Source organism: Nicotiana sylvestris, chromosome 11 (genome assembly GCF_000393655.2).
Source record: "Nicotiana sylvestris chromosome 11, ASM39365v2, whole genome shotgun sequence".
Lineage (NCBI taxonomy): Eukaryota > Viridiplantae > Streptophyta > Magnoliopsida > Solanales > Solanaceae > Nicotiana > Nicotiana sylvestris.
This window is the reverse complement of record NC_091067.1, coordinates 102,558,675-102,630,763: the sequence shown is the minus strand read 5'-3', so window position 1 is coordinate 102,630,763 and position 72,089 is coordinate 102,558,675. Positions and strand designations below refer to the sequence as shown.

Below are 72,089 nucleotides of genomic sequence, written 5' to 3'. Positions count from 1 at the left end.
TAATATTTAGCTTATCCATAAATGCACATTATTCTTTTAATATATATATATTGATTTGAACAATGAGTTTACTGATTGATGAAGAAAGTGCAATATCACCAAAGCAAATTTTCCTTTATTAATCATCATACAAGTTGATGCTTAATTCATATTTTCACTCTTTTGTATCACTACTAATATAATATAAATCTTAATTTCATATTTGCTATACTTAAATTTATTGAATTAACGTCTTAGAGCGCAAAGAGAAGTGAACATTGTTGATCAACTAACGTAGTTACGAAAGCTAAGTTTTGATCCAACAACTCGGTAATTATGATTATGGGTTCAGACCTAGATTTTTTAGTTTTATTTCTAGTAACAAACACTTTTTTATTTTTTCTGTTGTTTTTGTTGTGAAAATTTTCAGAAAACTCTTTTTTATTATTTAGAACAATTCGTCTCACTCATTGAGCCTCTCATTTGAATTGGAATATTAATGTATTGATTAGTTTTCTTAATTAATTAAACAATAAATTCAAATTTAACTTTCTTTCCATTTAGATTTAAAAGAATCTTATTTACTATCTTTCCATTTAGGTTTCTTATTTACACCATAGATTTCTTTATGTTATTCTGGAACGTCAAGCGAGATATCACATTATCTCCAATTCTTCTCTACTCTCTTAACTATATCTCTCAGTACTTAGAAACTATAGGCGGGAAGACATGCCGCTGACGATGCCGCTATCATTCCCGGTTATTGGATCCACGTGCTTATAGCCTCCTATAAGTATGGACTATTTACAACTTTCTGCATTTGAGTATCTCGTACATTGTTCACCTTTACCTACCTTACTTAAAATCTCGTATCATATCTTCTATCTTTTTCATAACATCCCTTCCACATATGTATGATTCACACCACAACTTGAAGTTCTATTATAATACTACAATCCGATGGGAGCTTCATACTGACTTCTTATTACTGGATTTATCGTAGAGCCGTTATAGACTATGGTTGTTGTACTATCTCTCTCGTACCTATGATTTTTAAGGAAAATCCTGCAATGTTCTCAATCACGATGTTTCTATTTTTCTGGGTCCAATAATCAGACTCCTGATTTACTTGGGTGATGTAACTCTTTAGCTTCCTCCTTCTTCTGATCGGCTTTTACATTGGCTTAAGCTATCTTCCGATCTGTGGTTCCTGGTATCAGTTATTACCTTAGCCTTTCATGGGCGTTATGGAATATCCATGATACAATCTTCTAACAATTCAATCCTTTGTCTATGCTCTGGGCTCAATTCTTTCTTTTAACTTATATCGGAGTCTTCTATGGCTGTATGATTGTCAACAAATATGCTGCCTGGATAATGCTCCAAAATCTTGAGTGTATCCATAACGTACTAACTCTGGATCATTGATCGAATAATTCTTTCGTTCCCTCTTAGCTTTCTTTCAACGTAAGCTATTACTTTTCCTGGTCTTTCTGCCCCTTGTTGCGTCCATACTTAGCTTATCTTAGTGCCCACACTTGCCAGAGTTTTCATACAACTCATATGATCTCGAATATTACTTTTAATTCTTACTTCTCGTTCATTAGCCACGGTAGGTGCCATTTTCCTTTGGAATGCTTACAATGTTGTTGCGAGATTGTTGTTACACGGCCATTTCCTCTTTAGGTCATTATGCTTAGGTTGAAGCCTTCTTTCTTATCTCCTCAGCTAGTCTTTCGTTATAGTACTTAGGGAGAACCCTTGACTCTTGTAAAGCTGTGAGCTTATTACGGGCCTTTTGATGCCCTTACTTGCCTATAATCATCCGTAGTTGCTTACTTCCATGCCCTTGTGCTTGTATGGTTGCTTCTGAACTGATATTTTGACTGCCTTCCCAGTGCCACTTTCTTTTATCCCCGTAACACTCATAGGGCACCTTTAACTACCCCGACTCTTGTTTGAATATATCTCAAGTATTATAATGATATTTTTCGAGGCTGAATTCTCTACGTTGGGTTCTACTATGTTTATCTTACACGATCTGATGACTCATCTCTAACCTTCTGTTTAGCCATAACTGGGACCTTCTTGACCAATTACTAACTAGTCGTTGGCCCATTCTCATATCAATATTCCTCGTAATCTTTCTTGGGTTATTTTCCTTTGTCTTAACTTACGTCTCGCATTGGTTCCTTATTTATTAATAATAGCTCGGGAAGGAACCTTTACTTCTTCTCCTTGACGTCGTGCTAGCACAATATTCTTGAATCGTAGCGTATCTTTAAGATTTGGATAAGTGCCATCTCATTCCTCTTTCATTTATCGCATTCTTCCTTTACCATTCCATAGCCACTAGAACCACTTAATTCTGACTTAATGTCACATCACTCCATATTCCCCCTTTTAGGGATGTACTAAGAGCTGAAGCCACGAGGATCTACCTATAAATGTTTTACATATTCATCTTTGGCGTCGTTTCTCAACATCAATGATCCTTACTCGCCTTGTGGAAACCCTTCTATATCAAGGATGACAAATTCCCTTACTCTCGAGGATGACACTTAATATAACTGGTACATATAATCTCTTAAGCTTAACTTTGCTAACATTGCTTGCTTTAGTGAAGCGTCTTCCTAAATTACCATTCTCTGAATTTCTCATAAATCTTCTTCTGTTGTCCATCATATTATTGTCGGAACGCGATCTGGAATTCTTATGATGCTGACTATTATCAAATCACTCAGTCCCTAATTTATATTTAGTTTATCTTGTTCACCAGTCCGTATTAATTTCTATTACTCTGGGGTATAACTTTTCCTCTTGGTAATCGCGCTAGAGTTGCAGGCTTATTTCTCGAAATGAGGATATGACTTTATGGCCTATATTCTTTTATTGTCTCAAGGTCTGTCATCTTTTGTCTTTTCCTTCACTTGATTGTAAACTATATAATACTATCATCACTATTTTTTGACCTACCGTTATCATCCGTGTATCACATCTTACTCATAATACTTCATTAACTCACTTCTTATCTCCCGCTAATTATCTATGTCTACTGCTTTACTCTGAAAACTCGAACAAAACATTCTTTGGCTTTTGGCTCCCCTTGATCCATCCCTTGGCTCTTTCAATTGCCTAACATTCTTTCTTTACTGGGGGCAGGACTAAGGTAATATTTATTCCTTCAAGGCTTCCAGTGCTCATATCTAGCTTTAATATTTTAGGGTGCACCATCTAGGTGTCTCACGAGGAGATCTACTAGCACACTTGCATTATCCTTCAGAAATGTCAACTAACACAAACAATACATTCCCCATTTCGGTTTACTCTAACCCCAGCGAGGTCCTAATGTTTCGTCCTTCTCTTAAATTACACCTGTTATCCCCGATAGGGCATAACTGAGATGGGTACGTCCAATTGTACATACCTTTATTACTGTTGAGGGTAACTCTTAATGCTTATATTTTTCTGCCAGAATTGTAATACCGATAATCTTCATTAACTGGGCGCCTCGTACCCTTATTTACCTTGCTTATTTTACTTCTTGAAAGCATTGTCTTTCACCGTAAAGGTGGATAAATATTCTTGCCTTAAGGTTCCTTATCAAGAGGCTTACACCTTTTAGTACACCCATGATTTGCTAAAGACCTCACATTTACTTAACGTAGGCATCATACAGATATCGAATTCCTCTAACTCAGCTCTTCCATAGCTATCTCTCTTTCCATCCTTCTTTTTGGATGTAGGTATCGTCTTATTACGAATAAAATAGAATTTTGGAATTTGAATTCCTATAAGTGAGCTCTACCACAAAATCTAGAGCAAGAAGCAAGAGTGACAGTCCTAAATGCCCTGTAGCCTCCTGCTTATAAGTGTGGTGCACAACACACCCATAAGCAAGACTCTACTAGACATGACTTGTAGACTCCCTAGGACATAACTGCTCTGATACCACTTTTGTCACGCCCCTAACCTGGGGGGCAAGACCGGCACCCCGTGCCTCACCTATCCTTGCGTACCAACTTGCAACTAATGGACTATGAACATATGATGTCATACTTTGTCCATGGGCCACATTGCCAGATAACTGCGAATACTGACTAAATGTCAATATAAAACCGGGCCAACAAGGCTGTCATAATTATTACAGCTGATAAACCAACCAAATATACATACATGGCCAGCAAGTCCAACATACCGCACTAACTAATAGGATATGTCTACAAGCCTCTACTAATGGATATACTGTGATCGAAATAGCTTCCCGACCTACTCATAACATATATACATATATACACAAGATGTACATAAGACTCTAGACCCGGCAACTCCGAAAAGCATGGAGCTTACTGATCAAGCTAAACTCGGGCAACACTTAATGATGAGGCCTACCCGTCTGTCCGTCTGAATCTGCACGCATAAAATGCAGCACCCCCAGAAAAGGGACGTCAGTATGAAATAATGTACTGCGTAAGGCAATATATTGAAAGTTGAAACTAAACTGATAATATAATAACTACAAGTAGCTGAAAGTCAAAAATAATCTGAAGATATGCTTACCTGCTGATACTGACACAACTCTCTCAATATAGAAAGTAAAATAACTGTCCAGTCCTGTAAGGCTCGGTATATACATACATACATACATATATATATATATATATATATATATATATATATATATATATATATATATATATATATATATATATATACTGATGCGGCGTATTAGGCTCGCTCATAGGTGCTCGCCATACTAGGCTCTGTATCTCGACTAACTGTACTCGCTCATAGGTTCTCGACCACAGTAGAATCGGTATATAACTTACCATTTGATCAGAGGTTGCCTAATAGGGGTCTGCCCATCGATTATAGCTCGATAGTAATGAAAATACTTTAATAATGTATATATAAACTCTCTGCTCTCTTGACTGGAAGAAGGAAATACTCAATTGAATATGAAGTCCCGATAAGGAGAATATTGTAACTAACAAAATGTGATGACCTTTGGGTCATCACTTGTTTTAAAGCGAAACTTCCGTGTTCTGAGGCCTTGAAAACCTTATTTAGAGTCACCTCGATTTGTGTGCGTAGTCCGGGTGCGTAGAAATCTTAAATATGAAATTTTGTGAAAAATGATAAATTTTGATTGTAAAATGAATAAATTTGACTTCGGTCAATATTTTGGGTAAACGGATCTGGATCCGTGATTTGACGATCTCAGAGGGTCCATAGGAAAATATGGGACTTGGGCGTATGCCCGGAATCGAATTCCGCGGTCCCGAGCTCGAGAAATAAATTTTTTTAAAAAGGAAATTGTTTTCTGAAATGTTTTAAGGAAATTTAAAAGTTTGATTAGAAAGAGATGGTATCGAGCCCATATTTTGGTTCCGGCGCCCGGTAGAGGTCTTATATATGGTTTAAGTCATTTCTGTAAAGTTTGGTTGAAAACGAGCGTCGTTTGACGTAATTCGGACCAAAATTGCTAAATTTGATACTTGATGAAGTTGAGAAAAAGTTCTTGATTTTGAGGTTGATTCATTATTATTAAGGTTATTTTGGCGATTTGATCGTACAGCTAAGTTCGTATAATGTTGTTGAATTAGTACATGTGTTTGGTTAGGAGCCCCGAGGGCTCGAGTGTGTTTCCAATGTGTTTCGGCAAGTTTTGAACTTAGGAAAAAGTTGCAGATTCGGAGAAGTTATAGGTCTCTGAAGTCAAGTCTCGCGGTCCGCGGTGGAAACTTCGCGGCCGCAGTGGGGACTCCGCGATCGCGGTGGGGTTTGTGCGGTCCGCGGTGAGCAAGGACAAGCCTCTGCGGCCACACTCGATTTTTTGCGGTCCGCGGAAGAGCTCCGCGGCCGCAGTCCGTTTTATGCGGTCCGCGGTGGAGCTCCGTGGCCGTAGTCCTTTTTATGCGGTCCGCGGAGAGGGTCTGAGAGGGGTATAAATAGACGGGATTTTTAGTTATTTTTCACTTTTCAAAACCCTAAAACATAACAGACAATTTTTCAAACAACATTTGTTCTCCAAATCAATTGTATGTCATTTTTAACTAGTTTTCTTCAATCATTAACATCTTTTAACAAGATTTCACCTTCAAACCAATTATTTTCATGGGGGAAATTGGGTGTTTTGAGTAGAACCTAGGTTTTCAAAAATTGAGGATTTGGACCTCGATTTGAGGTCCGATTTCAAAACAAATTACATATTTGAGCTCGTGGGGGAATGGGTAATCGGGTTTAGGTCCGAATTTTGGGAACCAAGCGGGCCTGGGGTTGATTTTTGAATTTTTGGGGAAATCTTTATAAACCTATTTTCATGCATTAGCATTGATTCATCTAGCATTTATTGACATCGTTAAGTAAATTGTGGCTAGATACAAGCGTGTTGGTGGTGGAAACAATAGGTAAAGCGGTAGTTGAGGCTTGAACTGTGTTCGTTGCATCGAGGTAAGTGTTTGGTCTAACCTTAGCTTGAGGGATTAGGAGTTATGTCCTGTTTGCTATTTCCTTCTTGTCGAGTACGACATATAGGCATGGTGACGAGTATCTATACGTTGGTATCAAGCATGACCGTGAGTCTTATATTGTGGTTTTTATGATTTAATTGTATTATCCATGCCTTGGTGAAGATTCCTAATTGTTGTATAAAGCTTGTGGAAAGAATTGTGACCTAGGAACATTGAGGAGCGTTGGCTCAAGTTGTATAATGATATTGTGGAAGTACAAGTGACAATTGAACTTTTTGAGCATTGGCTCGAGTTGTGAAACAATAAGTGACAATTGAACCTTTAGAGCATTGGCTCGAGTTGTGAAGTGAATTGTGAAGTAAAAATTGAGAAAAGAGAAGAGATCATTATGTTGTCACCCTTGCCGGGCTATTGTTGATTTAAGTGTTGTTCCTTTGCCGGGATTTAATTATTTAATTATTATTCCCTTGCCGAGATTTAATTGTTTAATTATTGTTCCCTTGCCAGGATTTAATTGTTTAATTGTTGTTCCCTTGCCGGGATTTAATTATTTAATTGTTGTTCCCTTGCCGGGATTTAATTGTTTAATTGTTGTTCCTTTGCCGGGATTAAATTGTTTAATTGTTGTTCCCTTGCCGAGATTTAATTGTTTAACTGTTGTTCCCTTGCCGTGATTTCTATTATTATTTTGTTTATTCCCTTGCACCTTTGTTTGTGATTGTTGTTTGGGTGAGGAAGGGTGTTAAAGCACGAAGGGTGATGCCGTTTCACATGACGTACCATTCCGTGCCGATTCTATTGATTACATGGTGAGGAAAGAGAGTAAAAGCACGAAGGGTAATGCCGTGCAGATTTTGATTATATGATTGTTTTGGTAAGGACGAGAGTAAAAGCACGAAGTGTGTTGCCGTGCACATTTTATTATGTAACTGCTTTGGTGAGGCTGAGAGTAAAAGCACGAAGGGTGATGCCGTGCAATTATTGATTTTTGTTTCCTTGTTGATATTCTAGTTATGTTATTTCTGTCCTTACTTGATGCCTTTATAATTGGAATTATTATCTACCCCACAGCATGTCCTCCCCCACATTGACTGGTTATTTTTCTGCATTTCTTTTCCGCTGTATATACATATGAGCTGCACAGGTTCATTTGGAGTCTGGTCCTAGCCTCGTCACTACTTCGCCGAGGTTAGGCTAGACACTTACCAACACATGAGGTCGATTGTGCTGATGCTACACTCTGCACTTTGTGCAGATTCAGGAGCAGCTTTCGGACATTAGTTGGAGGGCTTCCTTCAGTCCACTCGAAGACCCAAGGTAGACCTGCAGGCGTCCGCAGGACCTTGCATCTCCCTCTACCTCTATTTCCTGTTTCATTTCCTTTTATTCAGAAACATCGTATTGTATTTAATCAGACTTTGTATGTAGTAACTCTTAGATAGTCTGTGATACTGTGACACCAGGTTTTGGGTATTTGAGGTTTTGGAAAGTTGTAATAGACGTAGTCTTAAGTTATATAATTGTTGACTTCCGCTTTATTTCATAAAATTTTGCTTTTATTATATTGTCGCCTTGTGTTTGTTAAAAAGAAGCAATATGAAAGTGTAGTAAGCAGTTAAAGTTTGGCTTGCCTAGCTCCCATTAGTAGGCGCCATCACGACTCCCGGGGGCGGGAAATCCGGGTCATGACACAAAAATAGAAAAATATATGTAATTTGCGAGACTAGCAAAATATGCGTAAATTCAGGGATATGAATTTTTTTTATGCCTCTTTATCAAACTTGTGTAATGACGAGATCATGCAAAATAAAATAAGGGCTTAACCTTAACATACCTGCTCCTTTGAACTTGAACGAAATTGATGCTTGGACTCTATAAAATTGGAACGGAATTCTTTCTTCTTGTCTATATTTTGGGACGTTAGTCCCTTTTGTCCAAATCAAGAAAGCTAATCTACTGATCCTTCACGTTTTCTTGGAATGAATTGAACAAAATCTTAATCTTGCTACGGTTTATCTTTGTAATGGAATGAATTGGAATGGATTGGAAAGACTTGTATTTGTAATGGAATGAGTTGGAAAGACTTGTAATGGAATGAATTTGGAAAGACTTGGAACAAAATCACGTTTTTGTTGTTCCTACGTCTTTAAGTAGTAAGAATGTCATATTGTTTCTTGTTTGATCAAATGAAGCCCAACTTCCTAAATGCCTCACATGTAATTCATTCAAGACTATGAGTCATTTACCTTGAATATGGAGCTGCCACCTCATGTTATTTGATACTTATCTAATATATCCCCCATTAATTAGGTAATGTCCCGTTACCCTGTAATTAACTAATTACCCATAAAATTGAGAATTATTCCCACTTACTTGAAATATTACTCACTTTTAACATACCTAATACACCTTACTATTATGGTCATATAGTACCTTGTATGGTACTAGTCCATAAATACCGATTATTTTAGCTCGAGCCGTATTTTGTCCCAACATGACAAACTTGGACGAAAATTCGTTTTCTTTGACTTGCTCCCCCTTTCACCTTTACTAATCACTTGTGAAATAGTATAATCCTTATAATCTCTAAATAATCTTTTACTTGGACTGATGTTAATTACCTTATAACAAATTTAACATACAATCTTCAAGGTGCAACATCGTCGTAACTTAATACTGCAAAGCGTTACCTTACCGTAATGTAATACTACTGGGTGCAACACTGTCGTAACTTAATACTGCGTAGCGTAACATCTCCGCAATGTAATACTACAAGGCATAACATCATCATAATATATTGCTGCAGGACGTAATACCATCGTAATATATTACTGCAGAGGGTAACATCACCGTAATATATTACTGCAGAGCATAATATCGTCGTAATATAATACTGCGGGATGTAATATCGATATAATACTGTGGGGCGTAACACTAGAGCTCTGGTACCAACTTGTCACGGCCCAAATTTCCCACTGTCGGGACTGTGATGGTGCCTAACATTGTACTCGCTAGGCAAGCCAACATTACAAAATATTTCACCTTTTTCCTTTATCTTCTAACAATTAAAACTTAACAAAAGTAAATCAACATAAATAAATGCGGAAGAACATAGTTTTAAAGATTATCTTTATACTAATAATGAAAACCATAATAAATTCTACCCAGAACTGGTGTCACAGCTCGCGAACAATCTAGGAATACAACAAATAATGGTCTGAACAAATAATATACATCTGTCTCGATAGTAGATAACATAGAAATGAAATAGGGACGCCAGGGCCTGCAGACGCCTGCAGGACTACCTTGGGTCTCCGGTGGACAGAAGGCAGCAACCTCGAACTATGATCAGTAATGTCAAGTACCGGGATCTGCATAGAAAGTACAGAGTGCAGTATCAGTACAACCGACCCCATGTACTAGTAAGTGCCAAGCCTAACCTCGACAAAGTAGTGACGAGGATAGCACACGACAAACAACATAAACATGTGCAGTTAAACAATATACTAACAGAATAACAATAATAGAAGCTAAACAGAAATTAACGGGAATGAGCAACATGCTAAGGGGTACCAGAATAAGAGATCACAGTAGTAACGGAAATTAAACAATTAGTGCACTTGAACCGATAACAGTAAATAATCACAGCAAACAGAAAATGCACGACATCACCCTTCGTGCTTTTACTCTCAATCCTCACCATGCAATCAGTAATAGAAATGCAAATATGGACGGCATCACCCTTCGTGCTTTATCACTCTTCCCCACCATTTGAAAAATAGAAATGTGCACAGTATCACCCTTCGCGCTTTACCTATCTTCCTCACCATATGCATAGATATAAATGTAAATGTGCACGGCATCACCCTTCGTGCTTTATCACTCTTCCTCACCAAATCAATAATAGAAATGTGCATGGCATCACCCTTCGTGCTTTAACACTCTTCCTCACTATAACAACAACAACCCACAAGGGCATCACAATCAAACAACATTGTTTCATCATTTAATTTCACAATAGGAATCCTAAACTTGAGCCAATACTCAACTAATATCCAAACTAGGAACAACATAGTAAAACTTGTCAACATGAACGATAACTAGCTTAAGCAAGAAATATACGTACAAAGAAACACAACTATCACAAGAATATAACTCACTCGCATGCTATGACCCGACATTGATGTATAGATACTCGTCACCACACCTATACGTCGTACTAAACAAATAACAAGTAGCAAATAGAGCAAACAATACCTAATCCCTCAAGCTAAGGTTAGCCACAACACTTACCTCAATTCCACGGCCAAAATCAAGCCTCAATTACCGCTTTACCTCTCGATTCCACTTCCAATCCGCTTGTATCTAGTCATAATTAACTTAATAACATCAATAAATGCTAAAGAACTCAATTCCAATGCTTAATTTTAGGTTTTCCAACATTTTCCCCAAAAAGTCAAAACCCGACCCCGGGCCCGCTTGGTCAAAACATGAAGTTCGGACCAAAACCCGATTACCTATTCATCCCCGAGCCTGGATATATAATTGGTTTTGGAATCCGATCTCAATTTGAGGTCTAAATCCCCAAATTTCGAAATTCCTAAATTCTACCCAAAACACCTAATTCCCCCATGACAATCCCTAGATTTAGTGAAGAAATCTTGTAAAATGATGAAATAGATTGAAGGAAATGAGTTAGAAGTTGTTTACCTATGATTTGGGGGAAGAACTCTTCTTTAGAAAATCGCCTATAGGAGCTTAGAGTTTGAAAATTTGAGAAGTGAAGTGAAAATTCCGTCAAAACTTGTTCTTGTACAATTACAGGTATCGCATTTGTGATCACAGGTTCGCAATTGCGAACTCACAAATGCGACCAATTCTTCACAAATGTGAAGCTTGGCCTGACCTGCTGCCTTCGCAAATGCAAAATTGCGGCCACTGTTCATGTCGTATTTGCGGCGATGAACTTCGCAAATACAAAGGTACCCTGCCCAGCCCAATCATCACAATTTTGATGATTCTTCACAATTGCGGTGCTCGCATTTGCGAGCCTGACTTCCCAATTGCGAAGTCTGCAGATCTGTACCACCAACAAATTTCCTTAAGGCTCAAATCACTCCGTGGCCTATCCAAAACTCACACGAGCCCTCGGAGCTCCAAACCAAGCATGCACACAAGTCTAAAAACATCATACATACTTGCTCGTGAGATCAAATCGCCAAAATAACATCTTAATCAACGAATTTAACACCAAAACTCATGAAATTTTCAAGATAGTTCAAACTTCTTATTTTCTCAACCAAATGTCTGAATCACGTCAATTTACTTCTGTTTCTCACCAAATTTTACAGATAAGGTTTAAATATTATAATAGACCTGTACCAGGCTCCGGAACCAAAATACGGGCCTGATACCATAAAGTTTCAACACTATTCAATTTTCATAAACTATTATATTTTTAAGTTAACACGTTTCTTTAAAAATTCATTTCTCGGGCTAGGGACCTCGGAATTCGATTCTGGGCATACCCTCAGGTCCCATATTTTACTACGAACGCGGGTCCGGGTCTGTTTACCCAAAACATTGACGGAAGTCAACAAAAATCATCTTTGATGCCAAAATTCATTATTTCTTTAAATTTTTCACATAAGGGCTTTCCGGATATACGCCCCGACTGCGCATGCAAATCGAGGAGAATGAAAATGAGGTTTCTAAGGCCTCGGAATACAGATCCGACTTCTAAAACAAGAGATGACCTTTTGGGTCATCACAAAAAAAGACACATGGGTTGCCTCCCAAGAAGCGCCTGATTTAACGCCGCGGCACGATGTAGATTACCAATCACTTGAAATGAAGAATGCCACGATGTGGCCATCATCAACTTTTCCAAGATAGTGCTTCAACCAGTGCCCATGGACTCTAAACATTTCATCATTCTTATTTGTCAAATCCAATGCACCGAATGGTGTAACACCAACAACATCAAACAGGCCACTCCATTTTAACTCCAACTTTCCCGGAAACATCTGTAATCGAAAATTGAATAATAACACAAGATCACCTTCTTTAAACTCCTTATTCTGAATGTGCTTGTCATGGAGGTACTTCATCTTCTCCTTGTATAAGGATGAACTTGTATATGCATGTACCGAAATTCATCTAGCTCATTCAATTGTGTCACTCTTAAGTTGGCGGAAACATCCCATTCAAGGTTCAACTTCTTCAAAGACCACATGACCTTATGCTCAAGTTACACCGGAAGATGGTTTCCCGAACACCAAATGGTATGGAGGCATCCCAATCGGTGTTTTGTAAGCCGTCCTATAAGCTCAAAAAGTATCATCAAGTTTTCTTGACCAATCCGCCTGGTTGGAATTCATTGTCTTTGACAAAATACTCTTGATCTCCCTGTTTGAGACTTCCACTTGACCACTTGCTTGAGGATGATAAGGGGTCGAGACTTAGTGATTGACACCATACTTGGTGAGTAAGGTGTCAAAAGCTTATTGCAAAAATGCGAACCCCCATCACTTATGATAGCCCTTGGAGTACCAAATCTTGTAAAGATGTTTTTCTTCAAAAATGCCACCACACTTCTCGCTTCATTGTTGGGCAAAGAAACGGCCTTAACCCATTTAGACACATAATCAACCGCGACTAGAATGTAAGTGTTTCCGTAAGAGCTCACAAATGGACCCATGAAATCAATACCCCACACATCGAAAATGTAAATCTTCAAGATGATGGTGAGGGGCATTTCGTTTTTCTTTGAGATTCCCCCTGCTCATTGGCATTCATCACAACTCTTGACAAGCTCACTAGCATCCTTATAAAGAGTAGGCTAATAGAATCCACAACTCAACAATTTTGTCGTCGTTCCAGCTCCACCATAATGACCACCATATGGAGAAGAGTGGCAGGCCTAAAAAATATCCACTTGTTCATCCTCCGGCACACATCATCGAATCACACTATCGGTACAAATTCGTAAGAGGTACGGTTCATCCCAATAATAGTCAAGGCAATCCCGTTTGAGCTTCTTCCTTTGGTTTGAAGAGAACTCATTCAGTACAATGACACTCACAAGATAATTTGCTAAATCGGAGAGCCATGGCATCTCAGTCATTGAAATTGCTAGAAGCTGCTCGTCGAGGAAGGAATCATTGATCTCAAGGCCGTCATGTGGCCTCCCCTCCTCCTCCAATCGAGACAAGTGGTACACCACTTGATTTTCACTATCTTTGTAGTCTTGGATCTCTAGATCGAACTCTTGTAATAAAAGCACCCACCGCATTAACCTCACCTTTGAATCATTCTTGCTCATTAAGTACCGAAGCGCCGCATGATCAGTGTGGATAATCACTTGTGTACCTCTCAAGTATGGGTGGAACTTCTCTATAGTAAATACAATTGCAAGGAGCTCTTTTTCAGTCACCGTATAATTGAATTGGGAATCATTCATGGTCTTACTAGCATAGTAGACCAGATGGAAGATTTTGTTGATTCGTTTTCCCAAAACTGCTCCAACCGCCACATCACTTGTGTCAAACATGAGTTCAAAAGGCAAGCTCCAATCTAGTGAGGTGATAATAGGAGTAGTATTCAATTTGTACTTGAGCAATTCAAATTCCTTCATGCAATCCTCATTGAAATGGAATTTGGCATCCTTCTCCAAAAGCTTACACAAGGGATTTACCACTTTAGAAAAATCCTTGATGAATCAGCGATAGAACCCTGCATGACCCAAGAAGCTCCTCACTCCCTTCACGGATGTAGGGGGTGGTAGTTTAGAATTCACCTCTATTTTGGCCTTATCGACCTCAATATCATTCTTTGAAATTTTATGGCCAAGGACAATGCCTTCCTCGACCATGAAGTGATATTTCTCCCAATTCAATATCAAGCTCGTTTCTTCACATCTTGCCAAGACCTTATCCAATTTTTTCAAGAAATCATCAAAAGAATTCCCAACCATGGAAAAGTCATCCATGAAGACCTCAAGAATATCCTCAACCATATCGGTGAAAGTAGCCATCATACACCGTTGAGAAGTCACTGGTGTATTGCATAACCCAAATGGCATCTGCGAGAATGCAAAAGTACCATAGGGACATGTGAAAGTAGTATTTTCTTGATCCTTCGGAGAAATAAAAATTTGATTGTAGCCCGAATACCCATCAAGGAAACAATAGAAAGCACGTCTAGCTAATCTATCAAGCATTTGATCAAGGAAGGGAAGTGGGAAATGATACTTTCTTGTGACTTTGTTGAGCTTGTGATAGTCCATACACACTCTCCACCCGGTCACTGTTCTTGTAGGAATCAACTCTTTCTTGTCATTGGTAACCACAGTCATTCCCCCTTTCTTTGGGACACATTGCACTAGAGAAGTCCACGAACTATCGGAAATGGGGTAAACAACCCCGACATCCAATCACTTTATGACCTCCTTTTTGACCACCTCTTGCATTGCTTCATTTAGCCTCCTTTGATGTTCAACGGAGGGTTTAGCACCCTCCTCCAAAATAATCTTATACATGTAAAAGGTGGGACTCATGCCTTGAATATCCGCCAACGTCCATCCTATAGCTTTCTTTCTCTTTTGTAGCACCGCCAATGTGGAGTCTACCTGCACCTTAGTCAAACAAGAGGAAAGAATAACCGGTAAAGAAGAACAATGGCCAATGAATTCATACCTGAGATGCAGAGGCAATGGCTTTAACTCCAAAATGGGAGGTTTCTCGATTGAGGGATTTGTTGGAGGATGTTAACCCAAGTAAATGTGAAGTTTTGAAGACTGACAAAAGAACTCAGACATGGACCAGGTCCATCCTGTGAAGCACAGTCGTGATCAACCCAAACATGTGAGATGCACGTGAAGGAGATAAATCTAACTTATCAGAAGTAATATCTCCTGATCATTATCGAAAAGATTGCATATTGGATAAGGAGAAAGACTCCTTACACAAAGAGAACACAGTTTAGGAAAAGGATAGAGTTAGAGTATGAGATCAACTAGAACTCTTCAACCATGGAAGAGTAGCATTTGTATCCTAGTCAATCTCTAATTACTAACCCCTTAAACATCAGTGTTGTTCTCCTTTACAGGCAGTGCGCATAAGTAGAAGTTAAACGTGAATTGAGAGCAAATAGCAAGGCAATTTTGAAAGCAATTTATGTGTGATTCAAGCGTGCAATCCTGAAGCTACTTGAACTAGATAGAAGAACCAGTTCCAAGTGTCTATTTCTTACTCTAGTTCAAATGTAGTAGGTAATTTTACATTGTACCTTTTAGTTTTTATAGAAGCAATTGTATTAGGTACTTAGAGTTTTCAAGTTACAGTCAACTTGAATTTGTCGCAACAGTTGAGGTTGTGTGCCACAACGGGATTAGAGTTAATCCTAGGTTTAAAAAAGAGTTTTTGTAAATGTAGTTTTTGGCTCAGTGATTTTAGTGGAGAGTATGGGAAAATCCTACTGGAAGGTAGGTCGTGGTTTTTTCACCTTTTAAGCCAGGTGTTTTCCACATAAAAATCTTTGTGTTCTTTATTTTCTGTACTTATTATTTCGCAACAATAGTAGTTGGAACACATAGAAGAACCAGGTCCTTCTATAATCAAGTTATGCGAAAATTGGGTACCACACAAATTACCCCCCCTCTTGTGTGGTATTGAAGTCTAAAACATCAATTGGTATTAGAGCAGGTTATCCTTGAAGAGGCTAACACCTTAGGAACAGATCAAGATGAGTACACCACCTAAAAATTAGGAAGAGCAATCGACTGCTAGGCTCCACTCTTTAATGGCCAGTACTATTCCTAGTGGAAGAATAGGATGAGAGACCACATCATAGGAGAAGACTATGAAATCTAGGACATAGTTACTGATGGTCCCCTGGCTACTACAAAGAAGAATGCTGAAAGAGTGGACGTGCCAAAGACAAGAGCGGACTATACTGCTGATGATTTGAAGAAATGGGAAAAGAATGCTACGGCCAAGAAATGACTTGTGTGTGGACTAGGTCTAGATGAGTATAGTAGGATTCAAAGTTATACCACTGCTAAGGAGATATGAGACACTCTACAAGTGGCCCATGAAGGAACTCCTCAAGTAAAGAGATCAAGAAGAACACTGCTATATTCTCAATATGAGAATTTCACCATGAAAGAAAGAGAAACCATCCAAGAGATATACACAAGGTTCACAACACTAACAAATAAACTTAAGTCTCTTGGAAGAATTATCCTTGAAGAAGACAAGGTTGAGAAAATCTTGACAAGGGTCTTTCCAGTAACCTAGGAAAGCAAAATCACGGCTATTCAGGAATCAAAGAACATTGCTACTCTCAGGCTGGATGAGCTAATCGGAAATCTCACTACCTATGAAGTGAGAAGGCAAACCATGAGGATGGATGCACCCAAGAAGGAAATAAGCATGCCTCTCAGAAGAGCTAAAAGTGCAGACTTAGAGGATGATGAAATGGCTATGATCACAAGGGATTTCAAGAAGTACCTAATGAGAGGAAAGGGTTCTTCAATAGGGGAAACCTTCAACAAACTAAGGGCTCCTGAAAAACAAACAAACAAGGGTTGCTACAAATATGGTAAGGCTGACCACATGATCAAGAATTGTCCTCAGTGGGAAATTGAATGGAAGAAGGAAAGGGCTGAACGAAGAAACAGGAAGAAGGAACAGGTTCAACCCAAAAGGAACAAAGGATCAACAAAGGCTATGGTTGCTGCTTGGGGAGAGACCTCAAATAAGGATTCAGAAGATGAAGCTAGAGATGAACAAGCACTTATGGCCATTGGAGAATCAGACGATGAATAAGAGGTAAGTGTTATTCATCTCAAAGACAAGATTAAATTTTTGTCTAAAGAAAGGCTATCTGAATTATTGCTAGACTTCACTGATCAGTCTAAGGTTATAAACAATGAGAAGGAACAACTGTCTAGGGAATGTGTGATCCTAAAATCCAAGTGCCAAAATCTGGAATTTAGGGCTAGTGAAAGTGATAGTAAAAATGGATTTGAAAAACCAGGTTCTTGAACTTGATACCAATGTCTTAGAACTTAGGTCAAAAAATTTAAAACTGAAATTAGGAACAGGTAAGAAGAAATTTGATCACACACATCTCACCTTAAAAGAAAATCTGGAAAAAATAAAGGATGAGTTGTACAAGAAAGATGAGCAGATAAGAGTCCTAAAAGAAGATCTAGGCAAGGTGAAACATGAACTAGATAGAACTTGAAAATGGAATAAGTCCTCTGCTACACTATCTTGGCTACACGAGCACCACAGTAGCAACAAGAGAGGACTTAGCTATGGGATCCCAACACCTAAGTGGGATCCCAAAAGCAAATACATCAAAGTTCCTGAAAACAAAATCTGCACACATTGTGGCAAGACTGGTCATTACAAAAGTAAATGTAATGCAAAAAAAAAAAGGCTAGTCAAAAGAACAAAACCTTTGTTCAAGAGAAAAATAGGCTGCTTGGATGGGCCAAAAGGAATTTAATTCACCCCTTTGCCTATAGAAAGGGACCCAAACTAGTTTGGTTTCCTAAGACTAATCCCTGATTTTGTTTTGCAGGTCCAAGTGAAAGGAAGTAGCCAAATATGGTATATGGATAGTGGCTGCTCAAAGCATATGACTGGAAGTAAGAACCAGTTCCTTTCACTTGAGGACCTAAAAGGAGGTAGTCTCCTTTGGAAATGGGAAGGAAGGTGAGATCATTGGGGTTGGAAAGGTAGGTAAGACCGACTCACATTCCATTGAGAATGTCTACTTGATAGATGGCTTGAAATATAGCCTAATCAATGTATCACAATTGTGTAACAGAGGTAACCTGGTAGCATTCACCTCTACCAAATGTTTTGTGATTAATTTTACCGCTGAAAAGATTGTTTTGTAGGGAAAAAGAGTTAACAATATTTATATTGAAATTTGTCTACTCTTTCAGAAAATAAACTCACTTGATTGAGTATGTTGGACAATGATCCCCTCCTATGGCACAAAAGACTTGGTCATGCAAGTCTGAATCAACTCAACAAATCAGTCTCCAAGGACCTGGTGATAGGGTTACCTAACATCAAGTTCAAGGAAGACAAAATTTGTGAGACCTGTGCAAGGGGGAAGTAGGTAAGATTATCTTTTAAAAGCAAGAAAATGGTAAGCACAATCAGGACGATAGAACTAGTTCATATGGATCTCCATGGTTCAAAGAGAACATTGAGCAGAGGTGGTAAGAAATATGTGATGGTACTTATTGATGATTACTCTAGGTTTACTTGGGTATTGTTTTTAACATATAAGGATGAAGAATTTGACATGTTTACTACCTTTGTTAGAAAAACTCAAAAACAAATAGGTAATCAACTTGCATCAATTAGGTCTGATCATGGAACTGAATTTGAAAATGCTAAGTTTGCTGAATTTTGCGATGAGCATGGTATAGATCATAATTTCTTTGCCCCTAGGACTCCTCAACAAAATGGAGTAGTTGAAAGAAAGAATACGACTTTTGAAGATATGGCTAGGACTATATTTCTTTCTAGTAAACTGCCCCATAGCTTCTAGGTAGAGGCTGTAAATACCGCATGTTATATCATTAATAGGTGTATGACTAGACCTCTTGTAGAGAAGACTCCTTATGAGTTACTTAAAGGGAGAAAACCAAATATATCCCATCTTAGGGCATTTGGATGCAAGTGCTTTATGCACAATAATGGAAAGGATTCCCTAGGTAAGTTTGATCCCAGAAGTGATGAGGGAGTATTCTTGGGATATTATTCACATAGCAAAGCTTATAAAGTGTACAACAAAAGAACTTTGTGTGCAGAAGAAAGTGTACATGTAGTTTTTGATGAAACTAACATTCTTTCTGAGAGACATGAACATGAAGATGAAGCTATTGGGCTGGTAAAAGAATTGAGTGAAGTCACAACTCAAGCTGAAGATGCACCAAAAGAAAAAACAAGTGATGGAACAGGTTCTTCCATCCAGGGCAACCTGACAGAGGGAACTGAACAAAGAAGAACTAAAACCAATCCCCTAATGGAACCTGTCCATGAGCCTGTTCCTCAGCAACAGAACATGAGAGAAATATCAAACAGAAACCAGTTGGTTGTGAAACCTTACAAGTATCAAAGTTCTTATCCCATTGAGAACATAATTACTGATCCAACATCTGAAGTTAAAACTAGATCATAATTAAAGAATATGTGTGCTTTTGATGTATTTTTATCTCTTATTGAACCTAAAAATGTTGTTGAGGCTTTGCAGGATGCAGATTAGGTAAATGCAATGCAAGATGAACTCAATCAGTTTGAGAGAAGTCAAGTTTGGCATCTAGTTCCAAGACCCAAGGACAGATCAGTAATTGGTACTAAATGGGTCCAAGTAAATGTGAAGTTTTGAAGACTGACAAAAGAACTCAAACATGGACCAGGTCCATCCTATGAAGCACAGTCATGACCAACCCAAACATGTGAGATGCACGTGAAGGAGATAAATCTAATTTACTAGAAGTAATATCTCCTGATCACGATCGAAAAGGTTGCATATTGGATAAGGAGAAAGACTCCTTACAGAAAGAGAACATAGTTTAGGAAAAGGATAAAGCTAGAGTATGAGATCAACTAGAACTCTTCAACCGTGAAAGAGTAGCATCTGTATCCTAGTCAATCTCTAATTACTAACCCCTTAAATATCAATGTTTTTCTCTTTTACAGGCAGTGCACATAAGCAGAAGTTAAATGTGAATTGAGAGCAAAATAGCAAGGCAATTTTGCAAGCAATTTATGTGTTTTTCAAGCGTGCAATCCTAAAGCTACTTGAACCAGATAGAAGAACCAGTTCCAAGTGTCTATCTTTTACTCTAGTTCAATTGTAGTAGGTGATTTTACATTGTACCTTTTAGCTTTTATAGAAGCAATTATATTAGGTACTTAGAGTTTTCAAGTTAGAGTTAACTTGAAGTTGTCACAACAGTTGAGGCTGTGTGCCACAACGGGATTAAAGTTAATCCTAAGTTTACAAAAGAATTTTTGTAAATGCAGTTTTTGGCTCAGTGATTTTAGTAGAGAGTTTGGGAAAATTCTACTGGAAGGTAGGTTGTGGTTTTTTCACCTTTTGAGCCAGGTGTTTTCCCCGTAAAAATATCTGTGCTCTTTATTTTATGTACTTATTATTCCGCAACAGTAGTAGTTGGAACACATAGAAGAACCAGGTCCTTTTATAATCAAGCTAAGAGAAAATTGGGTACCACACAAATCACTCCCCCTACTCTTGTGTGGTATTGAAGTCTAAAACATCAGAGGAGTCTTATGGTTTTCAAGATCCAAGGATAACTTGCGGGGTTCATAAGTGTACGACCCTATTCCTTGTAATGCATTCACACATTCCACATAGCCTTCTTTCTCCTCATCTTTATCAAGGTTGAGAAAAACGACTTCCAAATTATGATCAATATTCATTGTGGAACTAGCATCATATAATCATATCGGTAACTAAATCTACGAACGAACAAATTTCATTGCTATTCGGTTGCCTCATAGATTTGCACATATGGAATACCATCTTTCCATCACCCACCCGAAAGGTGAGCTCACCGGCTTCCACATCAACAAGATCCTTCCCCATAGCAAGTAAAGCTCTACCCAAGATAATAGGCACCTCATAGTCCACTTCACAATCAAGATCCACAAAGTCCGCTGGGAGGATGAACTTGTCAACATGAACTAACACATCATCAATAATACCTAAATGTCTCTTCATTGTACGATCCGCCATTTGTAACCTCATGGATGTGGGTCTTGGTTGCCCAATTCCCAAGGTTTTGAACACCGAATAGGGCATCAAGTTGATTCTCGCCCCAAGATCACATAAAGCTTTGGCAAAGTCGACACTTCCAATTGTACATGGGATTGTGAAAGCGCCCAGATCTTCCAATTTAGGAGCCATTGAGTGCACAATTGCACTCACTTGATGTGTACTATTTATAGTCTCACAATTCATTAACCTCTTCTTTGTCACAAAGTCCTTCATGAACTTTTCATATCCCGACATTTGTTGCAAGGCCTGAACCAACGACACATTAATAGACAAACTCTTCATCATATCAATGAACTTTTTAAATTGGTTCTCACCATTTTTCTTGGCAATCCTTTGAGGAAATGGAGGTTGAGGCCTTGGCATTGGTGCCTTAGCCTTTGGCACTACACATTCCGGTATGTCAATAATGTTCTCCCTAGATGTGTTCACTTCTTCTTGAGTCTCTTCCACATTGTCATTAATATCAATTCTCACTTCATCATTTGCTTGCACTTTATTGCTTTTGCATCCCATATTCTTGTACCAATTGTTCATCATCCACAATTTTTTTGACTTGAGGTGGTTGCATCCCCACCCTTTTCACTCCTTGTAGTCACGGCCATGGCATGTCCCGTGTTATTCCCACCATGCGGGTTCACCACCGTATCACTTGATAGTGCCCCCTTAGGACGAGTGCTCAAAGCTTGCAAGATTTAGCCAAATTGGACTTCTAAATTGCGAATTGAAGAGAGGCTAATTGAGCGTCAGAGTCGCCATTCTTCTCCATCATTTGTTTAAACATGTTCTCAATTCGTCCCATCTCATTGTTGGAAGAGCTCGGACCTTGAGAATGATAAGGAGGCAGGTTGCTCAGTTGTTGAAACATCAGGGGCCCTTGAAAACCTGACCCCCGGTTCTTATTGTTGTTCCACCCTCCTTGGTTCTTACCTCCCCAATAGCCTTGATTATTGACACCCAAATTGCCTTGATTATTTTTACGATTCCAATTTCCTTGATTGATTTGATTGTTCCAATTCCCTTGGTTGTTTTGATTGTTCCAACCACCTTGATTGCTTGAATTCCAATTTTCTTGATTGGGACCTTGCACTTGTTGAAGTTAGGCTTTGGCTAGTTGATTCATTGTGGTGGTCAACTTGGCAATTGCTTGTCCATGATCATGTAATTCTTTATGCAAGTGAATCACAATTGGATCGCCTTGAGGAACGTTTTCTCTACTTTGCCATGCCGATGAAGTATCCACCAATTAATCAAGAATCTCACAAGCTTCCGCATACGGCGTTGTCATGAAATTTCCACCCGCAAGTTGGTTGACCAAACATTGATTGGTAGTATTGATACCCTTATAGAAAGTTTGTTGAATTATGGCCTCCGTCATGTCATTGTTCAGGAACTCTTTCACCATAGTACGGTACCTCTCCCATATCTCATGCAAAGGTTCATTAGGTTCTTGTTTGAAATCTAGAATCTCATCCCAAAGCGTTGCCATAAGCCTGGGAGAAAAGAACTTGGAAATGAATTTCTCAGCCAATTCATCCCATATATGGATAGAATGATTTGTCAACCTCTCTAACCAATCTAAAGCCTTCCCCCGAAGAGATAAATGGAATATCCTCAATCTTAAAGCATCTTCGGATACGTTTGTCTGTTTACTCCCCCAGCAAGTGTCAACAAACCCTTTAAAGTGCTTATACACATTTTGATTCAGAACCCCGGTGAAGAATCCCCGTTGTTACAACAACATAAGCATAACATTTGTGATTTGAAAATTTCCCGCCCTAATGCGGGGCGGGACTATGGCACTTGCGTATCCTTCATTCGGCAACACCTAGTATACCGCCGCTATTGGAGGAGGTGGGGGTGGAACAAGAACATTGTCTTGAGGCGGCCGACCTCGTCTATTTGCTTGAGACTCAAGAGGAACCTCATCAATTTGGGCATCATCCCTGTCATCCTCTAATGGCATGTTTCCAAGAGGATCATTGTTGTTAAGAGCCATTGTGTCACCTATAATTGTTTCATAAAAAGATTAGTAACCCGAAAGGAAAGGAAGACAAATAACACATAAAACCAAATATATAGCTAAATCCATTTTTATCTCCCTGGCAACGACGCCAAAAATTGATGTCGCCCAAGTTCACACCTCAAATTGGGGTTCTGAAGCGGTCGATGCAATTATAATTACCCAACTAGGAGTCGGGATCTATTCCTCAGGGAGCGTAGATGGGATTAGTGGTATATATTTGGACTACGCGCGTAAGGTGTCTAAGCTGCATTTCCACAAACTTTGTTTTGATTCTACTTCTAAATTATGCTACGGTTTGCAAATATAAAATATGAAACTAGAGAATAATATTTTTGTGGTTGTTTTTTTAAATATATAAAAGGTCTAGGGCTGTGACTTACACTTAGGCAATTGCCTAACGGGTTGTGGGCTTTAGAGTAGGTTTCGTTTGTTGGAGCGTAATATAGCAATCAACACACAATTACCCACTCAATACCTCTCGGTAATAGAGTGGTTTTGCCCAATTTGCCTTTCTCAAGTCCAAATGGGTAATTCACAAAACAGTTGATAGATGCTCAAGTCGGATGTTACTATCTCTAGATTTAACCCTTTAATTGGGACTATCAATTTCTTGAGTTCACCCCAATGTTTTGTTATCCAAGTTTTTCTAGACTCAATCTCTCTTTCTCAGTTAGAGGCTAAGTCAAATAGGCTTGAATCAATGTTTGCAACCATTAATTCTACAATTAAAGCAAGAACTAGGCTAAATATTACACACCCAACCATAACACAAGCCATAAATCAAACACCCATTTGGTACCCACACTAGGGTTGGTTCACAACCCTAGCTAGAAATTAAGCTACTCATAGATAAAAATGAAAATGTTAAAGAAGAAATGATAATTAAACTCATATTGCAAGATTAAAAGACAATAATCTAATGTTTAATCACTAAAGTAAGCTAAAGTTACTAAAATCAGTAAAGAAAAATGGCTACAAACTTTCCGAAGTTCAAACTTACTCTAACTTTGACAAAAAGAACTATTTATGCCCAGCTAAAATTATCAGATAAAATTGCCCCTGTAGAGGTTTTGTGGCCGCACAATTCTGTGTGTGGTCTGCACTTTGAAGCTGGCTTGATAGGATGAACTTATGCGGCCGCACAATTCTGGGTTGTGGCTGCACTTCTTTAGATTTCGCGGACCGCACATTTCTGAGTGCAGCCACACTTTTGAATTCTGCGGCCACAACTCAAGGAAAAGACGGAGTAGTGGCCAAGATGATGTCCCTAGTAGCAATGATGATGTATCGTTCCATCCACCCCACGATCATTGTCGTCATCCACGATGGTGAGAAGAGCATGGTGGCCACGTTTACTGAAGTTTATTACTCCCCCACAAAAAACTTTTGGGGAATAAAGATTCATCATATGTGCAAGGGTTAGGGTTTCCCCAATCTTCATGCATAGTTGGCGGAGGCAAGCCATCGTTCTCCATATATATGGGCCTACTTTTGTTAATCAGACCTGGTATCGGTGGCAAAACTCCAAAATTATGGGGTCGATCCCTTCATTCGACCCCAGGGAGAATGAACCCAAGGCAAAGTGATACATATAAAATACATATAGCCGTCCTTAGTAAAGGTAACCCGATCTATCAAATCCGGAGCAAGGATTTCAAGATTGGGGCAGTTTTAGTCCTCTTTCACAATTGGGATACAAGAAGGGCGAATGGAGGAGGGAAACCTACTAACAGGCCAAGTCCGCAAAGATGCAGAAGTGGCCTTCTCTTAAAAGTCGTTAGATGTACTGAGATGTTTTGGTATGATGGTGCTTACAGTGGGAGGTTCATAATCGACATTAACTTCTTTGTCCTTGTTTTTCTTTGGGCCTACACCGAGGATAAGACCAGAGTTTCCAAAGAGTGCAGTGAAAAAGTCATGGTAATAAAGGGTCGGTAAAACTTTGCTAATAGAATTAAAAAAGATAAAAAAAAATTCTAAGCAAGATGCAAAGAGGGAGAAAGGCTTATGAAAATTATTGAAGGAAAGAAATGAAAATAATGAGTAGAAGGGAAGTTATAGGCGGCAAATATTGTGGTCATGATTACCTCGAGAACCGGAAAAAATATTTACTGAATCAGGGGGCAACACATGTTCAAGGTATTAAATGCGAAAAGACGTGCGTCCTTTCAAGCGTCTGAGACTGTTCAGGAACTTTCCCGCCAAGAAAGGGATCTTCACTTCTCAGTAACATAAAGATATGTCATCGGAAAGAAGGGAGACTATCTATGTGCGATAAAACTGGTTTATAACAGATGGTCAAATGGTAGAAGGACACATGGAACCAGGATAGGCAAAAGGCAAGTTAGGTACAACCAGCACCGGATACAACAACTGCAATCGACATTGGATAAATCTTGAAGGGAGCGTAGTCAATGTGAGTAGATTGAGTATTTGCCATCGGGTAGCATTCAATAAAAGAATATACTCTAACATTAAATGAGCAACTGTTACAGATAATATTTGCATTTATAGCCTGCCGTTATATATTTATCAATGGCTCTTTTATTATTATTTAAGATGAGCTTGATCCTAGGATCTTGTTTCCCTAGGTAAGGCTGTAAATAGTAGGGTCATCAGCCATTGTAACACACGAAATACATTTTGTACACTAAAGCTTTATCTTGTTACTGTTGCTCTCAATTTAACAACTTTGCTTACATTTTATCGTTACTCTCATTTTTCCTCTTGGAGACATTATGTTTGGAGTCAGACTTGTCATCTCCTTCAATTTCAATTGCTTCTTAGTATTTGTTTTATCTCTTTATTATTTTCTGGGTCAAATCAATTCGCTTGTCTATTAATCACGTAACAAATTCAACCGTACCGTTTTACGAGTAAATAGTAGTTGTGCGCTACCTAGCCTAGATACTTCCATCATTATAAAAAATAAAATAGAAACACAACACTTGAACAAAAAAATTATGAAGACTTGGTAATTATTGTAGAAAGATTTTATCACTAACGTTACTTTTTGAAAAATAATCAGATCAATGCTTGAGTTGAATAAATTACAATTCACCCCTTTATACTTATAGTAGGTGAGATTCCATTTAGTTTTCGATGTAACTCATATGATTAAGGCTATGAATATGGCAAACATGCTTTCTGTAATTGCTACTGCAATCGGACAACTGCAAAATGAAAGTCAAAAGAAAACCATCTTCGCCCTAGGTTCGAACCAATTTGCGGGAAAAGAAATGATTTATGTTCATCTTCGTGGTACCTTTTAAACATCCAAAATGAAAGAAAGATTCAGGATTTAAACTTGATGATGATGTTTGTGTGTAATGTATGTATTGTATGTTCCATATCGAAAATAGTAGGTTCTATTGATTTCATCTGTCTCTGATAGAAATAAGCAGTTACAAAAATACTGCAGTCGTGCGCACAACGTAAGTGCATCACGGTTAAATTTTAGTATATTTGATAAATGAATACACTACAGTCACTCTATAACCATATCATTTGTTTCGATATTTTTAGGCTTTGCAGTGAATAGTTGTTATATACCTATATCAGCATTTGATGTTTAAATTATAGACAAAATTATCAAAAATTTTAAATTTTTTCCCTTTTTGATGTTACATATAAAAGATAAAAAATTATTCAAATATAAAATCTCAAAAGATATGTATATTTCACTAATTAATTATTAAAAATAGCTAATACATTATTAATAATTTCATAACCAAATGTACAAAAATTTAATCTCTAAGGCACATATTTTAAAGCTACTAGAAAATTAAATTCTTTCAAGATTGATGAAAGAACTCTGAAAATGGTATGTGCAAGTCTTCGAATCTTAAGCATTATATAAGATGGAAACTTTATCCAATGGAATATATTATATGTGCAAATCTTCAAATATTAAATCTTGTGCATCATAGAACCTTTTATGCAATGGAATGAAAATATAGAAGTATATATTTTAAACGAATTAAATGAAATCTTTAATTATAGAAGTTTGTACTAACATAATATTGTTTTTATTATAAGTGGTGCATTAAAATTCTAAAAAAAATTGATCAAATAAAATATTTAGGATTATTATTAGTAATCTTATATATTGAGTATTGAGATTTTGATGATTAACAAAGTTTGTTCAGATGCAATGTTCGAAGAACCAGGTCCTTAACGTAACTGCTTAACTGTTCTAAGAACCAACTCCTCAGGGTAAAAGACCAGCTCCGACATGTTGGTGATTGTACGTCTATGCAAGACGGTAACTTTATCTCAAAGTTACTCTAGTCCGAGTTTGGTGGAAGAAGGCTGCTAAACATGATAAGGGTTGCTGTCCAAGAAGATACGAATAAATCAATAAGAGATAAGAGTCCTAAACTTGTGGATCCTTGGAACAGTAGGAGTCCTATCAAACGACAAGCTAACTATGCATAGGACTCCTAGAAGATCTTGGAGTCCAAGTATTTAAATACTATCCATTTGGACTTCTACAGATATCCTTACACACATCAACTGAAGAACTATATTTGTATACTCTAGTCGAGTACCAATGTTGTGTTCTTCTTGAGTCAGTCTAGTAAATATGTTTTAAGAAGTTTGAGTTGTAATCAAAATGTCAGAAACAATTTGTGAGTTGGAGTGAGTGTTTGCTTTACAAGTTAGAGTAACTTGTAAATCAAATAGTCTTAATAGGAGTACTGGAGAGTATTGAATTAGAGTCTTGTAATTGATACATTTTGGCTCATTGTTCTAGTGGAGTTGAAGTTGAAAATCCTACGCAGTAGGTCGTGGTCTTTGCACCATTTGAGCCGGGTGATTTTCCACGTTAAAATAGATGTGTTTACTTTACTGTTTATTTTACTTCACGTTTAAGGAACACAGTAAAGAACCAAGTTCTTTAGTAATTCATACGGGCACTCAAGCTACCAATTTATATCATAGCAAGTTCTCTCACATACACGGTTAACACCTAGAGAGATATTGAAAGAAAAATGAGTGCTCCACCCGGAATTAATAAAGGACAATCAACTACCAGACCACCCCTATTCAATAAAAAATATTACAGTTGGTAGAAAGTAAGAATGGAAGACTTTGTGATAGCTGAAGACTATGATGAGACGTTTGCACCTCTAGCTAGAATGGAAGCTATAAGAATGCTAATAGCCTTTGCTGCACACATGGAGTTCACTTTGTATCAAATGGATGTAAAGAGTGCATTCTTGAACAGTTATCTGAAAGAGAAAGTGTTTGTGAAACAACCTCCTGTGAAAGTGAAGAATTTTCTAACTATATGTTCAAGTTAGACAAAGCCCTATATGGACTGAAACAAGCTCCAAGAGCTTGGTACGTAAGACTCTCAAAATTCCTCTTAACCAATAACTTTGTAAGTGGAAAGGTGGACAACACTCTGTTTCTGAGGAGCAAAGGCAAGAATATTTTAATTGTGCAAGTATATGCGGATGACTTTTTTTTGGGGGGGGGGCTACTAATGAAGCAATGTGCAAGGAATTTGCTAAGATGATGTGGAATGAGTTTGAAATGAGCATGATGGGTGAACTGAACTTCTTTCTGGGGTTGTAAATCAAGCAAACACCTACTGGAACCATGATACATCAGCAGAAATACATCAAGGAACTGCTAAAGAAATTCAACGTGGACTCCTCTAAGTCCATTGACACTCCCATTGCCAATTGCAACAAAACTGGACCGTGATGAAAAAGGGAAAGTGTTGAACAGAAGCTATATAGAGGAATAAGTGAGTCACTACTGTATTTCACATCAAGCAAGCCTGATATTATGTTCAGTGTAGGACTGTGTGCAAGATTTCAGGCAAATCCCAAAGAGTCTCACCTGAAGGCTATCAAAAAGATACTAAGATATCTCCAAGGGGCTCCTGACATGTGCCTATGGTATCCTAGAGGGTATAGATTTGATCTAGTTGCTTATGCTGACTATGCAGGTTTTCATATGACAAGAAAAGCACTTCAAGAACAACACATTTTCTAGGTTATTGTCTAGTGTCTTGGGGAACAAAGAAGCAGAACTCAGTGATTTTATCCACGCTGAGGCTGATTATGTAGCAGCAACATCTTCCGTGCTCAGTTGTTGTGGATAAGACAACAGCTAAAGGACTAAGGTATTTTTGTTGATTGTGTTCCCATTTTTTGTGATGACACTAGTGCTATAAACATTGCTAAAAATCCATGTCAACACAAGAAAACCAAACACATTGATATTAGACACCACTTTCTCAAAGACATTGTTGAAAAAGAGAATATCTCAATTAACTTTTGTAAAACTAAAGATCAAATTGCATATATTTTTACTAAAGCTCTGAGTAGGGATCACTTTGAAAGGAACAGAGTGGAACTAGGTCTAATCAATACTTCCAATTAGTTGAACCCCAATGATTGGCTAGAAAAAGTATAATTAGATGTAGATAGTCAAGTACAATGTGTTTGATTCAGTCTCGTGCTTGTATTAAGCACACACACCTACTTAGAAAAATATAGCTGATAACTATGTTGTATGATACTAATATATACTGTTGAAGCTTTATTGCAGAAATAAGTAAGGAGTTACTAAGGAGTTGGTTCTTCAACTCATTTACATGGCATCTTGTCTTAATTCACTGGGACTTGATATCCTAAATTATTGCTATGCTCAGACTTCTAATCTTGTTAGCATCACTTCTAGTTGTCATCTAGTTAAAGAGTAAGGGCGAATTCTAGAGCAACAAGTGTTTAATTACTCCTGAAATTCGAACACTCAAAGTAACCGTTATAAGAGTCCCGTTATATCCTCCACTATACCTACACCATCATCCCCTGTTCTTGCTTCTCCCCACCTCCACTGGACCTTTACTTCCAAAACCAACCACCCATGCATATGTTCCTACTTCCAAAAACACCTCTAAGTCAACCAAGATCAAGGCTACTCTAAGAAAATCTGTCAAGAGTGTCAAGGTAGTGCTTGATACTACTGATAAAGTAGATACAGTGGTTAAGGAAGCCATGGTCAGCGGGAATCAATGCCAGTCATTACAAGTCGGGTACAACTCCCTCCTCCAAAATTAGATGTTCTGGTATCCGCTATAGATGTTATACCCTTAGATACTCTCCCACCCACAAGTGATAAACCATAAGTAGAGGAACTCATTGTAGAAAAGAGTGCAGCAACACTTGAGAAAGAGGTAGATACCACTACTGTGGTGCCTATGGTTGAGGGGGAAAGGAGTAAAGAACCAATGCAAAATGAGGCATCTGATTGTCTTTCATTCAGCTGGATAGAGGATGAGGATGATAATGTGGGTGAAAAAGAAGAAGGAGTTGTGGGTAGTCATGAGGGACATACTACTCAAAACATCGCTAATGATGAGGAAAAGAGTGAGAATGAGGGAGATTCTGGTTAAGAGAAGGAGAGTGAGACAGAAGATAGGATATGTGAACAAGCGGATAACTTTGCAGAAGAAGAAAAGAACAGTGATGAATAGGGTAATTCTAATAGTGAAGGTGAGGATCAAAAAAAGGCAAGTGAGAGTGAAGGAGAGGATGAAAAAAGTGAGGAAGAGAATGAGAATACGAGTGAGGAATCTGAAGGATCTATGACTATTGGGAACACTGTCATAGTCCCTTCAGAAGAAGCAAGGAGAGAGAAAAGGACTGAAGAAACTGGACCCATGTTAACTCCTTTCACTAGAGATGAGGAGGTTAGTAGTGACGAAGATGACCTTTCCCTTGTCTGAGGTAGCAAAGAAACCCAGGAAGACTCCTGTGAAAGCAACAAAGACTGTAGTCCCAACAAGGAAAGAAGTGGCTCCTCCTGCCAAGACTCCTCTTACGAAGATCAAAAGAAAGGTTGTTGATGAACAAATCATTTAGGAGTCTAGAGGTGCCAAGAAGCCAAGGAAGCAAGTTTCAGTTGTGGAACCTGTGGTTGAGAAGGATGGAAAAAATGAATCTGAGTCTGCTTTGCCATAAAAGTCCTCAACACAAAATATAAAGGTTGTCAAAGCTACAAAAACTACTACCACATCTGCAAAGGCCAGTAGAGGAAAGAAGAGAAAGAATGTGCTATATGTGGTTGATAGACTCACAAAGTTCAGGAACAGAAAAATGCTTAATGGGAAGATTCTTGTAAACACTAATGAAAAAGGGATAGCTCAACTGGTTGAAAACCTGAGCTATATGGATAGAAACACATGTTTGTCAAAGCTTTCCCCCTCTATGTGTTCCTGTTGTGGTGGAGTTCTATGCAAACTTCCAATTTGATGGAAAGGTGGTCAAAAGTAAGGTAAGGGGGGTTTGAAATGGAGTTTGATATTGAGGAACTGGGGATACTTCTGGATATTTCCACTTTAGGTTTTGACAATTACCTGAAGAAAAAGTGGCTAGCCATAGATAATGTTGTCGACATAAGAATTGTGGTCACAAGGAAGTTCTCCCAAAAGTTTGAACTGGATGCTCCTCAAAAGGTGTACAAGACTGATATGACCCCCTTCCACAAGCTGATGTTTCACTTTGTCAATTCCTGCATTCTACAGAGGTCTGAGAGAAGGCATGAGGCTACCTTATTGGACATTGTTGTAATGGAACTGCTTGACACTGGTAGACCTATTAGTCTCCCTAGACTGATGATTCAACATATGGCAAGAGCTATAGACACTTCCAAGCCTAACCTTGCAATGCCTTATGGCTTCATGTTGACTGAAGCTCAACATTGCCTTGCCTGAGTTAAAATATGGAAATCACAATGATTTTTTGGATGTTGTTACCCTCAAGCAGCGTGGCTAGGAGGAGACCAAGGCTAGAGGACCAACATGATTTGCTATTCTACCTGGAAACAGCATGGCAACACAGCTCAATAAGAGGTTGGAGTTGGTTGTTGAGGAGAATGTCAAGCTTTGTGAAGACAATGATGAGTTGAGAAAAGAAACCAGGTAGCTTAAGGAAGAGCTCAGACGTGATAGAGAAGCTCATGCCTAACAGATTGCCACCCTTGTGAAAGCATTGACCCCCGCTACCCCTCACCCATGAACCTGTTCCTTCCTAGTGTCTTTAGTTTCTTTTGCAATCCCAGCGATGCTTAAATCTTTTTTTGTCTTTTTATGTCTTAGTCTGAGTAGGTTGCAGTATGTTTAGTTTATTTTGTTCTAGTGGTTTAAGACAAGGCCCTGAGCTTATTTTGGCACTACTAAATGACGTCTCTTATATTGTTTTAACGCTTCACACAACATTGGATCATCACCCTAGTCTGTTTGCTTTGATAATTCTTGAGCTTGTGCTATAGCCTGTATGACCTTGAATCTTACATTAACTGTGTTTAATATGTCTAACATCTTTTTTTCTCGATGATGCCACAAGGGGGAAGATAAGGTTGGGGGTGTTGTGAATTTGTCTGTATGTGGTGTAATGTGCATGTTGATTGATCGCGACTTGTTGTGATTACCTGGTACTAGTGTGTACAAAGTTTGTCATTATCAAAAAGGAGAAATTTGTTGAGTATTTAGATTTTGATGATTGACAAAGTTGTTCAGATGCAATGTTCAAAGAACTAGGTCCTCAACGTAGATGCTTAACTATTCTAAGAACCAGCTCCTCAGGGAAACAGACCAGTTCCTATAGGTTGATGATTGTACGTCTGTGCAAGACAGTAATTTTATCTCAAAATTACCCACGTCTGAGTTTGGTGGAAGAAGGCTACTACACATGATAATGGTTGTTGCCCAAGAAGATACAAATAAATCATTAAGAGACAAGAGTCCCCAAACTTATAGATTTCTTGGAATAGTAAGAGTCCTATCAAACGAGAAGCTAACTATACATAGGATTCCTAGAAGATCTTGGAGTCCAGGAGTTTAAATACTATCTATTTGGACTCCTGAGGATATCCTTACACACATCAACTGAAGAACTACATTTTGTACACTCTAGTCGAGTACCAGTGTAGTGTTCTTCTTGAGTTAGTCTAGTGAATGTGTTCTAAGAAATTGAGTTGTAATCAAAGTGTCACAAATAATTAGTGAGTTGGAGTGAGTGTTTGCTTTACAAGTTGGAGTAATTTGTAAATCAAATAGTCGTAGTCGGAGCACTAGAGAGTATTGAATTACAGTCTAGTAATTGATACATTTTGGCTCATTGTTCTAGTGGAGTTGAAGTTGAAAATTGATGAGCCGTGGTTTTTGCACCTTTTGAGCCGAGTGATTTTTCACGTAAAAATCGATGTGTTTACTTTACTACTTATTTTACTTCACGTTTAAGAAATATGGTAAAGAACCAAGTTATTTAGTAATTCATATAGGCACTCAAACTAACATTATAAATTTTACATGGTTGTTATAAAGGGGTAACTTTACAAAGAGCATACTACTATAAAAATGAATGCTGCTGTTATAGGTAAAAAACTATTATAGAGAGTTAAAATATAACATAAAAAATAGGTTTCGAGTAAAATATGACTTCTATATTGAATGACTATTATATAGGGATGATATTATAGAGCGGTCTCAGTGTATAAAATTGATGAAGTGAGGAAAACAAATATGTAAGAAAAAGTTGTACATTCCATACATTCATCCTTTAAGACCAGAAAACAAACATCCCATCCTTCCCACAGTTGGAGAATAGGGCTGGGTATGCATGCATACATTACACAAGTATCATGATATTAAGGTTATGTATATTTTTGAACTATCAGCCCTATAAAAGAAATAGAAGAACTTTAGAATCTACAACAGAGAAGACCCTGCCTCCATCGTTTGTGTTTCCGGCAATGACTGCTTTCGACCTGTGCCATTCTTACTGGACTGCTGTTCCATTCAGATAGTAAGCTGCAATACAACAAAATTAAAATGTCAATCAACAAGACACAAATGATCAGCTAGTAAATGGAAAACAAAAGGATGAAGGAAACTAGCACAAGATGTAGCAGAACAGTACATTGGAAAGGTAAAGGATCCGGTACTAGTTGTGCTGCCATCTGATCTAAGAGAAATGCTCCCACAATATGATATACGCCCCGAGAAAAAATGCAAACCTGATGCAGGTCCTAATGCAGAAAAACTTGCCTCCCCATCAGCAAAATGACCTTCGCTATCCAGTAGGAGACAGCTCGATGATTTATCCTCAAGATTAGCCACATCTTGGGATTCAAGGGATTGTCCATGAACATTGATACTGCTGCTCTTGTCAACGCTGTTAGAATAATGAACTTGACTGGCAACTGAGAGATTATAACAACTCCTATCCTTGTAACTGGTAGTGGCTGCTGATATGACGGATGGTTCATGAAAGTTTTCGATACCTTCATCCGTGCTGCTAGGTGTTACTGCCTTACTCGAGTTGAAGTCAAATATAATAGCTTCAGTTCCCAACTCGCTGCCATAAAATAAGTCGGTAGCTGCCATACTGATATTTGCTTCATCGACTACTGCTGAGACTGGAATTTGGCTTTTGAAAGCTGCTTCCTCAAAAGGAATCTGGAGTTTAAGCAAATCACATATGACCACAGTGAGGTGTCCAATACAGTTATACAGATGAACATACTTTCAGCCACGAAGATAACAGAAGTAAACCTGATCAGGCTGCTGGACAGATTGATCACAATCAGAGCTAGATTTTTGAGAATTCCGAACTCCAGGCTCTTCTAGATGAAGCATAACACTAGCAGAAGAATCTTTCTCTGAGACTCCAATTTGGCTTTTCAAAGCTGCTTCCTCATAAAGGATCTGGAGTTCAAAATTGGATATGACCACAATAAGGTGTCTAATACAGATGAACATATTCTTATAACACTTCTTATCCAGAACAAAGGTGAAAAACCATAAATAACAGAAATAAACCTGATCAGGCTGCTGGGCAGATTGATCACCAACAGAGTTGGATTTTTGAGAATTCTGAATGCCAGACTCTTCCGTATGAAGCATTATATTAGCAGATGAATATTTTCCTGATGGATTGGTACCTTTCCACTTTGTAGTACCTTTTGATCCAAAAATCATGATCAAATCCTCAAGATAAGTATCCGCGTCAGAAATTCTGTTTACTTTATCAGTATCCTCTTCTTCATTTGTCGCAGCAACAAGTGACTCAGTGTCCTCTTCTTCACTTGTCGCAGCAACGCTGTTTGCATATTCTACAGATGAAGCTTTAGATCCACCTGCAGAGCATAATTCAATATCATCACTTTCCGATGTGTTGCTGTGCTGGTCTTCATCAGCTGGTGTACAAACATATGTGCCATTTTGACCATTGCTCCAGCTTTCAGTTAGAATTCTATCCATCACAGCTACACTCTTGTCCGTGCATATTTCTTCAACAATGTTATAGTTACTTTCTTTGTAGCAAACAATCAATTCAGGCAACTCATATTCCTTAGCATGTTTCTCTGCGTATAAACTAGTGTTTGTCCCAAGGAACTTGCAGCCAGAGGTAAATGGTGCATGCTCATCAGAGACAATGGATTCATTTTCTTTCTCATCAATGAAATCAGCAATCGTGGAGCACTCAAATTCTGGAGTACTCCATTGTTGATCTCTATATTTTGTATTGCATGCAAACGGATTAATATATCTCCTGCAAGTGATTATGTTATGCGAATCTTCGTTTTGATCATCATCCACAGTTGGAGCTATAATTTCATGGTGTTTGCTTCTAGAAATATCGTCGAAGTATACAGAATCGTAAAGTTCTGGGACTAACTCATCCCTATCTCTTGTGTCACATGCCAAAGAGCCGTTGTAACTTCCATAGCGATTTGAATTAACGAAGTCTTTTGTGGGAAAGAGTAAAGAATTTGCTTCCTTGTAACCATTTGAGCGACTTAAGATCCCATTCTGGTTATCCTTCATGGTAGCCGTTTCTTCAGGTGTGTCAAAGACGCTGTCATTGCAGTCAAATGTTTTAGTACTATGCACAGATTGTAATCTGAACAAAGAATTTTCAGCACTTAACTAGACAATTAAGGGGTCGTTTGGTAGGATGCATTGGATAAGCTAAGCTTTGTGTATTAATAATACATTGTTTGGTAGACATTTTGAACATATGCATTAGTTATGCAAGCATTAGTTATACATCCTATTTGGTATTATCTTATGCATAACTAATGCATAGAAAACAATGGTATTAGCAATGCAATGGGTTTTAATGCATGCATTAGCTTAGTTAAAGACAAAATTGTCCTTCAAAATTTATTCTTGATTAAAATATGCTAGTTAGTATATTAATGCAAGTTCAAAATAATCCAAGTAGTGAGAAATAAAATTATATCCCTAGTATATAAATAAATACTTAACATATTTCCTTTTTCATAAATATAAATTTTATTTTACAATATAGGTAGACAAATAAAATAATTTTTTTTAAACTTTTTCATATAAAAACATTTCTCAACATATGTTTCTTTTAAAAAGTTAGAGTGTGGACTAGTTTTGAGGGCATTTTTGTAAACAAACAATTCTTTTAGAAACTGTGCAATGCTTTAATACATCAAACCAAATAATGGATAAGAAATATGTCAGCATAACTAATACCAGCATAACTAATGCAAGCATAAGTAATACCATCATTACTAATACACTCTATTCAGCATTATTCTTGTGTACCCTACCAAACGACCCCTAAGAGTTTCCAAATGAGTGAAGGCGCGATTTTCAGAAAACATGCATCTTATTGATCTACAACTTACTAATTAGAACTAAAATGGGCAAAAACAGACAATAGATTAAAACCTAGTAAGGACAAATCTTAAGGTAAAACTTTGACACTCACCAGCCTCCATGGTCTGAATCAGTTGGTAGAGTCTGAAGTATTCTCAAAAGCTGTGATGCAAACATTCCACGTCTCAGGTAGATATAACTTGGGAAATCTGCCAAAATAAAGTCTAAAATACAGGTAAGGAAAATTAGATGCAATTTCTTGCAAACTCCAAATATGATAGTAATTTTAGCACAAAATTAGAAAACAGTAGTCAAGAATGCAGTAGGAAGCAAACAAAGCACTCAGCACGGTTTCAGAATTCAGACCCCTGGCTAACCCAAATCATATTATAAAGTTAGTGTTTTTTATAATGTATGTAAAACCAGGGAACGCTCGAACAAGAACAATTTGAATGTATATCAGATTATTCTGGATTCAAGAGAAAATGCTCAAACCCTTGAATCAGATAATCATTAACACTACAGCATGTGAAGGTAACCAGATTTACATTGCAACCATTCTGAGCATAGTATTTAAGAAAAACTTATGGTTTTAAATATGTTATAAACATATTTGTGGCTATATAGTAAACGGGACTTTACCTGGCAAAAAGTGAATCAAAAGAGAATTTTCCTATTTAATCCTTCTGAACAATGATTGGATTTGGATTTCACTGCAAAGTATAAGAAACACCATTATCATCAGAATAAGCAAAACTTTATTATCTCAAAAGAAGGAAAACAGAAAACATAGACAGGACTAAGAAAATGCAATTATATAGTAATTAACTACGAAAAAAGCCAACTCCACCAGCAAAGCAAATTAGCAAACTGATCCCAAGATTTGAGCTCCCTCTTTATGAGACAAATGATAAAATGAAACACCGAGTTATTTCTTTCCATCTGCTTAAGTTCAGAGTTTTCGGACCCTGTGTGCTGGTGTGAGGTAGTAAATACTCAAGATATGCTCATATTAACTTGGACACCACGATTATAAACAACATATAGTCAAATTCAATAAATATGAGAGAAATGCAGACACCTTAGCTTGCTCCTCAGTAGAAAGAGAGACACAGAGAAATGATATAGAGAGAAGGGATAGACAATTAAGCACTAAATGTGAAAGAATTAATGTATCCCTCTAGAAGAAGAAGCAAAAAAACAAAACAAAGAAAAGCCAAAGTGGGAAGCCAGCAACATTCGACCAGCCGCCCAAAAACAAGTCAACTGTCGTTCCAAGTATAATATGATTTCATTTGTTTTCTATATTGTAATATATACATGTGTGCCCTGCAGGTAGAATTTTATATATGTTTACACACACGTACATGTATCATCAAGTGCAGTGCACGAAGGGAAAAGCTTTAAATGATAGCAGTATTAGTTAAATTTACCGAGACAAAACGATATTTTTATAATTTGAGTTTAAATTTTACGTATTGATAATTTATAACGTGAAAGATATTATATTTATTTATAAGATAATTACAAAAAAATATTTATGATAATGTAACGTTAAATAATATTCCTCCATGTTATTTTAGCCAAACCAATTAATCCAAAATAAGTTACTTTAAGATCCCAAAAAAGGTCTAAGCAGAGAAACTCCTAATGATTTATGTAATTAAATGTGTCTAAAATATTTATTTTGGGGTGGAGGAGTATTTGATAGAACTAATAACTAATACTCACTCCGGTCTACTTTAACTGATTTTTTTTGTTGTTTTCACACATAGTAAAGAATTCACTTTTAGTAATAATTAACAATGAAAATGATCATATGACCTTAATTTATTTGTTAAAAATATAATAAATATTATTAAGATTTTACTTTAAGCGTAACTTTAGGAAAAAAAGAAGTTAACTACTTCTTGACATCTGAAATAATCAAATATTATAGATAAAAAGAAAGTCAAAAAATCAATAAGTGGACCGCAGAGAGTATAAGTTAAAATCTGTTTACATTGTATATATAAATTAAATCTTTTTCATTTACATGAAAAATGGAAAAGAAAAAAAAAAGGGCCGGCTTACCGGAAAAAGGAAAAAGATAACTGTCGCTCTTTCAACCGTCTCGTTTATATCAAATCTAACTGAGATCCACAACTAAACAAATACTAATACCTGTTAACAATGAATAAAAAATGGGAAGAAAATGGGACATTTTGACAATGGAACAAAAGAGCTGACATTTGCAATATATATATATTTATAAATAAAAAAAGAAGAAGGAGAAAAGTAGAAAGCAGAGAGGAGAGAGGGGAGACCAGAGAGTAGTCAAAGGCAAATCATCAGTACCTCACCAAAAAGATTGTGATAGAGTAATAAGTACTCTTTCATCCTTAATCAGAGATTTCGAGTTTAAGTCTCTGGGTATAGAGTCGTCTTTGTTAGGGAACATTTTACCTTCCAATGTGAGATTTCCCAGAGCGAATTCGAATTAGTTGGGCCCCAATATAAATACCGAATATTCGGGCGAGAAATCAAAAAAAAATGTACCTCTAAGAGTTTGTTGCTATGCCCGAATAGAAGACAAGGAGTAGGGAAACAAAACAAGGCTTGGAGCTAAACAATTTAACCTCTTACCTATTGAGAGCAAAATTATAATCTCAACAAAATGGTAAGTAATAATTAAATACCTTATATATTATATGTGTAAGAATCTCTATATATATGTACAGTTTATTCCTTTTTTTTTACAATGAGTTTAAATTTTATAGACGGAGGGTTTAAAAGATTACTTACACTATCATGTCAATTAAACACAATTGCATGTAACTCTAACTCATAAATATTGCTTGATAACCCATCATTTATAATAATGTTATAAATAGAATTTTATTTATGGAGAATGTCTATATTTAGAGAGATTCTACGGTTTATTACTTGGTGGCTAAGTCACCCTCTCTCTATAAATAGATAGTTCTATTCCATTGTAATTAATCCTATATCAATAAGAACTCTCTCTCTCTCTCTCTCTACTTTTTCTCGGCAATACTCTTCTTCTTTATTTCATAACACGTTATCAGCACGAGACTCTAATCAATTGAGTAGAAGCTTTGGGATTGAGCATAATTATTGTCAATTGTTCCATGAACTTCCTTCATTATTAAATTCTGGATTTAAGGTAAATATTTTACTTTTCTCTTTCAAATTCTTGACATTCTATAATTTGATTTTAAATACAAGCAAAGACAATAAATTGTGATTATAACTCTAATGGAGTTTGAAAGAAATTATACCCACCCAAAGTAGTAAAATTTCTATGCCTTGCCATAATCAAATTCATGTATGATTGTGAGCAAAGAATTAAAAACCCGTCCTATTGAATTTGCTCCATTCTCATTCCCTTAAGAGAATGTGATAGCAGTATGTAATAAGTTTAAAAGAAGACAAAATTATTACTATGAATATATCAATGAATGTGGGCGTGGCAATAGACGAAATTATAATCGTCATCATTATGACAATGAGAACAATAAGGATTCTCAAAATAATCCTTCACTGTGTGAAAGTAATATTTGTCATCGATTTGACATGAGATTTTGTAAAGCACATATAGATGATTATGGTCCATTCATGATGTGAATGTGACAACATGTGATTTATGAATACATATTCATTCTTGGAAGAATATTAGCGTGCTAGTGGTATATACCACACTCACCTCTAGAAAAAGGTTTGAGAGGAAATAAGAAAATAATGTTATTATATGGCATAAATAGTCATTGGTCACGTACTTATTGTACGCCAAAATATTTTAGCATTGTGATTATTAAAAGACAAGGTAATGCAAGAAACACACTTTGCATATAATTTTGACCAAAACCATAATGGTAAAACTTTCTCTTTAAAAGAGATATTCACCATATGGATGTTGATGAATATGTGGTACTACAAAATTAATTGAGAACTCTCTAAGAGTTAATTATACTATTTTGGAGAAACACAATTGATTACCAATAAGGCATTGTGTATTGTAGTAAGTCTCAAAGAAACTTATTCTTTTTCTAAAGTATACGCGAAAACGATTGATTATACTGAGACTATAAATAAAGAAAGGATTTAATATCTTCTATTACTACAACTTGTAGCGGGGTAATATGTATGTGAAAAGTTACCCGCTTTATTCTCCAGTTTATACTACACAAATAAAAGAATGCCACAACGAAGTAGAAGTTTATTGATATAAAAACCCATATCATAATAAACTTGGAGTTTATTGATAATTGCACACGTCATGGTGTAAATATAAAGTTTATTAATATTGATAATTTATTCAGTTGGCATAATTGGTTTAGCCATACCAATTTAAGTATGATGTGCAAAAATAATAGAGAATTCACATGGGTAAATATCAAAGAACTAGAAAGTTCTTTACGAATTCTCTAATATTGCTTGTTCTCATTAATTAATTGACCAACTAAAATTGGGATTGAATCCCATGAATGCTGGAAATATCAAAGGTGAATATGGGCTCATTCACCTGCCATATATACCACATAAGATGCATGTATGGGATGGTTACATGTGCGATTATTATTAACCCGCAACCTGGCCGGTGTTTGCGAGGTAACTTGCTCAATAATTTAATTTCGAACATAATTTTCAGATTTTCCATTCAAGAAGTCCATCTTAATAAGTTGGTTTACATCACAGTTGGTTTAGAAAAATAATTTATTAAGTGCCTCCACTTAATAGCTAAACTATTGCTTATGAGAACAAAGTTATCTATATCAGTTTGATATAAGTTATATACGAAAGTATATTACATTCTCCCCTCACAAGTGGTTCAGGGTCAGGAACCAAATAATTCCATCTTATTATTATTGATGTGTGGTGTACATTTTGATTAACACCATAACACACAAAGATGAGTTCTCAAAGTTGAGGAAATAAGTTAGTTTTTCTAACATGAGGGGGAGATATGATAAACAGTCGAGAAAATGTTACGTGGAATGAATTATCATTTGTATATCTAGATCCTCGAATACGATAATATGAACTTGAAGTTCATAAAAAGATAATTCATCTGCAATATATTGCAAAGTATGCTAGACGCATTTGCTGACCCAAAGAAAGTAACTATATTCTCATCGCAAATGCTCCTATTAAGTCCTAGAAGGACAAAGTCTATGGTACACTTAAAGCGTATAGACAAATCGGTTTCAAATAAAATTCTTGATAAAGAAGATGAGCAAATGATCAAAATGATCATAATAAAGGAGGCAAGTGATCTAGAAGATCACATGACATAACACTCCATAAAATCTCAGGAGAGATTCAGGTACCTGAATATATGAATAAAGAGATCTCTATGTTATGTCTTTATGGAAAATAAGGAGGTTGGAACCGATATAAAATGTTCGTCGACGACATCTATCATAGCACTAAGTATAGATGAGGATCTTAAGTCTATCGAATATAGACACAAAAGTATTGGCCAAATGAAAGAGACACAATTCAAGTAGAATTGATTCCATATGAAAGGCATATAGTTTTGGACCTGTAGTTCAAACAATTGAAAGTATAAAGTCTATGATATGTGCAATCAGTTTTCGATATCTTATTTGTCTAGCATGACATGAAAACTTGATATGCATCTAATTAAAGTCTATTGTATGACTTATATAACTATACTTATATGACAATCCTTGAAGGATTTAAATCGCTTAAAGCATATATAATTCTTGGTCCTGAAGTACAATATCCTAAGTGCTATTTGCGCACATATGCTATAAGCATGATAATGTGATAGCGACGATTTTCAAGGTGCAACATATTCGTTGGACTTAACATGGCTTTTTTATTTACCAAATCTCTGTTGACGTCAACCTTCAAGAAGCTAGTGCACAAGATTGAAATGTGAAGGCTTAAGGATGTGAATTGATGCTCTCATCAGGAGGAGTTAATGCGCGTTGTACTCTTTTTCCCTTACAAGGTTTTGTCCTGCTAGGTTTTCCTTGCAAGGTTTTTAACGAGGCAACCAAAAGACGTATTGTTAGATATGTGTACTCTTTTTCCTTCTCTAGAAATGTTTTTCCCATTGGGTTTTATTTAGTTAAGATTTTAACGAGGTACATTATCTGTTGAATAGACATTCAAGGGGGAGTGCTATAAATAGAATTTTATTTATGGTGAATGCCTATATTTAGAGAAATTCTAGGGTTTATTACTTGGTGGCTAAGTCACCATCTCCCTATAAATAGAGAGTTCTATTCCATTGTAATTAATCCTATATCAATAAGAAATCTCTCTCTACTTTTTCTCTGCAATACTTTTCTTCTTTTATTATTTCATAACAAATAACTTATAGTAGCATGTAAATTACATTAACGGAGTATTTTTTTATATATTAACAGAGCATATAACTTAAATCCAAAAGCTTACATGGTCAAAAATTATGATGTACATGTTATTGGAAAAGTCTCGATGAAATCTACAAAAGTGCTAAGATTTCATGCAAATATTAGGCAAATTTGGACATAAAATAATGCAACATAGCAGAGGCCGAGCCAGGATTTCAAGCTTATGGGTTCAAGATTCTAATCATTTTAAGTTATTAGATTCTAAATTAATAATTTATATATATTTCATGAATTTTTTAAGACAAATACAAGGTTCGAATCAAAGCTACTGAGTTCGGCCGAACTCGCTCCCGACACTCTTGCTCCGCCTCTACAACAAAGTTTGGAATTAATATTCAAAATCCCTAAAATCAATTTATTGTATATACGTAATGTAACTAATCAATAATATTATAGCTCTGATAACAATTAAGTAATTATACTACAAACTTGTTAGGAGATTTTCAAAGTTTCTCTTTGCAGGTAAATTTCATTCAACGGTGACTTGAATTACCAGTAGGTATATAACTTCTCAGAAAACGAATGAATTCATTGGTTTCCTCATATTTAGCTTAAAGTATATATATTTATATATATATCACCTCATATTCTACTCGTGTTTCGTAGCTTTCAGATGTGAATTGTATTGATTTATATCAATTCATGATGTTTTTATATGTAAGAATCATCCGGAGACAATAGGGGGCGAAAGACACGAGATTATTAGAGTCAAAAAGAAGCAAAAGATGAAAAATTGGCCATTGTAGCGCCACAGGCAGTGTGGGGCGCCATTTCCAGAATGCTCATTTTCCTAGCACCTCACGCTGCCCAACGCACTGGTGACGGGAAACTTCTCCAACTTTGCCCGGGACAAAGTTATTTCGGCCCAAGACCTACCCAATGCGTATAAAAATAAGACTAAGCCTATTTTGAGAGGGGAGACACCACTTTGATGGGAGAATACACACGAGGAACATCCGGGAGAGAGGATATCACAGCTTTCTTCATCTTTTCTTAGTATTTTCAATTATTAAACACTTGTAAATTTGTTTAGATATTATCATGAGTGGCTAAAATCCATTGTTCTGGGGTTGTGATTTAGCCATGAATATTGTTGTTTAAAGTTGACTTAACCTTAATTACAATTCACCAATAGTTCTATGCTATGCTTGGGGAAGCCATGATTAGATTAGAGAAGAATCGAAGAGAGCATGATCTTAACTTTGAGGGGGGGCGGATTTGTGGTTAGGATAGGAATATACCTAGTCACCCTGCTTAATTAAATATCGTAATCTTAATGCGTTCTTAATAGGTTGATTCCATAGAAATATAAGCATTAATCTATTTTTAATAGGTGAGTAGTATTTCGGGAGAAGGATACAAGAGCAATTGTTCGATTAATTAGCAACCATGAGTGAATTGTATGGAAGGGAGAGTGAACGAGAGCACAATAGGATTGGTGAAATAATCAAACCCTGGAATATTTGTCTCTACTAAATACATAACTACCATTTTGTTGCTTGATAATTTATTTACTTGTTAGAATTATTGTTTAGGATAATCATACTTTTGAATTGTGATTGACTCGACTGAATAACAATCTTGGTGAATTTAAGTGGCTAGTTAATACAAGTCTCCGTGTGTTCGATACTCAACTTATCATTTTACTACTTGTACGATCACTTATAGTTGCGTGTGCGTTCAGGAGCAACAAGTTTTTGGTGCCATTGCCAGGGACTTGAATATTGACTATTTTCTAGTTTTTGCTTTAATTGTTATTTCGTCAAGTCTAACACTTTTATTGATTGTTCTGCTGTCAGGAACTTTGATTGAATGTGAAGGGTCAGAAGCCATGATAGACTTCATGGCTTTGACCCTAATCTGAGAGAACATTTCACAGGAGATTGAGGGAAGCAAGGGAAACAAATAATCGTCAAGCACTTGTTTAATTTCTTGTGGACATGGCAGAAGAGCAACATATGGTTGTAGGTGGCAATGCCCAGAATTGCCAATGTCATCTCCAGCATTGTGAAGCCCATAATCACTGGGCACTTTGAGTTAAAATAGAGCATGATTCACCTACTACATGTGAATGGGCAGTTTATGGGTGTTCCACACGAGGATCCACAACAGCACATCCTGAACTTCTTGGAGATTAGTGATACTTATATCACTAATAGAGTCACTCCAGACTATGTGAGGCTCACACTATTCTCGTTCTCTTTGTTGGGCGATGGTTGAAGGCGGAACTAGCTAATTCTGTAACATTACGGAATGATCTGGCGATAAATTTTTTGGCAAGATTCTTTCCTTCAGGCAAAATTGCAAAGATCAGAAGTAATATAGTCGCCTTCAAACTGAAATCGGGGGAGTCTTTATACTCAGCTTGGGAAAGGTTCAAGGGGCTGCTCAGAGACTGTCCTCATCACAATCAGACAAATGAAGTGTTAGCTCACACTTTCATAGAAGGGTTACATCCTGAGACGAAGATTGTGGTGTATGTTGCAGCGGGAGGTCAAGTGTTGGAGAAAATCTTCGATGAGATATATGCATTATTGAACAAATTATCCAAAAACAATCCTGATTGACAAGGAGAGATGGGCAGACACATAGTGCAAAAATCTATAGGGGTTCTCGAGTTTGATGTCGTCTCTGAATTATCAGCGCAGATTGCCACATTGGCTAACCAAGTCAATCAGATAACCTTGGTTATTAACAAGCAACAAGCACAACCAGTGCAACAGGTTCAAATATTTTGTGAAATATGTGGAGAGAGTCATACGAGCTACATATGCCCAGTTAATTTAGAGTCTGTCTATTTTGTGGCTAATGCAAATAGGGGCTAGACAAACCAGTATGAGAAAACTTGCAATCCTAACTGGAGGAACCACCCAAACTTCTCTTGGGGTGGAAACAAAGGTGCTCAGAATCAGTACAAGCCACAAGCGCCTCAACAACAATATAGACCACTTCAAGCTGAACAAACTACAAACCCGATGAGTCACCTTGAGGATATGATAAAGAAATTAATGGCTGACCAGCAAGCTCAAGCAGCAGCCCATGCTACAGCGATTCAAAATTTGGAGCGACAAATGGGGCAACTTGCCAGTACCCAAAATACTCGACCAGTTGGAGCTCTTCCAAGAAACACAAAGGCTAATCCTAAGGCATCTATTGTCGTGTCATTGAGGAATGAGAGATAGTTAGAAGAAGTCCGGTTAAAAAAGAGAAAGCAAGTGACTTTTCATGAGAAACCGGCCACCATAGAAGCAAAATTAGAAAAATCAAAGGAGTCAGAGAAGCCAGCTAAAGAGGGGGTGGCTAAGCAACCCCCACCATTAGTTGCAAGGCCACCACTTCCGTTCCCTCGGAGATTGCAGAAAGTGAAATATAATTTATAAGTGGGGATTTTGAATGCTTATTAGCATCTTTTAGCTTTTGTTTCGGTCCAAAAGAATTGAATTGTGTTCCCGAAACTAATGAAATCATACAAAATTGCAGGAATGATAGAAGTGTGGTCTCCCATGATGAAATCGGACTAAAAAGGAGTGTTCCGAAGCACAAGACAATAAAGGACGCAGAAGCAAAGATGTGCGGTCCATAAAAAAAATTGCGGACCGCAGAATTCCATCTGCGGCCGCAACCCAAGCAGCAGAACCCAATAGGATTTTTAGCAATGTACGGACTGCCCATGAATTGTGCAGTCGTCTGGGCTTTCACTAACAAAAATTCAAAGTTCAGAGAATATGCAAAAAGACCAAGTCCTGAAGACTTTGTGAAGTGCGGACCGCACAAGAATTATGCGGCCACAGAACTCACCTTCCTTCCAGTTGAAGAAATCTACGGACCGCACGAGGAATTGTACGTCCGCAGAACCTCCTGAGGGCCATTTTTGTCTGCAGTTTTTAGCCCAGTATAAATAGATGAATTATACAAATTTAGGTCAATTTTGAACGTACAAAGCTGTTGTAGCCATTTTTTTTACTACTTCAGAAAGTTTTATGTTATTTTAGTGTTTAAACATTAGATTTCATCATTTTAATTATTTTATTATAAGTTTAATTAGATTTTCTTCAATTCCCATTATGAGTAGCTAGATTTTTACTAGAGTTATGACTCAACTCTAGTGTGTTAACCTTATGGGTATTTAATTTAATACTTGTTTATGATTGAGTGTTGATTATTTAGCTTAGTTCATGCTTAAATTTTAGAATTAATGGTTGCAAATATTGATTCATGCCTATTTGACTTAGTCTCTACTTGAGATAGAGGGACCTAGTCTAGGATAACTTAGCTAACAAGGAATTGAGTTAATTAAGAGATTGATTAGCCTAATTAAAGGGTTCAAACTAGAGATAGTAAGAACCCGACTTGAGCTCATATCAACTATTTTGTTTGGTACCTATTTGGACTTGAGAAAGCCAAAATTGACAAAATCACTTTCTGACCGAGAGGTATTGAGTGGGTAACATAGAGTTGAGAACTATAATACACCCAATCAACAAAAAAAGAATTAACGTCTTTATCCCATTAAGCAAACGCCTTGGTTATGGTCACATCTCTAGGCCTTTAAACTATTTGAAAAAACATCAAAAACATTCATCTCTAGTCTATTTACCTTAGCTTGCAATCATTAGAATATTAGTAGAAGTAGAAATCAAAACTCTATTGTAGAAGTGCAATTTTAGGTAGTCCATTCACTTGCTTCAAATATATACTCTTGACACCCCCTTATAACTCCTAATGGATTCGACCCCGACCCATAGTTGGGTAATTATTATTGCATACGACCGTATCATATCTCTTATTGAGGTGTGTTGTGGACGTCATCAATAATGCAACCTATAAAAAGTTTCTTGATATTTTGAAACAGGTGCAAATCAACATTCCACTGGTAGACATCCGGCAGTAAGTACACAAATATGCTAAATACATCAAGGACATAGTGGCAAATAAAAGGAAGTTGACAGAGTTCAAGACTGTGGAACTCACTGAAGAATGTAGCTCAAGAATTCAAAGCAAGATACCTCAGAAAGTGAAGGATCTGAGAAGTTTCACTATCCAAATCTCGATTGGTAAGCATGTAGTCGGGCGAGCTTTGTATAATCTTGGAGAGAGTATCAATTTGATGTCGCTATCTATTTTCAGGTAGTTAGGGTTGGGTGAGTCGCGCCCAACAACAGTAATCTTTTACAAGTGGTTGATTGCTCTCTTGCTCATCCTGAAGGAGTGATTGAAGATGTGTTAGTTCAAGTGGGTTCTTTCATATTCCCTGCTGGTTTTATTATCTTGGACTATGAGCCTAATAAGAAGTCCCATTTATTTTGGAGCGTTCATTCTTAGCCACAAACTGAGCTATTATTGATGTATGCGAAGGAAAGATAACGATGAGAGTAGGTGATCGAGTGGAGGTATTCAATGTGTATAAAGAACTCAGATTTCCAGCCCACTATGAAGAGATATCCATGATTTCTGTGGTGGAAAGTGAGGTGATACCATTGGTGCCTTATATTGTAACGACTTGACTGGTCGTTTTGAGAAATTATGTTCAGTTCGGTAGTTTGAGGTTTTGAGTAGCTTCATATTACGTGTATCGACTTGCGTGCATGTTTGGATTCTATTTTCTAGTGAATCAGAGTCGAATTGGGAGAAGGAATCTAGTTTTGGAAGCTTAAGTTGTGAGAGTTTGATCAGAATTTGACTTTTGAGTAAACGGCCCTGGAATGAGTTTTGGATGATGTCAGTATCTTGGTATGGTGATTTTGGACTTAGGAGTGTGTTCCGATTTGGATTTGGAGGCCCGTAGGGTAATTTTAAGCATTTCGGCGAAAGTTGGAAAAGTTAAAGTTTGAAAATGGAGAGGTTTGACCCATAGTTGACTTTTGTGTTATCGAGGTCAGAATGTGATTCCGAAAGTTGGAACAGCTCCGTTATGTCATTTGGGACTTGACTGCAAGATTTGGTGTCGTTTGGAGTTGATTTGATATGGTTCGGACGCTTGGTTACAATTCTAGAAATTCTTGAAGTTCATAGTGATTTTCATGCGTTTTGGCATCCGATTCATGGTTCTAGGGGTTATTTTGGTATTCCGGTCACGCAAGAAAGTTTGTGTTATGTATTCAGACTTGTGTGGGCATTTGGTTTGGAGCCTCGAGGGCTTGGGTAAGATTCATACACGTTTCGGAGTGTTAGGAGAGATTCAGATGTGTAGGTGTTGCAGTTCTCGCATTTACGAGGATTTCCATCGCATTTGCGAGACTTGGGTCACATTTGCGACCTGATCAGAGCTAGCCAGCCTTCACATTTGTGATACTTATGTCGCATTTGCAATCCTGATGTCGCAAATGCAACATCTGAGGCTAGTATTAAGATTTCCATTTCGGGACTTAGCTTCATTTTATCATATTTTGAACCCTAGGTCCGAGAGTGGGCGATTTGGAGAGAATATTTTCATACCAAATCATTGGTTAAGTGTCTCTAATCAATTTTCAACTATATTTTGTGATTATATCTTAGATTTAACATCAAATTCATGAGAATCTAAAGGAAAATTTATGAAAACTTGTGAAATCTTTCAAAAATATAAAATGATGATTTGAGGGACCAAATTGTGTCAGAATTAGATAATTTTCATATGGATGAACTCGTATTAGAATGAGTATTCAGCTTTTGTAAATTTTGTTGGGTTTCGAGGTACGGGCTCGGGGAGTTGACTTTTGTTGACCTTTTGCAAATTGTGTAAGAATCATAGTTTTGTTAATTGAAATTATTTTCTCTTGCATTATTTGATGTATTCAAGTCATTTTTGGCTAGATTGAGCCGAGCGTTGATGATTTGGTAAATGAAAAGCTAAATTGAGTACTGAATTGGTCAGATTGAGGTAAGTATCTTGCCTAATCTTGTGTGGGGGACTTCCCCTTAGGATTTGAGTCTTTTATGCTAATTATAGTCCGTGAGCGCGAGGTGACAAGTGTATTCTCGGACTTATTTGTGGGAAATTTGCCTTTAGGGTTCTTAGGTCCTTATGTTCATTAAGTGAGAAGTTTTCCGATATGTTTGAGTTTCCTAATTACTTGTTTTACCTCTATATGCTCCATACGATGTTGTTAGCTTTCCTCTAACTCTTACTTGTTACTTGGACCTTATTTGCCTCAATTGAAGTAATTGTTCTCCTTATTGTTTTGTTATCTCTTAATTGTAAATTCCTTTATGACTACATGCATACATGTTATGTGTCCAAATTATTGTGGTTGCCGGTGTAGTTATCACGTGCTTATTATGTCTTGTTGTTTTGTTGTGGCTATTGTGCTTCTTGGTTTTTCCGTGATTCTCTCGTTGCCTTGTACATACTCTTGGTGTTGAAATCCTTGTGATTGGGTTGTTGAATTTTTGTTGTTTTAAACTATGCTGGGTTGTTGATATGTTGAGAAGGAATAAGAGAGAATTGATGTTGTTTAGTGGGATCAGGTTGCACGCCGCAACAAGGAGAAATAAGGGTGGACATGTGGGATTGGGTTGCACGCCACAACAGGAGGAATAAGGGTGATATATACATTGAGGAGTAATAAGGGTGGACTGGTGGGATTGGGCTGCACGCCGCAACAAGGAGTAATAAGGGAGAATGATCATGTTGTTACTGATATGGTGATATATATGTTATTTATTCTTATTGTAATTGTTAGGAAGGATTGGTGGGATCGGGTTGCACGCCGCAACAAATACATATATATTATTTACTTTTATTGTGATTGATACAAAGGAATAAGGGAGGATTGGTGGGATCGGGATGCGCGCCGCATCAATATACATATACTTGTGTATTCCTCTTTGACTGTACAAGTTAGTCGGTGGTTTTATATTTCCTTTAGGATTTGTTTATAGCTGAATACTGAGAAGACCCTAGTTTATTTGTTTAAGACTTTGACAAGTTGCATTTCAGGTTTCTCTGAGTGAATCCATTTTAAAAATATATTTACTACATTGAAACATTTCCTCCTGTCCTGTTAAGTTATTAGTCAAACTGTGATTTTAAATAAAGGGATTGGTATTACGCTACTTCACACGATTTTATTTAAATTTGAACTAGCTGTGTATATATACACCTTTCAATAATTCAAATTCCTATAAATGTTATGTTTTATTACAATTAGATTCTCAATTAAATTTCCTTAACCCGATGATATTGAATCTTACTTAAAAGTGAATTTCTACTAAGTTTTAATTTATTAAATCCTATATTAAAGGTAATAATTCATTTGATGTTGTATTTTATTGAAAAGGGTATTTTCTTTAGTCAAATGATTTCTAAAAATAACTTCATGTTTTCTTGCCGATTTCTTAATTGGTTTAGAAATTGTAATCTATCTTATGTTGTATAAATGAGACTCTTTGAACATCTTAATTGCATTTTTTATGGACTTTACGTACTGGGAAGCACGAGGATGTTGTTGTGCAAAGTGAGATAGAAATATGTGGGCACAAGGTGCCATGTTTGCTAAAAGTTTAGAAATTGAGGTTATGATACGAGACATCGAGGATTCAAAATTGTGTATCGGAAATGATGTGATTGATTGAGTTAACCTTGCTTTCTTTATTCTAGTACATTTTTAGTTGTCTGTGTCCCAGCTATGTTGGTGTTAATTTACTTGATTATCTTTCGTCTCCATCCGTATTTCCCTTTATTGCCTATACTGTTGTAGTTTGATTTCTCCTTGCTGTTGATATTACTTGTTTATCTTTATCTTGCTAGTTTATTATCATATCCTGTTCAATTTATTTGACCAGTAAGTGTCTTGACTGTTCCTCGTCACTACCCTATCGAGGTTAGTCTTGATACTTACTGGGCACCGCCGTGGTGTGTTCATACAACACTTCTGTACATTTTTATGTATAGATCCATGTATTTGATCGGTAGTAGTTGTGCAGATCGTCGCGGTGGAGACTCAAGGTAAACCTACTGCTGCGTTTGCAGGCCTCGGAGTCACCTTCGGCTGTACTTATTTTCATTGGTTCCTTTGTTTCTAGACCAGTGACGTATTTATTTTGTATAACTACTCTTAAAAAGGCTTATGACATGTGCCACCGATTTTGGGGAATTATAATTGTTCAGAGTTATTTAATTTAAAGTTGGTAAATATCAATGTTATTTCAGTTAATGTTAGGCTTACCTAGTTTAGAGACTAGGTACCATCATGACTCCTTCGGAGGGGTTTTGGGTCGTGACATATATGAGCCCTATAGATCCTCTTGAATGAGTCTTGATTTAGGGATGAAGAAGATAGTGAGGATGAGATGATGGAAGAAATTAAGCAAGTACTTGACATGTCTTGCAATTATGTCCATGCGTTTGGGAGATTTGAGGAGTTGGACATGCCTGTTATTCTGACCCTGCCTAAGCTAGAGCTTAAGCCCCTTCCAACACATCAATGCTATGCTTATTTGGGGAACTCTTAGACACTACTAGTGATTATCTCATCCAGCTTGACCGATGTGCAAGAAGAAAAATTGCTCAGAGTACTTCGTGCGCATAAAAAGGCTATTGGGTGGACAATTGCTAACATCAAATGTATCAATCCATCATTTTGCATGCATAAAATCTTTCTAGAATATGGACACTGCCCCAGTGTTAAGCAACAAAGGAGATTAAATTCCATTATGAATGAGATCATGAAGAAGGAAGTAATTAAGTGGCTCGACGCAGGTATCATATTTCCTATTTCTAACAGCAACTAGGTAAGCCCAGTGCAATGTGTGCCTAAAAAGGAGGGATGACTATGGTAGAGAACGATAAAAATGAGTTAATTCCTACTCACACCGTGACGGGGTGGAGAGTTTGTATTGATTACACAAAGCTCGACAAGACAACCCGTAAGGACCACTTCCCACTTCCATTCATTGACCAAATGTTGGAAAGATTGGCGGGGCATGAATATTATTACTTCCTTGATCGATGGTTATTCAGGATACAACCAGATTGTTATATGCCCAGAGGATTAGGAGAACACCACTTTTACATGTACGTATGGTACTTTCGCTTTCAAGTGAATACCGTTTGGTCTTTATAATGCACCGACCACTTTCCAGAGGTGCATGATGGCTATTTTCACCGATATGGTGGAAAAATTTGTGAAAGTCTTCATGGATGATTTTTCAGTTTTTGGGTCTTCTTATGATGACTGTTTGAAGAATTTGAGCAAGGTGTTGGCCCGTTGTGAAGAAATAAATTTGGTGTTAAATTGGAAAAAGTGTCATTTTATAGTACAAGAAGGTATCGTGTTGGGACATAGAGTGTCAAGGAGCAACATTGAAGTTGATAAGGCGAAGGTGGAGGCAGTTGAAAACTTACCTCCATTCATTTCTGTGAAGGGTGTCCGGAGTTTCTTGGGACATGCGGGGTTCTATAGATGCTTTAATAAGGATTTTTCAAAAATTGCTACTCCTTTATGCAGGTTGCTTGAAAAGGATGTACCCTTCAATTTTGATGAAGCTCTACTAAAGGCATTCGAGAAGCTCATAAAGAAGTTGGTGGCTACCCATATTATTGCAGCATCAGATTAGTCCTTACCATTTGAACTTATGTGCGATGTAAGCGATCATGCAATTGGGGCAGTGTTAGGCCAGAGGAAGGACAAGATATTTTATTCCTTCTACTATGCGAGTAAGACTCTTGATGATGCATATCTGAATTACACCACCACCGAAAAGGAGTTATTGCATGTTGTGTCGTCCTTTGAGAAATTTCGGACATACTTGGTGGGAACAAAAGTCATAGTCCATACCGATCATGCAATAATCGGGTATCTATCTGCAAAAAAAAAGAATCCAAGGATTTGATGCGCTCGGTTTTGTTGTTGTAGGAATTTGATATAGAAATACGAGATCGGAAGGGCACAAAAAACCAAGTAGCTGACCACCTATAAGGGATGGAAAATCATGACCATGTGAAGGAGGGTGGACAAATTAAGGAGGCATTCCCTGATGAGAAACCTTTTGCTATCACCCAAGACCCTACCCCATGGTATGCGGGCTATGTGAATTATCTTATGAGTGGGGTACTTCCTCCTGAAATTGAATCTGAAGCTAGAAAGAGGTTTCTACATTATGTGAACTTCTACTACCGTGATGAGCCATTCTTGTACAAGCAGTGTGCTGATCAGTTGAAGAGGAGGTGCATTCCAGAAAATGAGGTGGAATTAGTCTTGTATGATTTCCATGCCTGGGGTCCATCATGGAGGCGATAGGACAACTGCAAAGGTGTTATAATCGGGGTTCTTTTGGCCAACATTATTCAAGGATGCCCATGTATTTGTTAAGAAGTGTAACCAGTGTCAAAGAACAGGGACAATCCCAAAGAGGCATGAGATGCCTTTGAATAATATTCTGGAGGTCGAGATTTTTGATGTGTGCGGGATAGACTTTATGGGACCGTTCCCGTTGTCCAGAGGAAACAAATATATCTTGCTAGCAGTTGACTACGTGTCGAAATGGGTAGAGGCGATCGCATTGCCAACCAATGATGCCAAGGTGATAGCTGCTTTTGTGAAGAAGAACATATTCTCGAAGTTTGGGACTCCACACGCTTTGATTAGTGATGAAGGGACCCATTTTTGCAATCAGTTGTTGAATAACCTTCTAGCCAAATATGGGGTCCACCATAGAGTTGCCATGACATATCATCCGCAAACAAGTGGGCAAGCTGAGGTGTCTAACAGAGAAATAAAGCAAATATTAGTGAAGATAGTGAGTGTGAATAGGAAGGATTGGGCTGTAAAGTTAGATGATGCCTTATGGGCATGTAGAACTGCATACAAAACATCAATTAGGGCATCGTCGTATAATCTTGTTTATGGGAAGATATGTCACTTGCTTGTTGAACTTGAACTCAAGGCGTAATGGGCCAATTAAAAAATTGAATATGAACTTTGAAGCCGCGGGCGAGAAGAGACTCTTGCAGTTGAATGAGTTCAGGATGCACTCTTATGAAAATGCTAAGCTCTACAAGGAGAAAACAAAAAGATGGCATGATAACGCATCAAGCCACATCACTTCGAATCGGGTCAGCAGGCACTATTGTGCAATTCTAGGCTCAAGTTGTTTGATGGGAAGTTAAAATCAAGATGATCAGGTCTATTTGAGGTGGTGAGAGTCACTCCTTATGGTGCAATTGAGCTACGCGCTTTACATGGTGAAAGAAATCTATTAGTGAATAGGCACAGAGTCAAGAACTATTAGGGAAGAATCATTGATCGTGAGAAGACCAAAGTAGTACTCGCTGATGAATAAGCAAGGCCCTGCATCGTGTCGCGGCGTTAAATCAGGCGCTTGTTGGGAGGCAACACAATTTTTATTGCTTTCATAGTTTAGTTTTAATTTTTTTTAGTTAGAGTAGACTAGAGTTTTTATTTTCTTTGTAGACAAAGAAATTATAGGTAGAATAGTGTGGGGAATGTATCATGGATATATTAAGTGCTCGGGGGATCGGGGATTTTTTTTTAAAATAGAAAAATTATCGAACCAACGCCTAGGCCAGGGCCCCATGCTGCATGGGGCACAATTTACAAAATGCTCGAACCTCCCCCCCCCCCAACCAGTGTCAGGCCTAGCGCGGGGGTGGGGGTGGAGGTGAGGTTGGGGGAGGGCATGGAAGTATAATTTTTTTTTCATTTTTGTTTGATTTTTATTTATTAGATTAATACCCATACTCATAAAACCCGACCCATATACCCATATATCCTAACATTATAACCCACCTTACAATCCATACCTATACCCATCTTAAATTAAAACACAACTCTAACACCTTAACTATATTTCTCTCTCTCACCCAATGTAACTCTCTCTCTCTCTCTCTAGCTTCCGCCGCTTCTCTTCCTCCTCCTCTCTCTCATATTTTTCAAACTTTTCTCTTGCTCTCATCCTAAATCCTATAGGTATGTTCCTCTTCTTTTTCTTATTTTTCTTTTAATTGGTATATGATAATAAACACCCCTACCAAATGCCCTAATCCCCAAATTTTCCCCTAAGTTGCTTTTAGAACTTGTTCTATGTTGGGTGGCCCGAATATGGACCGAAATTGGTTGTTATAAGTTTATTGTTGTATTGTATACGGTGTAGTAAACTAAAATTCCCTCTACTACCACCATGTTCCACCATTGTTGAACTAAGTTGCACACACTTCATGTAAACAATGTGTTTGATAAAATGTTTGAATAAGTACTTTGTACATCGGTGAAGTTTGAGTAACCGAGTATAGTTGAATGTGATATCGAGCTAAGTGTGGGGTGTTTGGGGTGGTTTAACATAATTCGGAGATTGGTTTTAATGTGCACATGACACTCATACCATGTATTTTTATTATGTATGTTGTAGCACTTTGTAGTATTAGCTAATGTATTGTAGTAGTTGTAGAGGTTAAGAACCATGCGTCACTTGCTTGCATTAAGGCTAAATCACTTCGCCATGATCTACCATTTGATTTGTGTGGCATAGCTCGTGAGCTATAACTGTGCGGCATGGGGAAGTCTTGAGTACCCATTACCTTGTGGTGCAACACTTGTGCGTTTTAAACCACGATTGTGAGTATAGTATATTGAGCCTTCGGTTTAAGAGTGGGGTCATCTTTGACTCTCACGATCACCTTCGGCAGCTTTCTTGATTCATTTGCACATTCATGCTTATTTGTGTTGTAGGTTTCTATGGATTGTGATAGTGAAAATAAGGGCAAAGGAGTAGGGAAGTCCTCAACCACTGCTCGCGCGCCTAAAAAATGCAACAAAAGGGGAAGGATCATCCAGGCAAGCAAAAGGTAAACTAGTTGCCGACGGATCACAGACCGCATTGTTGCGATCGAGGCCTCTTTTGGAGATAGTTTGTGATGATGCCATCACATGGCATAGGGTCTTTGTTCCGTATGGGCGCTACATCTTCGAGATGGGCATTAATGTGAAAGATTTAGAAAAGAACTTCCCGGACATGTATGACTGGTTTGCGAGAATTGAACATGGAAAATTCCTAGAATGCCCCGACCATGCAAATTTGAGCATGGTGCGAGAACTGTATGCTAATTGGAATGCAGACTTATTCAGGTGATATGTTCGTGGAAAAGATGTGCCACTGTGAATTTTTGGGGGTTGAGAACTCTAACCCGCGGAGGCTACAAAAATTTGTGAAAAGCCCAAGCTACACGGCGATACGTCACACTCTTTGTGCCATTGATTCGAATGCCAAGTGGACCAGAACTAAGGGCGATGCCCATATTGAGATAATCCACTTTGCTTTCAACAAGACCGCCAAAGTGTGGCAAAATATTGTACATGCTCGCCTCATGCCAGTTGAACATAACACTGAATACACTCGAGCTCGAGTGTGTGTGATATTCTTTTTGATGACTTGGTGACTCATTAATGTGGGTGAGATCATGTTGGGGGAGATGGCTCGCATATAATTTGGGCGGCAGATCAAGGGATTCTTCTTTGGCAACTTGCTCACGCAGTATATGCTTTTCCGGGAAGTGCCTGAATATCCCGGGTATGACGAAGTTGTGGAGGATCCTAAGGGGTTGATGGAAATCACATGTTTGTTGGAGACTACAACTAAGCTTACCCAGGCACCACAGAATGAAAGAGACGAAAACTTCAACAAGTATCTCTATAACTCCTTAAATGTGATCATGAGCAGGATGGGTGTATCAGACGAGGAACATATGCATTTAGGCAATGATTTGGAAGAACAAGATGATGGGTATATCAAACGAGGAGCATATGCATTTACGCAATGATTTGTCTAGTTCTTCCAAAGAGATATTGGGGATTGCATCTGGCAGTACCGTTCACCCGTCGGAGGATGAGAACACTCACAAAGGCTCCGATACGGTGGATAACATCGGTGATAAAGTCAGGGGGGCCATGGCTTTGGTGCCCCTGAGACCTGATGATGATGAGGATCCCAGAGATGCAGTTAGCGGGCATGCTAAGGAGGAGGACAACGACTAGCAGGGAGTTTTTTTTTTCTTCCAACTTTGCTTTATATTTTTACATGCATCGGGGACTATGCATATGCTAATTGTGGGGTGGGAGAATTACTTCTTGTGATGTACATTGTATAAATAGTATCAATTTGTTTCTTTTTATTAGTTTTTACTTAGTCTAGTTTTAGAAAGAAAAAAAATACAAGAATACAAAATGACAAAAAAAATCATAAAAAGCTTGAACTTTTCCCAATGATGGATCTTTTGGATATTTTTCTTGAGGGATTTAAATCCAATTAAAAATATCAAAAATATTTTTCATTTTAGGATAGTTAGGTAGTATCCCTTGGTTTTTCTTTGGGCGACGTTTATTTTCTAAGAGTGTAGCTCGAACCGGGTACTTTATTTTTTTAGGAGTAGGTTAGGAAGAAACTGAATTGCTCTAAGGTGCCTATTGATGTGTTTGGTGCTGACACATTAGGTTATGGCATGCGCTCTATCTTCATGTACATTCGACTAGAATTGTGATGCCTGAGTAAAATAAATAGCCTACTCTGTGATGCCTTTTTAAGTTATTTGACTTGTATGCCACACAGTGCAATATTGCTTACAAATTTCTTAACTATAGAATTTTCCCTTTGCGTTAATCAAAGCGAAATCATTAAGTTGTGGTAGTCTAGGAGATAACGTAGGCGTTTCATGTTTGATCATAGATGTGCTTGTCACTTAAAAATAAAATTTTCTGTTGCTAGCCCCTTTGAGCCTATAGACCTTTTCTTTGGAACCTACATTACAAGCCGTATTCCTATTTTGTTCTTAATTTGAGATTGTTGAACCTTTACCTCCTAAAGAACTTAGTCGCTAAAAGAAGTAAGGTGAGAGATTAGGGAGTAGATTTTGAGTGGAACCATGGAAGGGCTCTTAAGGTGCACTAAAGTTGTGAAAAAAGGTCACTAGCCGATGGACCTAAATGTATGGAGGGTGTGTAAAAAAAAAGAGAAAGAAAAGAAGAAAAAAATTTGCAAGAAAGAAAAATAATAGTTCAAATAATATAGAGAAACACACACCTCCTAATCTTACTAATTCGTGCTAGTGGGAGTATAAAAATGCTTAATTGAAAAAAAAAGGCTATCTTGTATATGGTTTGTGGCGAGTGAATTGGTTGAGAATAATATGTGTTCGATTTGTGAGTGTAGTGTATTAAAGTGCTTAGGAGGGTTATCCACTATTTCTAAATGTATCCTACTCGTCCCTTAGCATACATTACAACCTTAATGTCCTAATTGATCCTAGATTTTGCAAGCATAGATTAGTAGAGATGTACATTATGGGCAAGCTTATGGTACGAGCACGGGATGCACATGAATTATTTGTGAGAGTGAACGAATTTCATTCAATTGTCTGAATGTGTGGACTACTTTATATGCACTCTTTTGTTTGTTGGTGAGGGCACATGATCACATGAAGGATTGGTGATGTTGTAAACTTCTTTTGTTGGGTGAGTGCACGAGTTGATGGTGCTTAGTGAAAACGAGTCGGCTCTTGAGGTAGGGGTAGTTACGGATAGGTTATTTGAATTGAAATGGTTATACTTGGGCATGTTAAAACGGGAAGAATGTGAAATTTGTATGTTCATGCTTGATTTCGGCCGGTATCGATCATAGTCAAGGGTAGAGTGTATGGTTAAAAATTGAAGTGCTCCTCTCTAGTTGAGATGTGTACGTTGTTGGGTGTAGTTGATAGTCCCATTGCTCTAGGGCGAGCAAGAGTTTAAGTGTGGGGTGTTGATATTTAGCTTAAAGTATATGCATTTATATATATTGCCTCATATTTTACTCGTGTATCATGGATTTCGGATGTGAATTATATTGATTTATGTTAATTCGTGGTATTTTTATATGTAGGGATCATCTAGAGGTAATAGGAGACAAAAGGTATAAGATTAGAGTCAAAAAGATAAAAAATTGGCCATAGTAGCGCCACAAGTAGCGTGGGGCGCTACCTGTGGCGCCATTTTCAGAATGCTTATTTTCCCAGCGCCCAGGCGAAAAATCTCCAACTTTGCCCCGGACAATGTTATTTCGGCCCAAGACCTACCTACCACGTATAAAAGCAAGACTAAGCCTATTTTGAGAGGGGAGACACCACTTTGAAGGGAGAATACACACAAGATACATCCAGGAGCGAGGATATCTTGGTTTTCTTCATCTTTGCTTCGTATTTCCAATTATTCAACACTTGTGAAGTTGTTTTGATATCATCATGAGTGGCTAAAACCCATAGTTCTGAGGTTGTGATTTTGCCATGAATATTATTGTTTAAAGTTGACTTAACCTTAATTATAATTCACCAATATACGGTTGTTTCTTCAATTCTGTGATTAATTGCTTAATTGTCTGGCCAACAGTTAGGTTCTATTTACTATTTATGCTATGCTTGGGAAAGCCAAGTTTAGATTAGAGAAGAATTGAAGAGAGCATGACCTTAACTCTGAGGGGGGACGAATTTGTGGTTAGGATAGAAATATACCTAGTCACCGTGCTTAATTAAATATCATAATCTTAATGCGTTTTTAATAGGTTGATTCCATAGGAGTATAAGCGTTAATCTATTTTGAATAGCCGAGTAGTACTTTGGGAGAGTGCTGCAAAAGCAATTACTCGATTAATTAGCAACCATGAGTGAATAGGAAAGGGAGAGTTAACGAGAGCACAATAAGATTGTTGAATCGATCACAACTCTGGAATATTTGTCTCTACTGAATGCACAATAATCATTTTGTTGCTTGATAATTTAGTTACTCGTTAGAATTATTGTTTAGGATAATCACACATTTGAATTGTGATTGACTCGACTGAATAACAATTTTGGTGAATTTAAGTGGGTAGTTAATACATGTCTTTGTGGGTTCAATACTCGACTTTTTATTACTTGTACGACCAAATTAATGTTTACTATTTATTTTTTCAATTAATTGTGTCAACAAGTTATATATATATATATATATATATATATATATATATATATATATATATATATGTATTGCACAATATGGATCTTTTATAGTGTACACAGTATATGTTTTGTGGTCTGTGATAGAGTATAACAATTCAATGTTGATAGAATGATAGTATAGTGATGATCATACAAACGAAGATGCTGATATATGAATTTCTCGTCATCTGTGATACCGTATTACATAAAATTATGATAACACAAAACAATTCCTTAATATATAGTAGTATTTTTTAGTTTATGTGGTTCAGGTGTTGAATCGGTGACCTGTGACCATATGGAGGTTAATCATATATCTCATATGCTTTGAAGCTTCTTTTCAATACAATTTCTTATTGCAGTTAATGAAATCAAATGGCTTGACAAGTTTTCATGAAAATGATATTTTATAGCCAATACCATTGAAATACCGGGAAGCACAGCTAGAAACTTGATTAGAATTCTACTTTTAGGTTAAATACATTATGAAGAAACCTAAATTAAATAATTTGTACAAAATAAAGAGAAAATCTAAATGGAAACAAAAGCCTCTGGACATAGTTTACTTGGTTGATCACAATTTAAATTAATAATTTAATCTCAGATTTGGGAAGCACTTACGAGAGTCCACCCAGTATATATTAATAATTGACATTTTCAACCGAATTTTGAAAAAAAGAAAAAAAAAGAAAAAAAAAAGAAGGATGCTCGAGAAGCACTTCTTGGCTAGGAAATTAAAAGAACGGGCATATTGCGTCTTAAATAATAAGGAAATTGACCAATTCGGAATATTTGACTACATAAACAAAATAAAAGAAACAAAAAATAAAACCCAGTTTCGTGACATAAATAAACAAACGAAATCACAAAATAATAAAATTAGGAACTTGACCAATTCCGTTCATATTTTTAATGAAATTTTAGGGGGTGACATTAAGGCTATTACGTAACAATGGAAGATTTTTTTAGCACAAAATAATCGTTCTTGTCTTCCCCTTTTGATGGTCAAAATATTAATAACCTATTTGGGTTATGGGTCAAATCGAATTGGGGATAAAATGGGTCTGAATTGAATATGGTCCATCTAAGTTTATGTGGAATTATAATTAAAACTTTTAATTAAATTTAACGTCATGTCATATTTTTAAAATTTTGAACCATAATGACTTTAAAGTTACAAAGATAAAGTTGAGTGACTCTTTAGTGATGAAAAATAGATAAGTGACTTTTGTGAAATAAATAATAAGTTAGATAATCATTAGTGAAGTTAACGCTTTCTTTGAACTATGTTCACTCGTCCATACAAATAATAACAAACCTTAAGATTTAAAACCTCAAGTGCCAACTAATTAGAATTTGAAGATTGCTTGATTGCCTATAAAATAAATCTTTATAATTAAAATTTCTAATTTCTAGACAAACACATTGATAAAATTTGATTTTTTCTGTTCGTTCTGCATACTATTAACATAACATGATTCCAGCTTATTGAAGGAAATATATATGTAATAAAAAATGTTGCTGCCCAGGATCGAACTGGGGACCTTCAGTGTGTAAGACTGACGTGATAACCACTACACCACAGCAACTTTAATATACGTTGCTATCCATCAAAATATATTTAGTATTAACATTAGTAGGCATAAATAAGCTATTAAATTTCTTTTGTATGCACGCCAATATGATTTTCCCAGTAGAACTCGTAGAACCAAGAAAATGATACCTTCTAAGGGCGTGTTTGGTATGAAGGAAAATATTTTCGGAAAATATTTTTTAATTTTTTCATATTTGGTTGATTTAAATATTTTGGAAAATATTTTCTTCATCAATTCATTGGAGGAAAATGTTTTCCCTATCAAGAGAAGGGAAAATATTTTTCAATTTTTTTTTCCAACCATCCCCCAATCCCCCTCCCACCAACCCATTAATCCAACCCCCTACCCCCCACCCCACCCCCACCCCACCCCACCCGTACCCTAAATAGAAATGTTGTTAATAGTACTATATTTTCATGTTATAGATAGAGTATTTTTTTCATTTCAATAAATGAATATTTTTCTTTTCATTTAAAAAAAAGTACTTTTTTTCAAGATGTAGAAAAAATATTTTCTTTCATTTCAACAAAATAATATAGTAAAAAGTATTTTCTTTTCATGATGTAGAAAAAATATTTTCTTTTATTTCAACAAAATGAGTATTTTATTTTCATGTCATAGAAATAGTACTTTCTTTTCCAGACAAAAAAGAGTATTTTTTTTAGTTATGAAGCACAAATTTAAACGGTGTTTTTGCGTAAAAAGGTAAAGCAACACATTAGTTTCTTTGGGTTTGTGTGAATTTTTAGAAGAATAGTTAAATTTTGAAGAAAATAGTGTCATGAAAAGGTTGGGTATTTGCGGGGGCGGGGGGGGGGGGAGGAGGGGGAGGAAACATAGGGACTTGGGGGAAGGGGGTGAAGAGAGTAGCATAAAAAATTATTTTCCTAAAAAATATTGTACTCTCTAACCAAACACTAGAAAATATTTTCTGGAAAAAGGTTTTCAATCACCAACCAAACAAGGAAAAATAAGTGATATAACCACTCATTTTCCATGAAAATAGTTTCTAGGAAATTATTTTCCATGGAAAATATTTTCCTTCGTACCAAACACACCCTACGTTACCATTATTAGGTGGTTCAAATTTTAGCTTTATTTTTTTATTCAAAGACTAGAGGTTCAAATCATCTACCAAATTTAGAAATGAAAAATTACAACATTAAATTAGCACGATATTTTTTTGGATTTGAAAACTGTTTAGTCTTATGTTTTCCCTATTGGATAACAATTAAACTTATAAGTGGTTTTAAGAATATGTGATTTCACTTGGCACAAACTGCTAAATATGAGAATTGATGTTAGAAATTAATAGTAAAATAAAGCAAACCAATATGATAAACAGTTGTGGCCCTCGAGCTAAATCGCACTCGAACCAACTGAGTATGCTTAATGAAAAGTATGAACTGAACAACAGAGTTTAAGAGAGAAAATGTAATATATTGCCTTGTTATGCGTGAATGTGATAATTGCAAAGTGATTAGAACCCTCTTTATATAGTAGAAAAATTCTACTTATGGTACAATTCTAAATATGGAAGGAAATCCCATGATTGGCTAAATAACCGGTCCTGACTCGATATGTGCCGAGATTTCCGCCACGATCTTTGTCCGATCACAGATATCTCGGCTTTCCATTATTCGACTTAACAGGCTCCCTTCGATCTGGCTCGTTCTCTATCCTGCTTCGATCTCGATCATGGCCGATTTTGATTTTGACCGGTCATTTATTCATGAGTTTGGCGGTCCATCCCCATGCCGAGACTCGATACAATATGAGGCCGAGACTTGGTATATCACCCTGACTCCGATCAGCCACACAAAATTAGGCAAGCCCGAATTAGACCGTATACAGATAGTCCCCTCGTTTCTTGAATTGAGTCTTCGAACATCCCCTCGGTTTATCATGACGTAAGCATCATGACATAAGCGGCAGAGATGACCGAAACGTCTCGTCGGTACAGTTCTCTAGGCATTTAATGCTTGTCAGTTGATGGTCAGACACTACCGGCACTGAACCGTCGTCTTCAACCTATAAATGCATCTTTCTTCTCAAACTTTACTTACAAATCTCTTCCCTCTAATTTCCAAAATCTTTGCCTTCTTCAGAGCTTCATATTTTCAGATCTCTGAATTTCCTTACTTGTTTCATTGCAAAACACCAAGCGTTCTTTCTCCGTTTCATTCTTCCCCATCTACAAAATAGCTAAGACCTCAAAAACTGTCCCACACAAGGAAGCGCTTCCTCATCAAAGTCTACCGGCGCCGTAGTCGCGGTGGAGCATCCTCTTGAGGACTTCATTCCGACGAAGTGTGCCACTGCTATTGATTTCAAGGTGAAGAATACACCCTCAACACCGGGTCGGTGCGAACCGATGTCGAGGTACATATGTACGATTATAGAAGATCTCCTCGAGAAGGTGAAAGAGGAGTGCAACTAGGTAGGAAAAAATGTAGTAGTTCCTACCCCCGAGGAATCCATCACAACTCATATAGAGGGGTATCTGGGTGTCTACACTTACCCCTTCATGATAAGTCCCTCGACCCTGTCATCGTCGCCTTTTGCAAGAGGTACGACATGACTCTAGGCCAAATCCATTCGTCGTTCTGGAGGATCATAATCCTCCTCCGATTCTTTGCAAGCAAGATCGAGGGGCATCTTTTTACTCTCGATCACCTCATCCGTCTCTACAGCCCCCAGCTTTGTCGTGGAGGCATGGTCAAGCTTTACCGTCGAGCCACCAAACCCCCATTCTCGAGCATAGACGAGACCCGAGACCATGGTTGGATGGGTTGATTCATCCGAATAAAGACTTCGGACCTGATCCCTGCCGAGGACATGCTGTTTCCTGAAAAATGGAACATGCAACGTAAGTATTGCTTTGCCTTTGAATATCTATCTCTGCCATTTTACTTTTCGCCTTCCCCTCATCTAAGTTTTTTGTGTTGCAGATGTGGCTGTTGTACCGGAAGTGATCCCTGACCTGAGGCAATGGGTCGAGGGAGTAGTGTCACAAAAATCTTACTCCGAGTGTGCTTGGATGGAGTTATCAAAGGGTCAATGGGAGGCCCGTAACCATGGTAATCTTCTCACTTATCTTTTACTTTTGCTAGGCCTCGGGAAGAATGTGCCAATGAGGCCCCCCTCTACTGAAGAAGAGCAACTTCTTTCCTCATCTTCCCCGAAGCAGCGCAAAAAGAAGAAAAGAAAGGAGGCTCAGAGTTCTCCAGGCCCGAAAAAGAAAAGGCCGGCTAAGAGGCCCCGTAAGCCTAAGGGGAATGTCATTCGTGTAACTCTAGAGCCCGCCCAACAGCTAAGGGATGAGACCGAAGATGAAGATGATGATGAAGATAAAGAAAACTCTAGGCTAGTGACTCATGTGCGAGCTGGCACCGAGATTCAAGGAACCACTAGACCGGCGGGAGCCGAAACTGCTTTGCCCCTACCTAATGAGCCCGAGCTAGAAAAATTCGAAGATGCCTCACCTCGAGGTGGGAGGGCTACTGAATAGGCGGTCGATGCTTGTGCAGGAACCGGGATCGAGGCTCCCAGAACGAAGACGATGCCTCAAAAAATCCACTTAGGGCAATATAGATCGGGGCTCCCCCTCATTCCCTCCAGTTCCTAATTCGATGATACGTGACGCTTAGGCTGTGGAGACTTGTCACGGGGAGAGAGCCCTTTTAGAGGAAGATTTTTTCTGAGGTTATTTCGCTGAGGTAGAGGATGTCACTGGCCTAGGTGATTTGGAAGTACCGAGGAAGAGCTCGAATGAGGCTTCCTTAAGCTTTAAACTGACCAACCAATTCCCGACCCCAGTGTCGATCCCAGGCACAAACGTCCACTCATCATCTTGGTCCTGGAGGATGCTCGAGTTTTCTATGCCCCTGTGGGGGGTGGCTAGCTATCTCCGATACTTGGTCACTGTAGATGACCAAGCCAAGATGGATGAATTGGAATTTGCTTGCTTTTTCAACGAAACCCAGCACGCTCTGAACCGGGTAAGTTCGAGGGTCATTCCCTTATCTCTTTATGACTTTGAATCGTAGATATTTCTAACATTTTCTCCTTTACTTGTAGGCTTCGGTGTTGCATCATGAGGCATTTATTCGATTACGAGAGAAGAGCAAGGCCGAGGTTCAGGGCCGCACCGAGAGATGCGATTCCTACAGGCTTCATAATGAGAAGCTTCAGGAAGACTTGGTGACAGCTTGAGATGAACATGCTGAGATGGCCGAGCAGGTATTCCGAGTCCTTCATGATAGTGAAGATGAGTTGGAGATAACAAATAACGATCCAATTCTGCAGGTCCGACAGAGGCTCGAACAGATCAAGGATTTACAAAGGCAAATAAATAAAGTGCAAGCTAAGACTAAAGAGTTCAAGGGATGGATGGACATTTTGGCCGCACAAAAGGGGGCCGTCCAAGAAGAGCTTGATTGGGCTGAATCTCAAATTTGGTCTGCGACAGAGAATGCCTTGGTTCAGGCAAATAGGGTCGAGGAGCTTGAATCCCATTTAGTCAACTTGGCCAAAGAGCTTGAGGTGGCCATATCTGAAGCAGCTGCGGGCAATATCAAGGCTCAGGCTAACACGACACAGTACAAGGTCGATGCTGAATACACCCTAGCACAGTCCAAAAACATGGTGGATCATTCAAAGTGGCAGGCTCGAAAGGAAGCTCTTGAGGGGGCCCGTGATCAAAGTTTTGATATATCTGCCGAAATTGAGGTTACCAGGGCAGAGGAAGCAAAGGCTTGGAAGCTGGCTTTTCCCGAAAAAGACTCCAAGGATTTGAGTGGGTTTGGTGAAGAAGATTCCGAGAGTGAAGATACTTCCTCCGACAAGGACCATGTTTCTTAGGCTTAGTGATCTTTTTTGTTTTTCTGTCGAGGCTGTTCGGCCTTTGTAAAGAATTTTTTATCGGGCCAAATGGCCCTTGTAAAACATTTTGATGGATATATGAAACTCTCCATTTCCATGGCTTATGAACCAGTTGTCACTTTTCTTTTGTGGCTTTATAAAATTATGAAATCGTATTCTAAGGTCTGAGGCTCGGACAATCTGTTCGAAACCGAACTAGTACAGCCTTTACGATAGAGTGAGTGTTTGATCGAACCTAAAATTAGGCTCTTATATTAGGCTGATATGGCCTTTGTAAAAAGATTATTTATGGCTTTCTTCCCCTTTACGATTGAAAAGTTTTTGTATCATTTGCATTTGCAAAACCTATAATGCCTTAACATGAAATAAAGAATTGTTTGAGAGTTCAAACAATTTTGTACTCACTAGAGTTTGTGAGGCTTGATATTATCGAAGCCTTGTATGTTTTTTCGGGGTAACCTTTTTAACTTGTTTATGAAAGAATTCGAGGCCTGTTTTGTTATGGAATTCGAACATCTCCGATCCACATTAGTTTGGCCATAGCCTCTTTAGTTCGGGATTTTCCCCTTGGGATTATTTTCCCTTTTTCACTTCGAGCTTGCCTGAAGTGTCAGTCCCCGAGTGGGTGGCCGTCCTATAAAGATCCAGAGTTGCCTTAAAAGGCCTTATGATATTCAAAATTTTAATAATTTGATCTCGTTTATTTTTCGGATGGGAGTCCCCGAGCATGGGGGTAATCATCCGAACTCTGGTTATGATCGACCCTTAAGCTTGTTTTTGTAATAGATCGAGAGTATGAAGTACAAAAAATATTCTAAGGCAAGAAATATCGGCAAGTGTGACCACGTGATTTTTGTCCTATGTGAGAATTACTCTCAAAAATTCAAAATAAAATAATTTTCCTTTGTGTGCAATTTTGAGAATTTTCATGGCATTTTTGGATAATTATTTGTATTTGTCCGTGCATGTTTATTAGTTAAATTAATAAAAAATACAAAAATATGTCGCATTTGCATTTAGGATTTAATTCTACAATTAGGAGCAATTAAGTTTGTCTTGCAAGAACAAAAATCATAAAAATAATGTACGTTGTAGTTTTAGCATTTAATGTCCAAATTGTGTGATTTTATCGTAATTGCTATTTAATTGTGTGTTAATTGTTATTGAGAGTTAATTAATACTTTTATAAATTAATTTAGTTCTATAGGCTAATTTAGGATTTTTAGAATTTAGTTTTATTTAAAGAAAAATAAAAGAAGAAAAGAAGCAATGGAAATAAGAAGAAAATCGGATTGGGCCACCTTTTAAATTAAATCAACCATGCCCAAACCAAATAACCCCTTATCCAAACCAAAAACCCACCGACCCGGTCCGCCCTTAACCCAAACACCCCCCCTTCTTCCATTTTTCATTTTTCATTTTTCTAAAATACCCCTAACCTACAAAAAACCCTAAAACAACCGCCCCCCTTTTTTCTCCTTCTCCAACCAACCCCTCAAGCTCCCATGGTTGCCCAGGCCTCACGTCGACCAACAGCCCAGCTCCAACGACTCACCATCTACCCCAAGCAACCCCTCCAGCTCCAAGCGACCACCCCCATGACTGCTTTCTTCTTCAGCGTCATCCAAGCGACCACTCCTATGGCTGCTTTCTTCTTCAGCGTCGTCCAAACGACCACGTCCATGGCTGCCCTCCGCCTTCGTCAGTCACTGCTCCTCACGTCCAGCAGCAACCAAGCGACGAACATCTGCTGCTGCTGCTGCTTCCTTCATCTTCGTTGGAACAACCAGCCTCCCGTCATGGCTGTTGCTGCTTCGCCCGTCATCGTCCAGCTGACGACCAGCAGCTCACGACCATGTCTCTCTCGAAACTAACCAGCCTCATCATCGTCTTCACCAGCAGCTCCAGCCCCACTGTCACACCAAACGACCCTCATCTCCTAAATCACTCTCAACTAGATCAAATGCCGATCTCCAGCCCTTCCAATGACCCTTTCTCTCTAAAACACAATAGAACCACCAGTCCACCAGAAACCACGTGCACACATGCAAAACAATTTTAAGTTGAGGTTGGTTTGAGGTCTTCACCGTCCATTCGAGGTTCCGTTCGAGTCCGTGTCTGTTAGGCAAGCGTCGAAACAGTGTTGCGAACGAAGTTGTGTTTCATCGGAAGTTCAACATTGTTCGACGTCGGATATTTAGCATAAAGGTCAGCCTTAGTTCGTTCACGGATTTTTGTTGCTTTTTCTTTGGTTTTGTTTTAATATGTGGTTTCATTTTTGAACATTTTCGCATGATATTCCTACTGCATATTCGTTGAAATTGTGTGTGTGTGTGTTTTGGATGACTTTCCTACTATTTTGAGTTCGATTGATGCTTAGGTTAGTGATTGAAATCTACTCGCTTGTTCCGTTAAGTTTGTTCGGATATGAATCTGACTCTGTTGTTAATTCATGAACGTTGTCGATTAGGAGTTTGTTGGCGAGTTTGTTTATTCAGAGTTTGATTATTAATCGGAAATTGATTAGATGAATTGGTTATAGCTACTAAAGTTTGGTTAATTAACTTAGGAGGATTAGATATAGCCGATGGGGTAGAATGGTAATTTCAGTAGTTTGAGGGGGCATTTTCGGGATTTTGAGTTTTCAAAAATGATTAATTTGAGTGCTCTATCCACTAAGTACTAATAATATTAAAATAATACATTGTTTAATACCTAGTGGGGGACAAGACATATGGTAGTGGGAATTAATACATTGTTTAAAATAGTGGGGGACAAAATATGCAGTAGTGGGGAATAAGGGAATTAAATAAAGAAAAGATATGTGGTAGTGGGAATTAATACATTTGTTTAATATAGTGGGGGACAGGGCATGCAAGTGTGGGGAACAAAACATAATGGTATGAAAAGTTTAAAAAAGATTGATTAAAATATGTTGCCCATACCTGTTTTTGGGTTATAAATAGGGTCATTTCAAGACAGAAAAGGGGGGGTTTTTTGGGAGGAAGAAAATCGTTTCTCTTCCAGTTTTTTTTAGAGTCTATGCTGGATTTTTAACATTTAAAAGTTCAGTAATTTGAGAGTAAAAAACAGGCTGATTATTTCTGGGTTTTCACTGAGGTTTTAAGTGGTTGTTGAGTTTGTTTTTTCTGGTCTGCATTGGTTGGTGTGGGTGCTGTTTCATTGAGTGTGTTGGAACCCTGTTGGTTTTCAAATCTGTCACTAGGTGTTCTGTTTACTGGTTGTTGCTGGCTATTACTGTTGCTTACCACTCCTTCATCTTCTTGTATTTTCGTTATCCAGGTACATGTTCTACAGCTCTCAAATTTAAAGGAAAGGAAGTAAAGAGTTGTTGGAATGGATTTCTGAAAATAACTGTTTCTTTGTGTTTAATTTGATGTATAAGCAGTAGTTCATTTGATATTTCATAGTATGTATTGGAATGATTTTGAAATGCATAAACCGGACTGATTGAATCTATTTCTACAAACATGGAATATCAATTGTAATTAATCTTAGTTGGTGATTACTAGTTATGGAATATACTGTATTTAATTCTTTTGTTCAGTAGTCGTGAAACAGCTTCAAATAGTTTATGTCACAAAACAGGTTCAAATAGTTTATGAAAATCAGCACGTTGGTTTAATAGGTCTAATTCTGAAATCGCGAGTTCACTTGAGTAAATAATATCATTTTAAATAGAAATGTAAATAATGTTAGTAACTAATGTTAGTTCTCGAATATTAGTGATTAATGTTAGCTTGATGTCAGTTTTAAGCATTGATGCATTTTTCAACAAACCGTAAAAAGAGCTCAAAAAATGGCTTTGTATTCCACATAGATTAACTCCAATAATCCAATTCATATAATAAAGCTAAAGTTGAACTGGATCGAAATGGTAGCTCGCTTGTTAATATTTACAACGGCAGGTGGCGGACCTTAAGTTAGGTAGCGGGTTCAAACTAGAAGGTGTTTCCTTTTGTTAGGACCCGGACTTGAATTCGAAGCCCGAACTTTTAATGCTAATTGATTAGGATTTTTCTTTATTCTTAGAGACCAATAAATAGAAAATCATAGTTGCTTTAGGATATCCTTGAATAAAAAATGAGATGAGCCTCGCCGAATAAAAAAATATAAATTGCGGGGCCCTCAATAAATATTTCTTTTAAAATGCTTAGACTTAGGGACGGGCCGTTTAGCAAAATTTCACGGCCTTCCCCAAAAGATAACAACGCGCAAGTCACTTCCGGCGCGCTTTAAATAATTTACTCTCTTAAACTCGGGTGCACATTTATGTG

At 37.5% G+C, this 72,089-nt stretch overlaps 3 protein-coding genes and 1 non-coding gene across 5 annotated transcripts; all 4 read right to left on the bottom strand.

Annotated features, from left to right (window-relative positions):
• Nucleotides 1-12,828: 12,828 nt before the first annotated feature.
• LOC138881416 (uncharacterized) lies at nucleotides 12,829-13,209 on the bottom strand. The gene has a single exon (XM_070161639.1). The coding sequence runs from the start codon at nucleotides 13,207-13,209 to the stop codon at nucleotides 12,829-12,831; it is 381 nt and encodes a 126-aa protein (XP_070017740.1).
• A 7,733-nt stretch (nucleotides 13,210-20,942) lies between these two features.
• Nucleotides 20,943-21,800, bottom strand: LOC104226508 (uncharacterized). Its single transcript, XM_070161638.1, has one exon. The coding sequence runs from the start codon at nucleotides 21,798-21,800 to the stop codon at nucleotides 20,943-20,945; it is 858 nt and encodes a 285-aa protein (XP_070017739.1).
• A 12,090-nt stretch (nucleotides 21,801-33,890) lies between these two features.
• On the bottom strand, nucleotides 33,891-38,169 carry LOC104226485 (uncharacterized). 2 transcript variants are annotated; one of them, XM_009778498.2, is made up of 7 exons: nucleotides 38,049-38,169; nucleotides 37,610-37,680; nucleotides 37,080-37,191; nucleotides 35,153-36,191; nucleotides 34,886-35,038; nucleotides 34,251-34,789; nucleotides 33,891-34,141 (listed from the first exon to the last, which is right to left on the bottom strand). In XM_009778498.2, exons 3-7 carry the CDS (start codon nucleotides 37,142-37,144, stop codon nucleotides 34,033-34,035), a joined length of 1,905 nt encoding a protein of 634 aa, XP_009776800.1. In that variant the 5' UTR covers nucleotides 37,145-37,191; nucleotides 37,610-37,680; nucleotides 38,049-38,169; the 3' UTR covers nucleotides 33,891-34,032. The 2 variants fall into 2 exon arrangements, with proteins under 2 accessions (XP_009776800.1, XP_009776807.1); XM_009778505.2 differs by having other exon boundaries at nucleotides 37,080-37,176.
• Nucleotides 38,170-62,828: 24,659 nt separating this feature from the next.
• Nucleotides 62,829-62,901, bottom strand: TRNAV-UAC (transfer RNA valine (anticodon UAC)). The gene has a single exon. It is a non-coding gene; the product is annotated as a tRNA-Val (tRNA).
• Between the last annotated feature and the right edge of the window lie 9,188 nt (nucleotides 62,902-72,089).

Coding starts and splice junctions, on each gene's coding strand:
- LOC138881416 (XM_070161639.1), bottom strand. CDS start 13,209: ATGCCCCTCACCATCATCTTGAAGATTTACATTTTCGATGTGTGGGGT.
- LOC104226485 (XM_009778498.2), bottom strand. CDS start 37,144: ATGTTTGCATCACAGCTTTTGAGAATACTTCAGACTCTACCAACTGAT. Junction 35,039..35,152: donor CTGCCCAGCAGCCTGATCAG/GTTTATTTCTGT, acceptor TTTGAACTCCAG/ATCCTTTATGAGGAAGCAGC. Junction 34,142..34,250: donor GGATCCTTTACCTTTCCAAT/GTACTGTTCTGC, acceptor GTTGTATTGCAG/CTTACTATCTGAATGGAACA.
- LOC104226508 (XM_070161638.1), bottom strand. CDS start 21,800: ATGGGATGCAAAAGCAATAAAGTGCAAGCAAATGATGAAGTGAGAATT.